The sequence below is a fragment of the Pituophis catenifer genome, unplaced genomic scaffold (assembly GCF_029215685.1).
Source record: "Pituophis catenifer annectens isolate HBS135680 unplaced genomic scaffold, rPitCat1.0.hap2 SCAF_15, whole genome shotgun sequence".
In the NCBI taxonomy this organism is placed as follows: Eukaryota; Metazoa; Chordata; class Lepidosauria; order Squamata; family Colubridae; genus Pituophis; species Pituophis catenifer.
In genome coordinates, this window is record NW_027256895.1 from 8,325,190 (window position 1) to 8,397,278 (window position 72,089).

Consider the following 72,089-nt stretch of genomic DNA (forward strand, 5'->3'; position numbering starts at 1 on the left):
ACAAGAACACTTTTGAAGATTTTTAGTGAGCTTAAGGTATTTTTTTTTTTAAAAAAAATTCTGCCTTTTTACTCCATGGGAAAAAATACATACAATAAGTGACTGATACCTACTGGATTTGTTCATATTTTATTTTGTGAAAAATTGGTAGAAAATAAATGTGGTACCTTGAAAAACAGCATTATTTTGACTGGATGGAGTCCCTGCAGAGGTGTATAAACATCTACAGGACATATTAAGCTCATCAATGTTAGAGTTTTACAATGAAGTACTCTTAGAAGCTAAGATGCCAAATACTTGGATAGAAGCAAATATTACATTAGTTCTAAAAGAAGACTCAGATTTAACACAGATAAAGAATTACAGGCATATATCATTATTAAATGCAGACTACAAAATTTTCACATCAATAATAGCAGAAAGATTGGACTTCCAGTGGCTCCGCGATCCCCGATGGACGCTTCTTTAGGAGCTCCAGCCCCGCGATTCCATTTGCCGCTAGAACAGCGAAAATCAGCTGTCTAGCGTCTCGAAACTCTCCCCCAGGGAAAAAGGGGGAGAGAAGAGCAGAAGGGTCTGGGTAGAGCTCCCCTAGACCCCTAGGATTTTTTTTAAGCCTGGGGTTTGCAGGGTGAGAGCTCCCTGAAAGCCCTGCAGTGCTCCGGATCCGGGACAAGTCTGCTTTATGCAGAACAAGGGGTCACGACCACACCAACAATGCAATTTTAAGGATTATAAGAAACTTCAACTCTGGATGCTGGCAGAGCAAACCAGGAGAACAAAAAATGCAAGTGCTGAACTTTAACTCCGTTTAAAAGGAAAAAAAGATGGCGCCTGAGGGTGTGGAAATGAAACTTATTAGTGAAAGTGATTGTTAATGCTAGCAACATTGTTAAAGTTACTGGGTTACACATCAAGAAAAAGATTTAAAGTGGTAGTGGAATGGAAAAAACTATGGTATTGACCTCAACTAATTTATACTTCTAAATTGTGTGGAAAATAATTGGACTTATTGACCTGATAGCTGAATAAATTTAAAGTGAAAATTGAAATATGGCTGACATTAAGGATGGAGGATCATTATCATCATCATTATATGAGCCAGCAAACTCACAAGTGGTGACTGTAAAGGTCTTACAAGAACTCTTAAATTTTCATGCTTCTGTTATATTAGAATCAATTAAAAGGACTGTTCAAAATCAAAATTTGGAGAATAACAATGATCTACTGGCTGGAAAAGAGGAAGAAATTAACCAGGCTAATGTGACTTTGGAGGAGGAAAAAGAGGCTGTCAGTATTAAGATGGAAGTTAGCATACAGGAAACAGAGGTTTTGGTAGAGGCTTCTATGCAATTAACTGAAAAGCAGCAAATAGACTCTTTCCTGCAGACTGACAAATTTTACCGTGACAATCCTTGGCTTTACAGACAGAATCAATTTTTAAGGAATGAAGTGACTGATTATACAAGCAGGAAGAGTCGAAATGGAGGTTCCAAATTAAAGGAAATAATTTTAAGAAGAGATCGAATTCCAAAGATACATCAGCCTCAAATCCAAATTCAAAAATTTTTGAAAATAAAAGCAGGGGGAGGAGCAATGCTGAAGAAGAAAGTATTATTGAAGAAGAAGGACTGGAAAAATATAGAAAGAAAGGAAGAATGGAAGATTAATTTTTTTTGGGAAGGATCTTAGTAATAAATCTGAAAAGCTTACTGAAATTAGTATTTTTTAAGTTTAAGTAAAAATGTTTAACTAAAAATGGATAGCTTTTTAAAAGTTATCGAGGTATTAAAATGGTTAACTTTAAAGTTAATGGATAGCTTCCTGAAAGTTCTGAAATTTATATTTTGAAGGATGAACTCAAGAATTAGAAATACTTTAACCCAATGGATTAACAGTATCTTTAAGGTTATATTCTGACGAATGTTTTATTTGAAGTAAAAAGGTTTAATTAAAATTGGATAGCTTTTTAAAACTTACTGAAGTATTAAAATGGTTAATTTAAAATTGAATGGATAGCCTTTTTAAAAAGTTTTGAAACTTATATTTTGAAGATGTCTTATTGAGGTATTAAGAGATTTTAAAATGTTTAATTTAGAATTGCTGAAAAAGAAGGTATGGAAAGGATTTTACTAACAAATGTGAAATGTGATCAGAGAATTTATAAAGGGGAGGTTGATGAAATTTTTTTAAAAGAGGAGTTAAAGAGTGTGAGGGAACCTTGTAGTAAGTTAGCATATTTTAGCTTATGCTTGTTTAACGTTATACCCTGTTTTTGCTCTGGGAAGTCGCGGGGGGGGGGGCTGGGGAGGGGGGGGTTGAAAGTTGTGTGGGGATAAAATTGTTGTCTAATTTTTGATAAAATTAAAAGATAGATAAATGTATTAATAGAGAAGTAAGAAATGTGGGGAAATGTCATAATAAAGGAAATGATAATATTAAGATATAAATACTGGAGGAGTAAAAAGAAGACACAAAAGATGTATTTAGAAGATACACTGAATGATTGATTATGTATTGTTTGTTTGTTTGTTTATAAAATAAAAAAACTTTTTAAAATAAAAAAAAATAGCAGAAAGATTAAAAAGATTCTTGAATGAATTTATACATCCAGACCAAAATCGATTCTTGCCTGAAAGACCAATAAAAATAATGTAAAATTTATTTTAGATATGTTGGAGTATTATGAAATGCACTCCGAAAAACAAATGGCATTGATCTTTTTAGGTGCAGAGAAAGCACTTGACAATGTAAACTGGCAATTTATGTTTCAACATTTAGAATGTATGGATTTTGGCGAGAAGTTTATAAATATGATTAAAACAATTTATTCCAAACAAACAGCAAAAGTGATTGTGCATGGGGACTCAATGGAGAAGTTCAATATAAAAAAAGACCCAAGATAAGGATGTCTGCCATCCCTATTATTGTTTATATTAACATTGGAAGTGCTGAAGTATTAGACAAGATCCGGAAATAAAAGGTTTAAGTTTAGGTTTATTTGGATTTATATACCGCCCTTCTCCCGAAGGACTCAGGGCAGTGAACAGCCAAAGATAAAACACATACAATATAAAATTTAAAAACATTTTAAAAACATATTAAACAAATTTGGCCCATAATTAAAACACCCCCTTTTTAAAAGCAAATTAAAATTAAGCAATTAAAAAGAGTTAGTCCAGCCCAGCTTGTTGGAATAAAAAAGTCTTGAGGGTACGGCGGAAAGTGCGTAAATCTGGGATCCTCCGTATCTCCCGGGGGAGCTTGTTCCAAAGGTGCCCCCACAGAGAAGGCTCTCCCCCTGAGGGCCGCCAGTCGACACTGTTTGACTGATGGCACGCTGAGGAGCCCCTCTCTGTGGGAGTGTACTGGCCAATGAGAGGCTACCGGTGGCAGAAGGTGGTCTCGTAGGTACCCAGGTCTTAAGCCATGGAGTGCTCTAAAGGTGGTAACCAATACCTTGAAGCGCGCCCAGAAGACCACCTGGAGCCAGTGCAGCTTGTGCAGGAGAGGTGTTACATGGGAGCGCCATGTTGCTCCCATAACCACCCTCGTGGCCACATTCTGGACCAGTTGGACCCTCTGGGTGCTCCTCAAGGGGAGCTCCATGTAGAGAGCATTACAATAGTCCAGGCGGGAAGTGACGAGGGCATAAGTGACCATGCATAAGGAGTCCCGATCCAGAAAGGGACGCAACTGATGAATAGGCAAACCTGATGGAAAGTCCTCCTGGCCACAGCTGTCAGATGTTCTTCTAAAGACAGCCGTGTACCCAGGAGGACAGGGTTGAGCCTGAGTCTGTTTCCCCCCCCCTTCCAGATCAGCATGGCCTCCAGGCATCGGGACATCACTTCAAGGGCATCATTGGGGTGGCCCAGGGTGGAGATGTACAGCTGAGTGTCATCAGCGTACTGGTGGTACTTCACCCCGAAACCACGGATGATCTCACCCAGCAGCTTCACATAAATGTTGAACAGAGGTATGGAAATAAAAGAGAAAAAATACAAACTACAAACATGTGCAGATGAACTGGTGTTTATTTTGGAAGAGCCATTGGAAACTAGACCCAAGCTAAAAGGAAAAATAGAAGAATACGGAGAAGTTGCAGAATTGAAAATAAATAAAGAAAAAACCAAATTATTAGTTAAGAACTTTACAGATAAACAGAAAAAATGAATTGACAAAGAAAGTACTACAAGAACAAGGTGTAGACCTAGCATGGTGGCCACATCTGCAAATACAATCAAGAACAATAGAACAACAGAATAACAGAATTGGAAGGGACCTTGGAGGTCTTCTAATCCAACCCCCTGTTTAGGCAGGAAACCATACACCACTTCAGACAAATAGTTATCCAACCTCTTCTTCAAAACTTCCAGTATTGGAGCATTTAAAACTTCTGGAAGCAAGTTGTTCCACTGATTAATTATTCTCACTCTCAGGAAAATTCTATTCTATTCTATTCTATTCTATTCTATTCTATTCTATTCTATTCTATTCTATTCTATTCTATTCTATTCTATTTATTCTAACTCTCGCCTGGACTACTGCAACGCTCTCCACATGGGGCTCCCCTTGAAGGGCACCCGGAGGTTCCAACTGGTCCAGAATGCAGCCGCGCAGGTAGTTACGGGAGCTGCATGGCACTCCCATACAACACCTCTCCTGCGTGAGCTGCACTGGCTCCCAGTGTTCTTCTGGGTGCGCTTCAAGGTGTTGGTTATTACCTTTAAAGCACTCCATGGCATAGGACCTAGATATCTTTGAGTCCGCCTGCTGCTACCGACGGCCTCCCATCGACCTGTGCGCTCCCACAGAGAGGACCTCCTCGGGGTGCCATCAGCCAAACAATGTGACCCCCAGGGGGAGGGGCTGGTGAGCCCCAGGAGGAGGGCCTTCTTTGTGGGAGCGCACAGGTCGATGGGAGGCCAAACAATGTGACCCCCAGGGGGAGGGGCTGGTGAGCCCCAGGAGGAGGGCCTTCTTTGTGGGAGCGCACAGGTCGATGGGAGGCCGTCGGAACCAGCTGCCCCCAGAGATAAGGAGAATCCAAGACCTCGGTGCCTTCCGCCGTGTTCTTAAAACTTTCTTTTTTCAGGAAGCCGGGCTGGCCTAACACTTTTTAAAAATGTTTTTAATTGTTTTGTCATTGCTTTTAATTATGGGGCCATATATATATATATATATATATATATATATATATATATATATATATATATATATATATATATATATATATCTTTTTAATTGTATTTTAATGTTTGTAGTTTATGTTTTTACTTTGGCTGTACACTAGGGAGAAGGGCGGTATATAAATTTGATATAAAATAAAATAAATAAAATAAAATAAAATAAAATAAAAAACTCTCAGGAAATTTCTCCTCAGTTCTAAGTTGCTTCTCTCCTTGATTAGTTTCCACCCATTGCTTCTTGTCCTGCCCTCAAGTGCTTTGGAGAATAGCTTGACTCACTCTTCAAGATATGAGAAAGCTGCAAAGACATGGCTTCTATAAAAAGTCAACAGTATTGGACCAGATATTATTAGGGATGGATGAAAAATTAATAAAGAAAATACATAACTGTTTATTAAGCTTCAAAATGGATGGTGAACAAGTGAAAGAGACAATGATAGTATGGGTGAAAAACTTTGGATAAACTATAGAACTGGATAAAAGGCAAAAACTCTGGTATAGAAATTATCAACTGACAATGGTGACCACATACAAGAAAAATCTATATAAAATGTTTTATAGGTGGCATTTGCCACTGGCAAGGTTAGCAAGGATGTTTAAAAACATGTCCGCTACAAGCTGGAAATGCAACCAGATACCAGGTACTTATTATCATATGTGGAGGACATGCCCAAAGGCAAAAAAAACTTTGGACAAAGTTACAAACATGGTTGGAGAAAATGTTAAAGCAACATATAGATATAAAGCCAGAAATATTTCTGTTAGATATATTACCAGAAACATATGGCAAAGGGAATGTATGTTTATTATTGTATGTTTTGACACCAGTGAGAATTGTATTTGCACAGCACTGGAAAACTGATGAAATTCCTACAGGGGAAAATATAATTTAAAAAATACTAGAATGTGCAGAAATGGATAGGTTAACACTAAAGATGAAGAACAAGGAAGATACAGAATATGTTTAATACGGGATTATTTTATCAATGGTTAGATAATACAGGCGGAGGTTGGAAGTTGAAAAATAATTAATATGTACAAAAATTATTATTATTATTATTATTATTATTATTATTAATAATAATAATAATAATAATAATAATAATAATAATAATAATAATAATAATAATATAAATTGACCCAGACAATGCACTGTTTACTAAGCACTAATGTATGCTGCAGAAAAATATATAAATTAAAAAAAATTAAAAAGAAAAAAGGATTATTTTTAACAATTAAATATATATTCTATTGCAAATTTTCCATTGGTTACTTTCATTGGCATTGCTCATTTTTTAAAAAAATAGCTGAACCATCAGTTACATATTATCTCATCAAAACAAAATAATTATATCCCAGAGGAATTACTATAGGCCAAAACATGAAAGGCTACACAGAAGACTTTGAAATTCAACAACAAACCACAGGAAGTTTGGTACAAGAAGTAATAACATCTCTGCCAGATTTGTTCCTTCAAGTATCCGCTCTCTGTTCTTTTCTGCCAGAATATATCTGTTCAAATCCTGGTGGCATTCAAGATACAAATTTGTGTTCACATGGATCTTCAAATAGAAAACAATAGATTTTCTCCTTAGGTGCATTCTCAGATATAGAGTAACCCTGGATCAATCTTAAAATGAAGTATTGGATTGTATATACTTTGTGATTGGTAGGCTGGAAGGCAAACCGTTTTCACAATAACAAAAGCATGAAGATGTTTTTGGTAATGTTTTTGGTGCATAAAGTAGTTACTCTGAAATGCCCTGCAAGTGATGCTTTCTTTATTCCACATGAGTGGTACCAGCCTGGAGACTTCATCATTGGAGGCATGGCGTCTCACTTCACCTACCACCTTTATGAAATTAAATTTAGTGAAAATCCTTCTAAGAAACCTTATGAAATACCAAGGTAAGAATTATTTCCTCTCTCTTAACTTACTCAGATTTTCAAAAATCCTTTATATGATTAAAAGAGATTTGCGCAGAATCATATGATTTTTAACATCATCTAGGCTGTCTCTTTCTTTCAGTTGTATCTGGTTATGAGGGAAGAAATAACCTTTATATTATTTTAAAGTCTTTGACATGAAATATACCAAACTTCAGACCAAGAAACCTCTATTTGAAGATTTACTGAGATACAGATAATTTTTAGAAAGATTTGGCATTATCTCTCCTCACAAAACATACATATGGTAAATAAGTGATACCACCTGAAGCTGTTCATAAACCATTTTTTGAAAACATCATAGAAAATATAGTACTTTGAAAAAATTGACCACTTGTATTTGTTGCAGTACATATGTCTTGGAAGTCAGGAAAATGCTTTGTAAAAGAAATTTGAGCTCTGTAGAAATTACCAGTATAAGAGAATATTTTAGTTCAGGATTGAAATGAGGGGTCCCTGACATTGAGTGTTTTCTTGCAGATAAGGTCATTGGTGTTGGGTTGTGATGATGTTACCTACTTTGGGTAATGAAATGTCTGCAAGAAAGCAACCAAGATCAGAGATCACCAAAAAACCCTCTATAGAAATTATTGATAATTTTATAAGAGCTATTTTCTTTCTATTGCCATCACTGAAAGAAAACTTTGTTATTTATACAAAAATGATGCTACCTTATGAGAATTGTCAATTTACACTTTCAACTATTGAAATTATTTGCAGTATAATGACCAAATTTCATCAACACATCCTTGCCTTGGCTTTTGCTGTGAAGGAGATCAATGAGGACTCCCAGATTTTACCTAACATCACTCTTGGGTTCCACATCTATGACAGTTACCTCAAGGGAAGGATGACCTATCGCACCACCCTGGATCTGCTTTTCAAATCCCAGAAATTTGTCCCTAACTACAAATGTGATAGACAGAAGAATCTCAGGGCTATCGTTGGGGGACTGGATTCTGTCACATCATCTCATATTGCTGAAATTACAGGATCTTTCAAAATTCCACAAGTAAGTTGTGAAAGGGCTAAAGAGAACAATTCATTATTCTGTTCTTGATGTTGTTATGGATTAACCAAGGAGCAATAAGCATTAGCATTAACTTTGTATCAAGATGTTGTGCCCAGTTTAAGGACTGTTAGCATAATTTTGAAACTACAAGAAGTGAGTATCTAGAGAGATTCCATACTTGAGGAAAGGTTTGAACATAGTGTCCTTTGCTTCTATCAAAATAATTGATCAATCATATGTGTTTGAAATAATTCCAATAAATTCATTTCCATATTAATACCTAGAAGAATTTCAGGAATACATTTCCTTCCTTGCATATATTTTGTATGAAAACTAGATCTGGACAATTGCATTTGATCTTACAACTCAAGAGAATACTACTTCACTTTCTTGCAGCTGACATATGGCTCATTACCCCAAGAGGAATTTGAGGCCAGTAAAGTCTCTTCACTTTATTTCATGGTCCCCAAAGAAAACCATCAATACATTGGGATTATCCAACTGCTTCATCATTTCAAGTGGACATGGATTGGGATATTTGCTGTTGATAACAACGATGGAGAAAATTTCTTACAGAAAATGCAGCCCTTACTTTCAGAGAATGGAATCTGCTCATCGTTCATACAAAGGCTTTCACAACTAGTCCACTTGGAAAATTTTCAAGAAGTAATTCAAAAAATCTATAGTATTTCCATGAGTTGGGTAAATAGCCGAGCCAATGCATTTCTTGTCTATGGAGAATCATTGACAATTACATGGCTAAGATATGTCACACTTATAACAGATCCTGAAAGCAAGGAAATTGCATTATTTAGAAGGGTATGGATCATGACTGCACAGATTGATTTCATATTATCAGGATTTCAAATCAAATGGGATCTTCATATGTTCCATGGGGCTCTTTCCTTCACTGTTCATTCAAGAGCAGTTGCAGGTTTCAAGGAGTTTCTCCAGACCATAAATCCTCTTTCAGACTCCAGAGATGGGTTTCTACAGGAAGTTTGGGAACAAGCATTTGATTGTTCATTTCCAAAATCAAAGTTACAAGAAATGCAGAGTAGAAACTGCACTGGGGAGATGAAGCTAGAGGATCTTCCTGGACCTGCCTTTGAAATGGAGATGACCGGCCAAAGCTACAGCATTTACAATGCTGTTTATACTGTGGCTCATGCTTTGCAAGCTCTATACACATTGCATTTCAATAGAAAAAAACCTATGATCTGTAAAAATCTTGACCTTCCACATCTCCAGGCTTGGCAGGTATTCCCTTTGCCTTGGACACTTCTTTTATTTCAATACACAGTTTGATGTAAAATTATGTTTTGATCCCATTGTGGAAAGTCTTAATATTTTCTGCATGTGGAATCAAGCATGAGAAAGCAACCTAGAAATAAGGAGGAATTTCCCGATGACGAGAACAATGAACAATTAATTAGTGGAACAGCTTGCCTTCAGAAGTTTTGGATGCTCCAAAATTGGAGATTTTTCTGAAGAGAAGGACAGCCACTTCTCTTAAATATCATAGGGTCTCCTCCTTGAGTAGGGTGTTGGATTAGAAGGCCTCCAAGTCCCTTCTGACTCTAATTTCTTAAATAGATAGAGAAAAAATGGTTTCTGTTGTTATTCTGATCATTGAGAAGCTACTTTATGAATTTTGGTTTATATGTCACTGGCAGTTATTTAGTAAATCACCAGGCATTATACAATAAGAGATCATTGAAATGATAATTTAAATTACTTTTCATGGCCTCTTCCAAACATAATCAATTCTCCAAGAATTTTTAATGTAGCTCATGGACCTTTCATGGGTAACAAGCTGAGTTTTCTATCTCTATCAGTGTTTTAGAGTAATGAAGTAAAAGTGGCCCTTCTTACATGTGGAATCCATAGTATGGACAATGAAACATGTTTGCAATAATCTTGCAATAACTTAATAATAGTTATAGGAAGAATGAGTGAATGAGTGAAACTTGAATATGAGTTTCTCTTCCCTATTATATTGCTTTTAATTCCCTCTCTCTTTCATTCCTTTTCAAGTAGCTCCATTCATTTCTTCAAGGCATTGCTTTTAACAATTCAGCTGGGGAGAGAGTGTTCCTGAATGAGAAAAGGGAAGCAACAGGTGGATTCGACATCACCAACTTGATCACTTTTCCAAACAGATCATTTCAGAGAGTTAGAGTTGGAAAGATGGATCTCCAGGCTCCAGAAGGGAAGGAACTGTGGATTGATGATGATGTGATTGTCTGGAGTCCAGCTTTTAACCAGGTATCGAATTAGTGAATCCACCATGCCTTAATCCATTATGATTCCATTTTCAACATAGACTCTTTAGAAATGTAATTTATATTTTTTAAAAAATAAACAATGGCATATTCTTTGAATTGTTTATAGTCAAGCATTCCTCAAATTGACAAAAACGATATTACAATAAAAGAAACATATTTATGTATTTGGTGGGCATTTAGAATGTAATTTAGAATTTAGAACCGTAGAAATGATGGTAGATTTTAAGAGAAACCATCCTATACTACTACCTGTTACAATACTAGAAAACACAGTATCAAAAGTAGAGTCCTTCTAGTTTCTAGGTTCTATCATATCTCAAAATTTAAAATGGACACCTAATATCATAAATGTCAACAAAGATGTCATAAAGCACAACAAAGAATGTTTTTTCTGCGCCAACTCAGAAAGTTCAAACTGCCCAAAGAGATGCTGATTCTGTTCCATAGAGGAATTATTGAGTTTGTTTTCTGCACCTCTATAACTGTTTGGTTTTGATCTGCAACTGAACAAGACAGATACAGACTTCAATGGATAATTAGAACTGCAGAAAAAACAATGAAGTCAATAATCATGTCACTCCATTCAGAAACTGTTTTAAAAACCCTCCTTTTCAGCACATTTTCATGTTTATCATCAGGTTCTTCCATTTTCTCGATGCAATGACCCTTGTTTCCCTGGATCCTGGAAGAAAGGGATTGAGGGAAATCAGTTCTGCTGCTATGACTGCGTTCCATGCATGGAGGGGAAGATTTCAAATCAAAATGGTAGGGTAGGAATTCTACCATTTTTCCTTAGACTTAAGCAAACTTAAATATACAACTTTAGGATGCATAAAATTAATAAAATGAATTTCAATAATTTGGAATTCCTAGATGACAAATTTCTTGACTTTCCTCCCAGATATGGAAGATTGCTTAGAATGTCCAGAAGATCATTATCCAAATAAAGAAAAGAAAGGCTGCATCCTGAAACTTGTGGTGTTTCTAACCTTTGAAGAAACCATAGGAATTGGTTTATCCTCAGCAGCTCTTTGTTTCTTCTTCTTGACATCTTGGATACTTGGTACTTTTATTAAACACAGGGATACCCCCATTGTCAAAGCCAACAACCGGTCCCTCACCTACACCCTGCTTGTCTCTCTTCTGCTATGTTTTCTCTCCTCCTTCCTCTTTCTCAGCCAACCTGGCAATGTGACCTGCCTTCTCCGACAATCAATGTTTGGCCTCACTTTTTCTGTGGCCATTTCTAGTGTACTGGCAAAAACCATTACTGTGGTTGTGGCTTTCATGGCGACTAAACCAGGATCTCAGATGAGGAAATGGGTGGGGAAAAGATTGGCTCTTTCTATTGTTCTTTCCTGCTCTGTCTTACAAGTATGTATTTGTATTCTTTGGTTGTCAACATCACCTCCATTCCCTGAGTTGGACATGCACTCAGTGCTCCAAGAAATGATTTTACAGTGCAATGAGGGGTCAACTTCATTCTTCTACTGTGTCTTAGGCTACATGGGTATCTTGGCCATCGCCAGCTTTATTGTGGCTTTCCTTGCCCGTAAATTACCCGACAGCTTTAATGAAGCCAAGTTCATCACCTTCAGCATGTTGGCCTTTTGCAGTGTGTGGATCTCCTTCTTTCCAGCCTATCTGAGCACAAAAGGCAAAGCCATGGTAGCTGTGGAGGTCTTCTCCATCGTGTCCTCTAGCGCTGCATTGTTGGGATGCATATTCCTGCCCAAATGCTACATCATTGTTTTCCGACCTGACCTCAACCACAGAGAACAACTCACAAAGAGAAATTAGTATATAATGTCATATTTCTGGCTCAGAGAAATTGCTGAAAAAAGAAATAGAAAGAATGCAGTCTGTAAGAAACATATAAAATTGTAGGAATAATTTTTTTTTTAATTTTTGTCAAAGAAAGATTTGTGTAAAAGAATGCTGAAAAAAGGAATAGAAAAACTGCTTGCTCTCGAAGGAAGTATTTATTAAAAATATACAACATAGGGGTTTTTTTTTCTGTCAAGGAAGGTTTTATGTAGGGTATTTAAGATCCAGTCATATTGGACAACCATTTGTTTGAAATGGTATAGGACAGTGATGACTAATCTTTTTGCTGTCGCGTGCCAAAATCGGGAGGTTGTGCCCACACTCATAATTCAATGCCCCCCCACTCACGCATGCACACACAACCCCCATGCTCCCCAACTTTTGGCACATGATGGTGAGAAGGTTACAGGTTGGCCCAGTAGGCCTGTTTTTCACTCTCTCCAGGTTCCAGAGGCTTTCCTGTAGCCTGGGGAGGGCAAAAAAGCCTTCCCCTCCCAGGAGGCCCACCAAAAGCTGGAAACATCTGTTTCCTGACTTCCAATGGGCCCCGAAGGCCTAAAAATCAGCTGGCTGGTGCGCTCATGTGCACTGGAGCTGAGCTGGGCAATGCTCGCGTGCCCACAGATATGGCTCCGTGTGGCTCTGTATGCCACCTATTATTTCATGGTCTTTGTATTCTTCCTTCTGTCTCATTCTTTATTCAAAATGTATACTGACTAATGGCCATAATAAAGAATCTGGCATTTTTCATGGTTTCTGGCATGGCCAGGGGGTTGGGGACCTCTGCTTTAAGTTATGTTAAAGTGTTTGCAATAGAATGTATGAAACTTTGGTACAACAACAACAACAACAACAACAACAACAACAAACAATAATAACAATAATAACAATAATAACAATAATAACAATAACAATAATAATAATAATAATAATAATAATAATAATAATAATAATAATAATAATAATAATTTTATTTCTATACCCCCCTTCTCCCGAAGGACTCAGGGTGGTGTACAGCCAATTTAAAAACACAAGACACAACAATGATTAAAAATTAAAATAATTAAATAGATTTGGACGATTTAAAACCCCAAAAATTTAAAATACCCCAATTTAAAATTATTATGTTGATAGCCCGGCCTGGCAGAACAACAGGGTCTTCAATGCGCAGCGAAACACCCGGAGGTCGGAGATCTTACGAATTTCCGGGGGCAATTCATTCCACAGGGCTGGGGCTCCCACAGAGAAGGCCCTCCCCCTGGGTGTCGCCAGCCGACATAACTTGGCTGATGGCACCCTGAGGAGACTCTCTCTGTGGGAGCGGACTGGTCGGTGGGAGGCTATTGGTGGCAGAAGATGGTCTCGAAGGTACCCGGGTCCAAGAAATCTTTTGAAGATTTTTAGTGAGCTTAAGGTATTTTTTAAAAAAGTTCTGCATTGTTTCTCCTTGAAAAAAAATGCATACAATAAATGACTGATACCTACTGGATCTGTTCATATTTTATTTTGTGAAAAATTGGTAGAAAATAAATGTGGTACCTTGAAAAAAAGCATTATTTTGGCCAGATGGATTCCCTGCAGAGGTGTATAAACATCTACAGGACATATTAAGCTCATCAATGTTAGAGCTTTACAATGAAGTACTCTTAGAAGCTAAGATGCCAAATACTTGGATAGAAGCAAATATTACATTAGTTTTAAACGAACTCTCAGATTTAACACAGATAAAGAATTACAGGCATATATCATTATTAAATGCAGACTACAAAATTTTCACATCAATAATAGCAGAAATATTAAAAAGATTCTTGAATGAATTTATACATCCAGACCAAAATCGATTCTTGCCTGAAAGACCAATAAAAAATAATGTAAAATTTATTTTAGATATGTTGGAGTATTATGAAGTGCACTCTGAAAAACAAATGGCATTGATCTTTTTAGGTGCAGAGAAAGCACTTGACAATGTAAACTGGCCATTTATGTTTCAACATTTAGAATGTATGGATTTTGGCGAGGAGTTTATAAATATGATTAAGACAATTTATTCTAAACATACAGCAAAGGTGATTGTGCATGGGGACTCAATGGAGAAGTTCAATATAAAAAAAGGCCCAAGACAAGGATGTCCACTATCCCTATTTCTATTTATATTAACATTGGAAGTGCTGAAGTATTAGACAAGATCAGGAAATAAAAGGCATGGAAATAAAAGAGAAAAATACAAACTACAAGCATGTGCAGATGAACTGGTGTTTATTTTGGAAGAGCCATTGGAAACTAGACCCAAGCTAATAGGAAAAATAGAAGAATACGGAGAAGTTGCAGGATTGAAAATAAATAAAGAAAAAACCAAATTACTACTTAAGAACTTTACAGATAAACAGACGAAATGAATTGACAAAGAATATCTGCCTTTTTTCAGGCAGTGAAAAAAGTAAAATACTTAGGAGTTTACTTAACAATAAGTTGTGAAACAATTAAAGAAGATAATTATACAAGGTTAATGCAACAAATTAAATCAGACTTGGAGAAATGGAAAAAATTTGGCAATTCTCAATGGTAGGAAGAATAGCAACTATAAAAATGAATATCTTGCTGAAGTTACTATTTCTATTTCAAACTATTCCTATAAAACTAGAGAAAAAATATTTTGATGAATTAAAGAAAATTTTTAGCAAGGGAAAAGAGCAAGAAAAAGACTGAAAATGCTGCAAGATTCTAAAAACAATGGAGGTTTTGGGATGCCAGATTGTGAACTTTCTTACCAAACTTCTACATTTGGGTGAAAGAATAGGGATAAACCTTAGACATAGAAGATTATTATTGTTGGAGGGACATGACCTTCAGTTGGGATGGCATGCCTTTCTATGGTATGAAAAGAATAAAATACCGTATTTTCCGGCGTATAAGACAACTGAGCATATAAGACGACCCCCGAATTTTCCTGTTAAAATGTAGGGTTTGGGCTATACTCGCCATATAAGACTACCCCTCTTCCAATGCACACCAAATAAAAATTAAAAAACATCAACTGGCTCACCCACAATGTAAAAGCAGCTGTGCTAGACCCAAAATGGCCCCTGCAACAAGCAGGAACCTCACACAGCCACAAAAAGCCCAAAAACCCAACTTTCACACTTTACACACACAAAATTCCACATACAGCTTTGTGAGATTTTGTGTGTTTGTGTAGTTAGAGTGAAACACTACAAAAACACACTAAATCTCAGAAAGCTGCACAAATATTATTTTATTTTATTTTTATTTTTATATGAAAGCTAAATTTAAAACTTCCTAAACTTTAAATGGCTAGGTCTAAAAAAGAACAACTAAAAAAAACCCCAATTAACTATTTTTTTTAAAGATCCCAAAGGGGGAAAAAACTTATCCAATAGAACAGGGGTCTCCAACCTTGGCAACTTTAAGACTTGTAGACTTCAACTCCCAGAATTCCTCAGCCAGCTTTGTTTTGCTGGCTGAGGAATTCTGGGAGTTGAAGTCCACAACTCCCTGCCTGCTTGATTGCAGGCAGGGAGTTGCTTGCTGATGGAATGGATTCAGGCAAGCGAAGCAAGGCAAAGTGAAGCAAGGCAAGCGCTAAGGTAAGCAAGCTGGAGGGGGAAAACTTTTTTCCTTCTCCATGGCTCTGGCGATCCCAGCGGAGTTGCCTGATTAGCAGATCGTCAGAGCTTGGATTGTCAGAGCCATGTGAAAGGAGAAAAGTTTTTTTCCTTCTCCATGGCTCTGGAGATCCCAGCAGAGTTGCCTGATTAGCAGATCGTCAGAGCTTGGATCGCCAGAGCCATTTAAGGCTCATCAGAGCCTTTCGGGCTGGTCTGCCTGGTTACAGGAGAATGACACCCGGCATATAAGACGACCCCCAACTTTTGAGAAGATTTTCATGTGCTAAAAATACGCCGGAAAATACGGTACATAGATATTTTCAAAGACATTATGTACGGAATGCTCTACTTTTAGTTTGGAAAAAGTTAAAGCAAAATTGTCAGGTGTGCCTCCGTTCAAAACCCAAGAAAGAAAAACCCGAACTCCATGTTTGTAGAGAAAGTTACTTTTACTGAGCATGAACTGAATGCAGTGCAAGAAAAGCAAAGTCTGAGGCAATAGGTGCGAAAATTACATATTGAAAGCATCCCCAAATCCCTCCCCCCAAGGACCCAGGTTGAGTGTCCAATCCACATCTCCCCAAGGTGTCATGTGGGGTACTTCTTCAGATGGCCCCGTCTATCTGGTATGCCAGAACAGTTGACCTTGATGGCTATCAGCTCTCTCTGCAGCTGCTAAGAAGACAGTGAGAATTTCCCTCCCTTTTCCAAGACATCTCCACCAGCTCACTTCCCCACCCCTCCCAAATACCAGCAATGCTTCCCTCCACGAATTACAATGGCAGCTGAAAGCAAGGAAGCAAGCATCATGAGGCTGACAAAAACACCAATTTGGCTTTCAGCAATGGAAGCATGGATACATCCAAAGGTTGTAAACTTGGAAAAAAAATATAACATACAAAGACATTTTGAATGAGGAAGGGGGACTTAAAACTAAACAAGAACTACAAGAACAAGGTAGGCACGGTGGCCACACCTGCAAATACAATCAAGAACAATAGAACAATAGAATAACAGAGTTGGAAGGGACCTTGGAGGTCTTCTAGTCCAACCCCCTGCCTAGGCAGGAAACCCTACACCACTTCAGACAAATGGTTATCCAACCTCTTCTTCAAAACTTCCACTGTTGGAGCATTTACAACTTCTGGAGGCAAGTTGTTACACTGATTAATTGTTCTCACTCTCAGGAAATTTCTATTCTATTCTATTCTATTCTATTCTATTCTATTCTATTCTATTCTATTCTATTCTATTCTATTCTATTCTATTCTATTATTTGCTCTAACTCTCAGAAAATTTATCCTTACTTCTAAGTTGCTTCTCTCCTTGATTAGTTTCCGCCCATTGCTTCTTGTCCTGCCTCAGGTGCTTTGGAGAATAGCTTGACTCACTCTTCAAGATATGAGAAAGCTGCAAAGACATGGTTTCTATAAAAAGTCAACAGTATTGGACCAGATATTATTAGGGATGGATGAAAAATTAATAAAGAAAATACATAACTGTTTATTAAGCTTCAAAATGGATGGTGAACAAGTGAAAGAGACAATGATAGTATGGGTGAAAAACTTTGGATAAACTATAGAACTGGATAAAAGGCAAAAACTCTGGTATAGAAATTATCAACTGACAATGGTGACCACATACAAGAAAAATCTATATAAAATGTTTTATAGGTGGCATTTGCCACCGGCAAGGTTAGCAAGGATGTTTAAAAAATGTCCGCTACAAGCTGGAAATGCAACCAGATACCAGGTACTTATTATCATATGTGGTGGACATGCCCAAAGGCAAAAAATAACTTTGGATAAAGATACAAATGTGGTTAGAGAAAATGTTAAAGCAACATATAAATATAAAGCCAGAAATATTTCTGTTAGGTATATTACCAGAAACATATGGCAAAGGGAATGTATATTTAATATTATATGTTTTGACACCAGTGAGAATTGTATTTGCACAGCACTGGAAAACTGAAGAAATTCTTACAGAGGAAAATATAATTTAAAAAATACTAGAATGTGCAGAAATGGATAGGTTAACACTAAAGATGAAGAACAAGGAAAATATAGAATATTTTTTAATATGGGATCTATTTTATCAATGGTTCGATAATACAGGTGGAAATTGGAAGTTGAAAAATGATTAATATGTACAAACAAATAATATTACCATTATTATTATTATTATTATTATTATTATTATTATTATTATTATTATTATTATTTATAATATGAATTGACCCAGACAATGCATTGTTTACTAAGCACTAATGTATGCTGCAGAAAAATGTATAAATTAAAAAAAATTAAAAAGAAAAAAGTATTATTTTTAACAATTAAATATATATTCTATTGCAAATCTTCCATTGGTTACTTTCATTGGCATTGCTCATTTAAAAAAAAAATAGCTGTACCATCAGTTACATATTATCTCATCAAAACAAAATAATTATATCCCAGAGGAATTACTATAGGCCAAAACATTAAAGGCTACACAGAAGGCTTTGAAATTCAACAACAAACCACAGGAAGTTTGGTATAAGAAGTAATAACATCTCTGCCAGATTTGTTCCTTCAATTATCCGCTCTCTGTTCTTTTCTGCCAGAATATATCTGTTCAAATCCTGGTGGCATTCAAGATACAAATTTGTGTTCACATGGATCTTCAAATAGAAAACAATAGATTTTCTCCTTAGGTGCATTCTCAGATATAAACCCTGGATCAATCTTAAGATGAAGTATTGGATTGTATATACTTTGTGATTGGTAGGCTGGAAGGCAAACCGTTTTCACAATAACAAAAGCATGAAGATGTTTTTGGTAATGTTTTTGGTGCATAAAGTAGTTACTCTGAAATGCCCTGCAAGTGATGCTTTCTTTATTCCACATGAGTGGTACCAGCCTGGAGACTTCATAATTGGTGGGATGGTGTCTCACTTCGGTTACCAACTTTATGAAATTAAATTTAGTGAAAATCCTTCGAAGAAACCTTATGAAATACCAGCGTAAGAATTTTTTTCTCTCTCTTACCTTACTCAGATTTTCAAAAATCCTTTATCTGATTAAAAGATAGTTGTGCATAAACATATGATTTTTAATCTCATCTATGCCTTCTCTTTCTTTCAATTGTATCTGGTTATGAGAGAAGAAATAACATTCTTTACATTATTTTAAAGTCTTTGACATGAAATATATCAAACTTCATATCAAGAAATCTCTATATGAAGATTTACTGGGATAAAGATAATTTTTAAAAAGATTTGGCATTATCTCTTCTTACAAAACATACATACAGTAAATAAGTGATTGCACCTGAATCTGTTTATAAACTATTTTCTGAAAATGTCATAGAAAATATATGAAAAAATTTTCATATATTTTTTACCTTGAAAAAATTGACCACTTGTATTTGTTGCAGTACATATGTCTTGGAAGTCAGGAAAATGCTTTGTAAAAGAAATTTGAGCTCTGTAGAAATGACCAGTATAAGAGAATATTTTAGTTCACGATGGAAATGAGGAGTCCTCTGACATTGAGTGTTTTCTTGCAGATAAGATCATCAGTGTTGGGTTTTGATGATGTTACCTACTTTGGGTAATGAAATGTCTGCAAAAAAGGAACTAAGCTCAGAGAAAAAGAAGGCCACTCTGTAGAAATTATTGATAATTTTAGAAAAGCTATTTTCTTTCTATTGCCATCACAGAAAGAAGACTTTGTTATTTATACAGAAATGATGCCACCTTATGAGAATTGTCAATTTACACTTTCAACTATTGAAATTATTTGCAGTATAATGACCAAATTTCATCAACACGTCCTTGCCTTGGCTTTTGCTGTGAAGGAGACCAATGAGGACTCCCAGATCTTGCCTAACATCACTCTTGGGTTCCACATCTATGACAGTTACCTCCATGCAAGCATGACCTATCGCACCACCCTGGACCTGCTTTTCAAATCCCAGGAATTTCTCCCTAACTACAAATGTTATAGCCAGAAGAATCTCATAGCTATCATTGGGGGACTGGATTTTGTCACATCATCTCATATTGCTGAAATTACAGGATACTTCAAAATTCCACAAGTAAGTTGTAAAAGGGCTAAAGAGAACAATTCATTATTCTGTTCTTGATGTTGTTATGGATTAATCAAGGAGCAATAAACATTAGTGTTAGCTTTGTATTAAGATGTTAGTTAGCATAATTTTGAAACTACAAGAAGTGAATATCTATAGAGATTCCATACTTTAGGAAAGATTTGAACATAGTGTTCCTTGCTTCTATCAAAATAATTGATCAATCATATGTGTTTGAAATAATTCCAATAAATTCATTTCCATATTAATACCTAGAAGAATTTCAGGAAAACATTTACTTCCTTCCATATATTTTGTATGAAAACTAGATCTGGACAATTGCATTTGATCTTACAACTCAAGAGAATACTACTTCACTTTCTTGCAGCTGACATACGGCTCATTACCCCAAGAGGAGTTTGAGACCAGTAAAGTCTCTTCACTTTATTTCATGGTCCCCAAAGAAAACCATCAGTACATTGGGATTATCCAATTGCTTCATCATTTCAAGTGGACATGGATTGGGATATTTGCCATTGATAACAACGATGGAGAAAATTTCTTACAGAAAATGCAGCCCTTACTTTCAGAGAATGGAATCTGCTCAGCGTTCATAGAAAGGCTTTCACAACTAGTCCACTTGGAAAACTACCCAGAAGTAATTCAAAGAATCTTAATTATTTCCATGAATTGGATAAATAGCGAAGCCAATGCATTTCTTGTCTATGGAGAATCATTGACAATTATGTGGCTAAGATTTGTCACACTTATAATAGATCCTGAAAGCAAGGAAATTGCATTATTTAGAAGGGTGTGGATCATGACTGCACAGATTGATTTCATATTATCAGGATTTCAAATCAAATTGGATCTTCATATGTTCCATGGGGCTCTTTCCTTCACTGTTCATTCAAGAGCAGTTGCAGGTTTCAAGGAGTTTCTCCAGACTGTAAATCCTCTTTCAAACTACAGAGATGGGTTTCTGCAGGAAGTTTGGGAACAAGCATTTGATTGTTCATTTCCAAAACCAGAGTTACAAGAAATGCAGAATAGAAAATGCACTGGGGAGATGAAGCTAGAGGATCTTCCTGGACCTGCCTTTGAAATGGAGATGACTGGCCAAAGCTACAGTATCTACAATGCTGTTTTTGCTGTGGCTCATGCTTTGCAGGCTCTATACACATTGCATTTCAATAGAAAAAAACCTATGATCTGTAAAAATCTTGACCTTCCACATCTCCAGGCTTGGCAGGTATTCCCTTTGCCTTGGACACTTCTTTTATTTCAATACGCAGTTTGATGTAAAATTATATTTTGATCCCATTGTGGAAAGTCTTAATCTTTTCTGCATGTGGAATCAAGCATGAGAAAGCAACCTAGAAATAAGGAGGAATTTCCTGATGACGAGAACAATGAACAATTAATTAGTGGAACAGTTTGCCTTCAGAAGTTTTGGATGCTCCAAAATTGGAGATTTTTCTGAAGAGAAGGACAGCCACTTCTCTTAAATATCATAGGGTCTCCTCCTTGAGTAGGGTGTTGGATTAGAAGGCCTCCAAGTCTCTTCTGACTCTAATATCTTAAATAGATAGAGAAAAAATGGTTTCTGTTGTTATTCTGATCATTGAGAAGCTACTGTATGCATTCTGGTTTATATGTCACTGGCAGTTATTTAGTAAATCACCAGGCATTATACAATAAGAGATAATTGAAATGATGATTTAAATTACTTTTCATGGCCTCTTCCGAAAATAAGCAATTCTCCAAATATTTTCCATGTGGCTCATGAACCTTTCATGGGTAACAAGCTGAGCTTTCTGTGTCTATCAGAATCTTAGAGTAATGAAATAAAAGTGGCCCTTCTTAGATGTGGCATCCATAATATGAAACATGAAACATGTTTGCAATAATCTCTATCTTGCATCTCTCTATGGAAGAATGCTTGAATCTCAGATTCTAAAATTTGAGTAAAGGACAATGAGGAAAGATCAGGTATGATCTAGGTTGAATTAGTTCTTTATGTAGTGAATCTAAATCAGGAGTGTCAAACTTGAGGCCCTAAATTTTCATACTTAATAATAGTTATAGGAAGAATGAGTGAATGAGTGAAACTTGAATATGAGTTTCTCTTCCCTATTATATTGCTTTTAATTCCCTCTCTCTTTCATTCCTTTTCAAGTAGCTCCATTCATTTCTTCAAGGCATTTCTTTCAACAATTCAGCTGGGGAGAGAGTGTTCCTGAATGAGAAAGGGGAAGCAACAGGTGGATTTGACATCACCAACTTGATCACTTTTCCAAACAGATCCTTTCAGAGAGTTAGAATTGGAAAAATGGATCTACAGGCTCCAAAGGGGAAGGAACTATGGATTGTTGATGATGTGATTGTCTGGAGTCCAGCTTTTAACCAGGTATCGAATTAGTGAATCCACCATGCCTTAATCCATTATGATCCCATTTTCAACATAGACTCTTTAGAAATCTAATTTCTGTTTTTTAAAAAATAAACAATGGCATATTCTTTGAAATGTTTATAGTCAAGCATTCCTCAAATTGACAAAAATGATATTACAATAGAAAAACATGTTTATGTATTTGGTGGGCATTTAGAATGTAATTTAGAATTTAGAACCGTAGAAATGATGGTAGATTTTAGGAGATCCCTCCTATACTACCACCTGTTACAATACTAGAAAACACAGTATCAAAAGTAGAGTCCTTCTAGTTTCTAGGTTCTATCATATCTCAAGATTTAAAATGGACACCTAATATCAAAAATGTCATCAAAAAAGCACAACAAAGAATGTTCTTTCTGCGCCAACTCAGAAAGTTCCAACTGCCCAAAGAGATGCTGATTCTGTTCCATAGAGGAATTATTTAGTTTGTTTTCTGCACCTGTATAACTGTTTGGTTTGATCTGCAACTGAACAAGACAGATACAGACTTCAATGGATAATGAGAACTGCAGAAAAAACAATGAAGTCAATAATCATGTCACTCCATTCAGAAACTGTTGTAAAAACCCTCCTTTTCAGCACATTTTCATGTTTTTCATCAGGTTCTTCCATTTTCTCGATGCAATGACCCTTGTTTTCCTGGATCCTGGAAGAAAGGGATTGAGGGAAATCAATTCTGCTGCTTTGACTGCGTTCCATGCATGGAGAGGAAGATTTCAAATCAAAATGGTAGGGTAGGAATTCTACCATTTTTCCTTAGACTTAAGCAAATTTAAATCTAAGCATATTTAAGCATATTTTATGCAACTTTAGGATGCATAAAATTAATAAAATGAATTTCAATAATTTGGAATTCCTAGATGACAAATTTCTTGACTTTCCTCCCAGATATGGAAGATTGCTTAGAATGTCCAGAAGATCATTATCCAAATAAAGGAAAGAAAAGCTGCATCATGAAACTGGTGGTGTTTCTAACCTTTGAAGAAACCATAGGAATTGGTTTATCCTCAGCAGCTCTTTGTTTCTTCTTCTTGACATCTTGGATACTTGGTACATTTATTAAATACAGGGATACCCCGATTGTCAAAGCTAACAACCGGTCCCTCACCTACACCCTGCTTGTCTCTCTTCTGCTATGTTTTCTCTCCTCCTTCTTCTTTCTCAGCCAACCTGGCAAAGTGACCTGCCTTCTCAGACAATCAATGTTTGGCCTCACTTTCTCTGTGGCCATTTCTAGTGTACTGGCAAAAACCATCACTGTGGTTGTGGCTTTCATGGCGACTAAACCAGGATCTCAGATGAGGAGATGGGTGGGGAAAAGATTGGCTCTTTCTATTGTTCTTTCCTGCTCTGTCTTCCAAGTATGTATTTGTATTCTTTGGTTGTCAACATCACCTCCATTCCCTGAGTTGGACATGCACTCAGCGCTCCAAGAAATGATTTTACAGTGCAATGAGGGGTCAGCTTCATTCTTCTATTGTGTCTTAGGCTACATGGGTATCTTGGCTATCGCCAGCTTTATTGTGGCTTTCTTTGCCCGTAAATTACCTGACAGCTTTAATGAAGCCAAGTTCATCACCTTCAGCATGTTGGCCTTTTGCAGTGTGTGGATCTCCTTCTTTCCAGCCTATCTGAGCACAAAAGGCAAAGCCATGGTAGCTGTGGAGGTCTTCTCCACCTTGTCCTCCAGCGCTGCATTGCTGGGATGCATATTCCTGCCCAAATGCTACATCATTGTTTTCCGACCTGACCTCAACCACAGAGAACAACTCACAAAGAGAAATTATGTATAATGTCATATTTCTGGCTCAGAGAAATTGCTGAAAAAAGAAATAGAAAGAATGCAGTCTGTAAGAAACATATAAAATTGTAGGAATAATTTTTTTTTTATTTTTGTCAAAGAAAGATTTGTGTAAAAGAATGCTGAAAAAAGGAATAGAAAAACTGCTTGCTCTCGAAGGAAGTATTTATAAAAAATATATGACTAATCTTTTTGCTGTCGCATGCCAAAAGCGGGGAGGTTGCGGGGGGTCACATGCACATGTGCCCACAACCATAATTCAATGCCCCCCCACCCACGCATGCACACACAACCCCCATGCTCCCCAACTTTTGGCACATGATGGTGAAAAGGTTACAGGTTGGCCCAATAGGCCTGTTTTTCACTCTCCCCAGGTTCCAGAGGCTTTCCTGTAGCCTGGGGAGAGGAAAAAAGCCTTCCACTCCCAGGAGGCCCACCAGAAACTGGAAACATCTGTTTCCTGGGCCCTAAAGGCCTAAAAACCAGCTGGCTGGTGCGCTCATGGGCACTGGAGCTGAGCTGGGCAATGCTCGCGTGCTCACAGATATGGCTCCGTGTGGCTCCGTGTGCCACCTATTGTTTCATGGTCTTTGTATTCTTCCTTCTGTCTCATTCTTTATTCAAAATGAATGCTGACTAATGACCATAATAAAGAGTGACTTGCTTTGGCTTGCAATTAGAAGTCTGGCATTTTTCAAGAAAATCAAATCTGATAGAACAGTGGTGTCAAAGTCGATTTCATTGACGGCCACATCAGGGTTGTGTTTGACCTTGGGGGGCTGGGGTTGATGTGGCCAGTGTGGGTGTGGCCAGATCAATGTTGACATATGTCAGGGTGCCTGTGGTGGCCCAAGTGCTTTGCCAGTGAAAATGGGCTCCCGAGCTATGTTTCCGGCTGTGACGGCCTCCTGCAACCCTCTGCCAATGAAAATGGAGCTTGGGAGGGCCACATGCAGCTGTTTTTGCTAGGAAAGGTACCGCGGGCTGGTCCTTCACTGTTTCCAGGCCAGCATTGTGGGCCAGATTTAAGATATTTTTTTAAGTTCTACATTTTTACTTCTTGAAAAAAATACATACAATAAATGACTGATACCTACTGGGTCTTGTGATGACCCGGGGCTCAGCCAGAGGTAACACAGGCAGCTGGCAGTTCAAACCACCCCTTTATTGGTCCAAATCTCCCCAAACACTCCCTTGTTTCTGGCAAGTCCCAGAGCAAAGTGACCACACACAAACACACACACACACACACACACACACACACACACAGAGAGAGAGAGAGAGAGAGAGAGAGAGAGAGAGAGAGAGAGAGAGAGAGAGAAACACACACTCCTCCAGCAACCTCTGGCTGCAAGTAGTCCAACTCAAAGCTGTGAGCACAATGGCTGCAAAGCAAGAAATCCAGCAGGGCAAGTCAATGAGTCCAGGAAGCAAAGGAGCAAGGGTAATTAATTCAGGAAGCCAGCAAGAAAGCAGGAAATCCAGGAAACTTCAAACTTTGGCAACAGCCCTCAACATATCAGGAATTCAGCATTTGTTCACGACAAATACCCCTCCCCACAGCAACTTCTTATGTCCAAATCCCCAGCAGTGCCTTGTGAAGAGGGGTGGGGCGCTATCCTCCTAAGTAGTCGGGTCAGTCTGTGCTGTTCTTGCCTTCTCTCTACTCTCCGTGCTTGAGGATCAGGAGGGGGTGGTCCTAGCTCATCTCCTGAGCTCTGTCTCTCATGTTCACTGCTTAGCCTCTCTTTGTCATCCTGCCCCTTTTCATCCCTGCCTACAAGCCATCCCAATCCTGAAAGGCCCTGGCCTGACTTGGCCTGACTTTGGCTGCCGCTCCCCATTTACCTCTGAAGCCAACAAAGGTGCCCCCTTGATCTCGGTTGGCTTCAGTTCTGGCCATCTTCCTCTGCAGATTCAGGCTCTGATGGGAGCATGACAGTTCTGTTCATATTTTATTTCATGAAAAATTGCTAGAAAATAAACATGGTACCTTGAAAAAAGCATTATTTTTATTTTTACATTTTCAACAATTAAATATATAAATATATTTAAAAATAAATATAATAATATAATATAATATAATATAATAATATAATATAATAATATAATATAATATAATATAATATAATATAATATAATATAATATAATATAATATAATATAATATAATATAATATAATATAATATAATATAATATAATATAATATAATATAATATTTATAAATAAATATATATTCTATTGCAAGTGTTCCATAGGCTTTCATTGGCCTTTGCTCAAAATGCTGATCGATCAGCCACTTATTGTCTGATCAAAACAAAACAAAAATCTCCTAGAGGAATCACCATATTTTCTCAGCTAAATATAAATAGAAGTCTGCACAGAAGGGTATTTAAATTCAACAACCATCTAGGTATTTGTCTGACTATAAAGCAAGTCTTGAACCACTGGGAGTTTGGCACAAGGGGGAATAAGAGCTTTGTCACATTAATTGCTTCAAGATTCTATGCTCCCTTCCCTTCTGCCAGAATATCTGTTCAAATCCTGGCAATATACGAGATACAAATTTGCGCTCAGGTGGATCTTCAAATAGAACATGATAGATTTTTCTCATTAATTGCATTCTCAAATATAATCCTTAGATGAAGTATTGGATTATCTATACTTTCCAATGGGTAGGATGGAAGACAAAACATTTGCACAATAACAAAAGCATCAAGATGTTTCTTCTGATGTTTTTGGTACAGAAAGTAGGTACTTTGAGCTGCCCTGAAAGTGATGCTTTCCTTGTTCCACACGAGTGGTACCAGCCTGGAGACCTCATCATTGGTGGGATGGCATCTCATTTCCTTTATCACTCTATTGAAAGTAAATTTAAAGAAAACCCTGCCATAACACCTTATGGCATACCAATGTAAGGATTTTTTTTGCTATCTAATCTTAGCCAGAAACCCCTTATATAAGTAAAAGCAGTTTGTGCATAAATACTGTATATAATTCTTTTAATGTAATCTATGCTTTCTGTGTCTTTCAAATGCATCTGGTTCTGGCAGATGAAATAATCTTCTTTACATTATTTTAAAGATTTTCACGTGAAACATACAAAATTTCAAATCAAGAAGTCTCTTATTGAACATATACTGAGGTTAAGGTAATTTTTAAAAAGGTTTGGCATTATCTGTCTTCACAAAACATACATAGAGTAACTGAGTAGTACACATGCTGAAAGTATTCATACAAAATTTTGTGAAAATCTCATAGAAAATAAATGTAGTACTACTTGTATTTGTTGCACATCATGAAAATAGTGTGTTAAAAGTAAATTTGAACTGTATACAAATTACCAATAAAGGATAATATTTTAGTTCAGGGTTGAAATGAGGGGTCTTTGGTGAGATTGGTTATTTTCTTGCAGACATTTCAGTATCCAACATAGATCCCAATGCTAAGTTGTGATGATGTTACCTACTTTGGGTAATGAAATATATGCAAGAAACAAACCAAGCTCAGAGAACATCAAGGACACCTCTATAGAAATTATTAAGAATTTTAGAAAGGCTGTTACCTTTCTATTACCATTAGAGAAAGAAATGTTTGTTATTTATACAGAAAAGATGCCTCCTTGTAAGAATTGTCAATTTATATTTTTAAGTAGAATAATTAAATTATTTGCAGTGTAACCACCAAATTTCATCAACACATCCTTGCCTTGGCCTTTGCTGTGAAGGAGATCAATGAGGACTCCCAGATCTTACCTAACGTCACTCTTGGGTTCCACATCTATGACAGTTACCTCAATGCAAGGATGACCTATCGCACCACTCTGGACCTACTTTTCAAATCCCAGGAATTTCTCCCTAACTACAAATGTGAAAGCCAGAAGACTCTCATGGCTATCATTGGAGGATTGGATTTTGACACATCATCTTTCATTGCTGAAATTATAGGATTCTTCAAGATTCCGCAAGTAAGCTGTGATGGGGTTGTGGAAAATATATAAATATATTAAGAAATATTTAATGAGCATCAAAGATTAGGCTTGGGTTTGTGTTAAATTGTTATCGGATCTATTACTTAGCATTTTTTTTTCTGAAACTACATTGCCAAATATAGGGAGTAAGTATCCAGAGTCATTGAGTGAATATTTGCATGTAGTATACTCTTTCAATGTATTGATCTCTTATATGTCTTTGAAGTAATTCCTTTTTATATTAATATTTAGAAGAATTCTAGGGGAAAATGTTCCTTGAATGTATTTCATAAGAAATCTAGATAAGAAGCAATAGTTTTGACTTAATATTTCAACAGAATCCTATTCCACTTTCTTATAGCTGACATACGGCTCATTAGGCCAAAAGGAATTTCAGACCAGTAAGCTCTCTTCACTTTATTCCATGGTCCCAAAAGAGGACCATCAGTATATTGGGATTATCCAACTGCTTCATCATTTCAGCTGGACATGGATTGGGATTTTTTCTGTTGATAACTACAATGGAGAAAAATTCTTACAGAAAATGCAGCCCTTACTTTCAGAGAACGGAATCTGCTCAGAGTTCATAGAAAGGCTATCACAACAAACCCGGGTGGAAGACTTGCCAGAAGTTTATCAAACAATCTCGGTGCTTTCCATTAATATGATGAATAGCAAAGCCAATGTATTTCTTGTCTATGGAGAATCCTGGGCAATTACGTGGCTAAGATTTATTCCATTTATGGTAGATCCTGAAAGCAAGGAAATTGCATTGTTTAGAAAGGTGTGGATCATGACTGCACAGATTGAGTTCATATTATCAGGATTTCAAATCATGTGGGATCTCCAGATGTTCCATGGGGCTCTTTCCTTCTCCATTCATTCAACAGCAGTTGAAGGTTTCAAGGAATTTCTTCAGACTGTAAATCCTCTTTCAGTCTCCAGAGATGGGCTTCTGCAGGAAGTTTGGGAACAAGCGTTCAATTGTGCACTTCCAGAATTACAAGAAATGCCTAGTAATCCGTGCACTGGGCAGAAGAAATTAGAAGATCTTCCTTCACCTTTGTTTGAAATAGAAATGACTGGCCACAGCTACAGTGTCTACAATGCTGTTTATTCTGTGGCTTATGCTTTGCAAGCTCTCTACACATTATATTTCAATAGAAAAAAAACTATGATTGGTAAAAAAACTGACTATCCATCTCTGCAGGCTTGGCAGGTATTCTCTTTGCATTGGATACTACATTTTAGTGAGCAGTTTGGTGTAGAATTCTCTTTTGAACCCACTGTAGAAAGTCTTAATATTTTCTAAGTGTGGAATGAAATATGAGAAAACAACGTAGGAATAAGGAGGAATTTCCTGATAGGGAGAATAATTAATTAGTGGAAAAGCTTGTGTTCAGAAGTTATGGATGCTCCAATGCTGGAGATTTTTACAAAATGATTGGATAGTGATTTGTTTAGAATGGTATAAGGTCTCCTCCTTGAGCAGTTGTATTGGACTAGAAGACCTCCAAGGTCCCTTTCATCTCTGTTATTCTGTTCTGTATGAAATAGACAAAGAAAAAGTAGCTTTCTTGCTTCATTTTTGCAAGTTTGAACTATCTGCTGATGTTCTTCCTGATGTTTTTCCCCCTTCCACTTTTTATACTTGTTCTTTTTTTCATTCAGTTTTTCAGAGAGTATTTTATGCGGACATACTGATTTCTTTTGAGATTTCTTATTTTTCTTGTTCGTTGGAATTGTGCTAGACTGGGCTTTTATAATGTCACTTCTCAAAGTTTCCCAAGCTTCGTGGGTTGTTTTCACCTTGAGAATTCTAATTGATGGAATCTCTTACAAGCTCTCTCTAAGTTTGTTGAATCAGCTGTCATGAAGTCCAAGCCTCTAGGTTGACTGTGTTCTATTGCTTCTGCTTGCAGAACATTAAATTCTAGTATTGCATGATCACTCCCACATAACATTCCTGTAACTTCAACACCTTCTTTCATTTCATCTTTCTTAATGAGAATTAAGTCCAGTGTGGCTGACCCTCTAGTTCCCTTCACTACCTTTTATCATGTTTAGGTATCAGTAAGAGCTATCTAACTCAAATACCTTGGCCACCTAATGAGAAGGAAGGACTCACTGGAGAAGAGCCTAATGCTGGGAAAGATTGAGGGGAAAAGAACAAGGGGATGACAGAAAACAAGGTGGCTGGATGGAGTCACTGAAGCAATAGATGTGGGCTTAAATGGACTCCAGATGATGGTAGAGGACAGGAAGGCCTGGAGGAACGTTGTCCATTGGGTTGCAATGGGTCAGACATGACTTCGCAACTAACAATATACAGCTATCTAGGAAATCATCATAACTTGTACAATAAAAGATTTTTAAAACAATAATTTAGGTTACTTTTCATTGTCTTCTCCAAAAATAATCAGTTCTTCAAATACTTCTTTCAGGCTCATGAATTTGTCAGGATTGAGAAGCTGAGCTTTCTGTCTTTATCAGAATTCAAGGGGAATGAATTAGAAGATGTTTCTTTTCAGAAGTGGCATCTGTGCTTTGGAACAATATCTATCATCTATCTATCTATCTATCTATCTATCTATCTATCTATCTATCTATCTATCTATCTATCATCCATTCTTTGCAATAATATCCATCTCACATCTACCTATTGAATAATGAGTCTCAAATTTTCAAATCTGGCTAAAGGAAATTTGTCATATTTCAGATTAAATATATCTATACGACTGAGAGAAGATAAACTATGTTCTAGTTTCATTATTGTTTAAATAATTGAAGGAATTTGATTAATCCCAATAACCTACTTTCATTCTGCTTTGGTTCATTCTTATCGTTCCTTAAAATAATATCAATTTAATGATAGAGTAGCCATGTATATTTCTATGAAATATCAATTATCAAATTTCTAAATGTACATGTTTAATAATTGTTATAGGAATGGGAAGAATGCATCAATGATACAGTGTCCTCCTCTCTACTACATTGTATTCAACTCCCTTTCTCTTTCATTCTCTTTCAAGTAGCTCCATCCATTTTTGAAAGGCATTTCCTTTAACAATTCAGCTGGGGAGAGAGTGTTCCTGAATGAGAAAGGGGAAGCAACAGGTGGATTCGATATCACCAATTTGATCACTTTTCCAAACAGATCCTTTCAGAGAGTTAGAGTTGGAAAGATGGATCTCCAGGCTCCAAATGGGAAAGAATTATTCATGGATGAAGATTTGATTGTATGGCACCCAGCTTTTAACCAGGTATTGAATTACTGAATTGGCTATGATTAATCCATTATGATCCCATATTGAATGCAATCTGTTTACAAATCTGATTTCTGTTTTGTTTTAAATAGAGGACATATTATTTTCTTTTTTTTTCTTTTTAAAAAAGTTTTTTATTTTTTATTTTTTTACAAACATATCAAAGCAATGCATGAACATTGTGGCACCTGAGTGTCATTTAATTAATTTAATTTAATTAATTTAATTTAATTTAATTAATTTAATTTAATTAATTTAATTTATATTCCCCCCCTCTCCGAAGACTCAGGGCGGCTCACAATACATTTTAAAAAACAATTATAAAAAAAACATTGAAAAATTAAAAACATTAAAAACTCATTCACGCCATTCATGGCCGGATCTCGCCAGATCACAAGAGTGAGATCAACGGCCCCAGGCCTGCCGGAAAAGCCAGGTCTTCACCGCTTTTCAGAAGGCCAATAGGGTGGGGATGGTCTGGACCTCAGGAGGTAACTGGTTCCAGAGAGCTGGGGCTGCCACAGAGAAGGCCCTCCCCCCCGCCAGCCGGCATTGTTTAGCTGACAGGACCCGGAGGAGACCACCTCTGTGGGATATTACCGGTCATTGGGAGCTATGCGGCAGAAGGCAGTCTCGAAGATAACCTGGTACTGAGCCATGTAGGGCTTTAAAGGTAATAACCAACACCTTGAATTGTGACCGGAGACCAATAGGGAGCCAGTCCAATTCTTCGCTCCAGCACCAATCTTAGATGTTCATCGGTTGTCCCAGCTTTGTGACAGCCATCTTTAGCCTGCCTCTTCTTCTTGCTGTGGCTGAGAGGGAAAAAAGAACCCTGGGTCAGATTGGAGAGCTGTGACTCTCCTCGACCTCTCAGAATGCCCCTCTTTGCTTCACCATCCCACAGGGCAGCTTCGGCTCCTCTCGGAGCCCACGAACATGGAGAAGTCAGCACAGGGAATGGAGAGACCCGTTACCTGTGTCTGTATTGCTGTGACATCAACCGGAAGCCTAAATATCATATTATTTTCAAATGTAATTGATGATCAAACATTTGTCAAATTGACAACATGACATTATAATACAAAAGCATGCTTGCATATTTCATTTGCATTTCCATTTATAGATTACAAGAGTGGCCATGTTTCCATGACATTATTACCCTGTTAAATTATTTAAATACTTGCCCTTCGAACAGGACTTTTTCTACATCACTGTAATTTCTACATCTTTTTAAATTGTTGATGAAGTTGATGAATTCAGTATTTTGAGGTGAAGTCAAAAATATTTTCCCTCTATAAAGGACAAAAATTACATACTGTTTTAAGTATCTTCAATTTCAAAACCTTTCATGACAATCACCAGGTTCATCCACTTTCTAGATGTAATGACCCTTGTTTCTCTGGATCCTGGAAGAAGGGGATTGAGGGAGAACAGTTCTGCTGCTATAACTGTGTTCGATGCCCAGAAGGGAAGATTTCAGATCAAAACGGTAGGGTAGAAATTCTACTAATTTTCATTAGACTTAAGCAAACTTTAATAAACTACTTTGATGAATACAAATAATAAGGTGCTTTTCAATAATTCGGGATGTCTACGTAACATATTCCTTGATTTCCCTTACAGATATGGATGACTGCTTTGAATGTTCAGAAGATCATTATCCAAATAAAGAAAATATAGGCTGTATCCTGAAACTGGTGGTGTTTCTAACCTTTGAAGAAACCATAGGAATTGGTTTGGCCTCAGTAGCTCTTGGTTTCTTCTTCTTGACATCTTGGATACTTGGTACATTTATTAAGTATCGGGATACTCCTATTGTCAAAGCCAACAACCGGTCCCTCACCTACACCTTGCTTGTCTCTCTTCAACTCTGTTTTCTCTCCTCTTTACTCTTCCTCAGCCAACCTGGCAAAGTAACCTGCCTTCTCCGACAATCAATGTTTGGCGTCACTTTCTCCGTGGCCATTTCTAGTGTTCTGGCCAAAACTATCACTGTGGTTGTGGCATTCATGGCCACAAAACCAGGATCTCAGATGAGGAAATGGGTGGGGAAAAGATTGGCTCTTTCTACTGTCCTTTCCTGCTCTCTCTTCCAGGTAGGTATTTGTATCCTTTGGTTGTCAATATATCCCCCATTCCCTGAGTTGGACATGCACTCAGCACTCCAAGAAATGATTTTACAGTGCAATGAGGGATCAGCTTCATTCTTCTACTGTGTCTTGGGCTACATGGGTATCTTGGCCATTGCCAGCTTTATTGTGGCTTTCCTTGCCCGGAAATTACCTGACACCTTTAATGAAGCCAAGTTCATCACATTCAGCATGTTGGCCTTTTGCAGTGTTTGGATCTCCTTCTTTCCAGCCTATCTGAGCACAAAAGGAAAAGCCATGGTAGCTGTGGAGGTCTTCTCCATCTTGTCCTCCAGCGCTGCATTGTTGGGATGCATATTCCTGCCCAAATGCTACATCATTGTTTTCAGACCTGAACTAAATCACAGAGAGCAACTCACAAAGAGGAATTAGATCCTGTATATATATATATACATCCCAATTAGACTGTGTTGTTTCTCTGTGTCATATAATGTATGTGGTTATGAGGGTATATGCATAATTTTGTATTTATTTATTTTGTCATGTTTATGTAGTGTATATTGGAGGTGGTTGCCCTATGAGAGTTGTATGCAATGAAATTTTCTTTTAATGTATGCTAATTAGTTTACATTTCAATTGACAATAAAGTTATTCTAAGTCTAAGTTGCCATATTTTTAACATTTTCAAAGATTCTTTTATAAAGCACAACTTAAATATAGTAAAAGGCTAATTACCATTTTATGAATATATATTTAACACAGTATTATAGGATATCAGTTTCGGATTTGTTAGGCTTCTTCAAAATGAAAACCTATTGAGCTTGTGAATCCCATAACTGCATTTTACAAAACACTTTCATACTGGGTCATAACCATTTGCTCTCTGTCCATAAATCTATCTTCATTGCAACCTGTTTTCAGATTTCAGTAATATGGAATATTTGATGAAATGAAATTAAATATATCCTTCCTTCTGCTTCATCTTTTAGTCAAAGTTGTGGTGACCAAAGACCATAATAAAGAGTGATTTGAATTGGTTTGGAATTAGAAGTCTAGCATTTTTTTTCAATAAAAGCAAAGGTGAATTCCAGTGTAGACCAATGTACACCAGGCTGAAGCCACACTGGCCCCTATGTTTCCTCTTCACATTGGGTAGACCAGGTCGAAGCCACACTGGCCCCAATGTTTCCTCTTTGCATTGGGTAGACCAGGTCGAAGCCACACTGGCCTGATCTTTCCTCTTTGCATTGGGTAGATTGGGCCAAAGCCACGCTGGCCCAAATGTTTCCTCTTTGCATTGGGTAGACCAGGTCGAAGCCACACTGGCCTAATCTTTCCTCTTTGCATTGGGTAGATTGGGCCAAAGCCACGCTGGCCCCAATGTTTCCTCTTTGCATTGGGTAGACCAGGTCGAAGCCACACTGGCCTGATCTTTCCTCTTTGCATTGGGTAGATTGGGCCAAAGCCACGCTGGCCCAAATGTTTCCTCTTTGCATTGGGTAGACCAGGTCGAAGCCACACTGGCCTGATCTTTCCTCTTTGCATTGGGTAGATTGGGCCAAAGCCACGCTGGCCCAAATGTTTCCTCTTTGCATTGGGTAGACCAGGTCGAAGCCACACTGGCCTGATCTTTCCTCTTTGCATTGGGTAGATTGGGCCAAAGCCACGCTGGCCCAAATGTTTCCTCTTTGCATTGGGTAGACCAGGTCGAAGCCACACTGGCCTGATCTTTCCTCTTTGCATTGGGTAGATTGGGCCAAAGCCACGCTGGCCCCAATGTTTCCTCTTTGCATTGGGTAGACCAGGTCGAAGCCACACTGGCCTGATCTTTCCTCTTTGCATTGGGTAGATTGGGCCAAAGCCACGCTGGCCCAAATGTTTCCTCTTTGCATTGGGTAGACCAGGTCGAAGCCACACTGGCCTAATCTTTCCTCTTTGCATTGGGTAGATTGGGCCAAAGCCACGCTGGCCCTAATGTTTCCTCTTTGCATTGGGTAGACCAGGTCGAAGCCACACTGGCCTGATCTTTCCTCTTTGCATTGGGTAGATTGGGCCAAAGCCACGCTGGCCCAAATGTTTCCTCTTTGCATTGGGTAGACCAGGTCGAAGCCACACTGGCCTAATCTTTCCTCTTTGCATTGGGTAGATTGGGCCAAAGCCACGCTGGCCCCAATGTTTCCTCTTTGCATTGGGTAGACCAGGTCGAAGCCACACTGGCCTGATCTTTCCTCTTTGCATTGGGTAGATTGGGCCAAAGCCACGCTGGCCCAAATGTTTCCTCTTTGCATTGGGTAGACCAGGTCGAAGCCACACTGGCCTAATCTTTCCTCTTTGCATTGGGTAGACCAGGTCGAAGCCACACTGGCCCCAATGTTTCCTCTTTGCATTGGGTAGACCAGGTCGAAGCCACACTGGCCTGATCTTTTCTCTTTGCACTGGGTAGACTGGGCCGAAGCCACACTGGCCTGATCTTTCCTCTTCACATTGGGTAGACCGGACCAAAGCCACACTGGCCTGATTTTTCCTCTTCACATTGGGTAGATTGGGCCAAAGCCACGCTGGCCCAAATGTTTCCTCTTTGCATTGGGTAGACCAGGTCGAAGCCTCACTGGCCTAATCTTTCCTCTTTGTATTGGGTAGACTGGGTCAAAGGCAAGCTGGCCCAAATGTTTCCTCTTTGCACTGGGTAGACCAGCCCAAAGCCACATTGGCCCCAATGTTTCCTCTTCACATTGGGTAGACTGAGCTGAAGCCACATTGGCCTGATCTTTCCTTTTCACACCAGGTAGACCAGGACAGCCCCATGGGCCAGATACAAGCTGCAGGCCTTGTGTTTGACACCCTGCCCTATATGGACATGATTGATATAGATATGTAGGTAGGAATGGAGAGATAAAGAGAAAGAGATGGAGAGGCGGAGAGGCAGAGTATCTATGGACAGGACAAATGGACTAAATTAATATGAAAATGCAATCCTCATTGCAGTTATGGTTAACATTAGAAATATGAACTCAAAGTACATCAAACAATAGTCTAGATCTCAATATTTAACAGAATAACAGAGTTGGAAAGGATCGTGGAGTCTCCTAGTCCTAACCCTTGCCATTGCAGGAGAGCCTATGCCATTCCAGACAATTGCCTGTCCAATCTCTCCTTATAAGCCACCAATGATAAAGCTCAAAACTTCTTAAGGCAAGCATTTCCAATGTTTACTTATTCTCACTGTCAGAAAATTTCTCCTTAGTTCTAAGTTGGGTCTCTTGTTGATAAGTTTCCATCCATTACTTCTTGCAAATATTGGAACACTGCTACCATGTCACCCCTAGTCTTTCTCTTCTTTAGACTTTACAGTGTGACAAATGGTCATAAATTACCTTTTTCAGTGTCATTGTAGCTCTTTGCTCTCCATTAGAAGTTCAGACTCCTTACTGCATTTCTAATACAGTAAAACAGATCTCTGGCTTCTACTATTGAGCTGATGATCTGAAGAGAGACATTACAAATAAATGTTAGGCTACAATGCCTCTTTTCCCCTTTATATGCTCTATCACATACTGTAGATATCTACTGTGAATTCACACTTGGTGCATTTTAGTTTGTGAGATTTTCCGTACTCTTCTGTTCAGCAATGAAAGTAAAATGAAATGAGAAAGGGATGGGAGAGGAAGGAGGAGGAGGAGAGGAAGAAGAGGAAGAGGAGGAGGAGGGAGAAGAAGGAGGAGAAGGAGAAGAGGAAGAAGAAGAAGAGGAGGAGGAGGGGGAGGAGGAGGAGGAGGAGGAGGAGGAGGAGGAGGAGGAGGAGGAGGAGGAGACCATAGTTAGACCTAAAGCTACAGTTTACTGTCCATTTCCAAATAGAATAAAACAACTTACTGCCTTCTCATAGCTAATATAAGCAGAAGGGTCACCCAACTGATACACAAAGGAGGAAAAAATTATCAAATTTTATTTGTTTATTTATTAATTTGTTTATCAAATTTATTTGCTACCCATGGTTCAGGTGACTCTGAGGGTTTACATCATCAACAAGAGATATCCCCTCCCTTCTAAGGGGATCCAAAAGGAAGAGGGGGCCAACTAATTTACCAAAGCACCTGAAGGTAAGACAATAAGCAATGGACAGAAATTAATTTAGGAGAGAAAATTCCTAACAATGAAAACAATCGATCAGTGGAACAAATTGCATTTGGAAATTGTGTGTGCCCCAACTTCCTTTTAAGGCTTTTAAGAAGAAGGAATGGACAAATGGAAGGCCATTTGTCACAAATAGTATAGGTCTCCTGCATGAGCAGGGGGTGGACTAGATGACCTCCAAGGTCCCTTCCGACACTGTTACTGTTACCTCTTAAAGTAAGTCAATGACATAATATAATGTCTATGCATCTTAATGCTATGCAAAGAACAGTGGACTACACTTATCATTCATTGTACAAAATAAAATAAGTTTCAAAAAATTTTGTATTGCAAACTCCCCTCTGTACATTTTATTAGCAGGTATGCATTAAAAAAAAAAAAACAGTTTAACCATCAGCCACTTATTCTTTAACCAAAATAATTATCTCCTATAAGATTCGCCATATTTATTAACTAGTCAAAACATCAAATTTTGCACAGAAGGCTATTTCAATTCAACAACAATCAACACACTGTGTCTCTATGGTTATATGAACCCCAGGGAGATTGGCACAAAGGTAACAATGATTGTGTCAGAGCCATTGCTACATCTATTCAAACCCTGATGATATTCAAGACACCAATTTGCATGCTCATGGATCTTCAAATAGACAATGGTGGGTTTTTTGATTAAGTGCACTCTCAGATTAAAAACTTTCCATTAATCTCAGGATTTACCATTGTAATAATTCAAACTTCCCTCTGATGTAGGACAGGAGAAGATGGAAGAGATACATTTTTAAGACAACAATCAAGATGTTGCTCCTCTTGATGTTACTGATGAAGAAAATAGTGACTCTGAGCTGCCCTGCAAGTGATGCTTTCCTTATTCCTCATGAGTGGTACCAGCCTGGTGACCTCATTATTGGTGGGATGGTGTCTCACATCGTTTACCACTTTTATGAAATAAATTTTAAGGAAAATCCTTGTATAAGACCTTATGACTTACCAAAGTAAGGATATTTTTTTTTTGTAATCTTAATAAGTTGCTCCAAAATTGTTTATATGAGTAAACAGTTTTCAGCATAAATGTATTTTTTTATATGTAATCGATGTAAGGAGTTGTGGTGGGGCAGCAGTTAGAATGAAGACTATGAGTGAATGCTTTCTCCAGGAGTTCGATCCTGAAGGGCTCACAGTTGACTCAGCCTTTGATCCTTCCAAGATTGGTAAAATGAGGACCCAGATTGTGTTTCCTTATTTTACCTAAGTGGACTCTGTACCTAAGTAGTCTAAGTGGACTCTTAGAGAGGGCACTGTGAAACAGTATACAGTAGTGGCCAAAATTGCGGAAACCTTTTGGAAAAAGTGTATTTTTGAGGTTTGATGGCTAATAATACCACTTTTTTGGGGGGGAGTTTCAAGACAATCATATTCCACTGCTGGAATGGCCAGGGAATAGTCCAGACCTTAACCCAATTGAAAATCCATGGAGCCGACTAAAGAAACTTGTTAGTCAGAAGTGACCCAGCAATAAAACCCAGTTAATAGAAGCAATCATTCAATCTTGGTTTCACATGATAACAGCTGCAGAACTAAAAGACTTGGCTCACTCAATGAGAAGACATTGTAAGGCCGTAATTCATGTTAAAGGTTACCCAACTAAGTATTAACTGACATAGTGATAATTTTTGTATATCTTGTTTTTTCTATGGTGATAATTTTTGTACATCTCATTTTTTTCTATGTGTTTCAGTTTTCTTCTTTATACTGTAACCCCTATTCTAATAACAAATCGTCCATAAAAGTTATTGCATTACATTCTTGATTAAATGATCTTTCCATTGATATATAATATTATGGTACTACTCCAAAACAAAGTGGTGTTATTAGCTAGTTTTAGAAAATACACTTTTCCCAAAAGGTTTCAACAATTTTGGCCACTACTGTACATGCTATTGCTATTGGTAATCCAATTATCTCTGTCTAGTTCTAGTTAGGGATGAAAATCTGTGTTTTCCCTTGTAACCAAACATGCATATAATAAACAACTGATCCTGCTGAATTCTATTTTGTGAAAAAGTTAGAAATAAATGTACACCATGAAAAAAAGCACTATTTTTGTTTCTAGTGGTAGGTATTTGTGGCAAAGCATGGAAATAATGTATAATTCATCTTTGCACAAATTATTGAGCATTTTAGAAAGCCTATTATCTTCCTACTTCCATCAGAGAAAAAAAATATATTCTCATAGATAGAATGCCACTTTATGAGAACTCTCAATTTCCTTTCTTAACTTGTATATTTAAAACATTTGCAGTATAATCACCAAATTTCATCAACACGTCCTTGCCTTGGCCTTTGCTGTGAAGGAGATCAATGAGGACTCCCAGATTTTATCTAACATCACTCTAGGGTTCCACATCTATGACAGTTACTACAATTCAAGGATGACCTATCGCACCACTCTGGACCTGCTTTTCAAATCCCAGGAATTTGTCCCTAACTACAAATGTGATAGCCAGAAGAATCTCATGGCTATCATTGGAGGATTGGGTTTCGATACATCATTTTATGTAGCTGAAATTGCAGGTTTCTTCAAGATTCTACAAGTAAGTTCTGAAGGGGTTGAAAAGACAATTCTTAATCTTATTGTTGCTATGGAATAATTAATATGCATCAAAAATTATGTTTAGGTTTGTGTTGATATGTTCAGCATGGCTTCAGGTCTAATACATAGCTGTCTTTTCTGAAACTACAATGCCAATTACATGAAGTGAGTGTCAAAGGACATTCCATAGCTGAGGGAAGATTTGAATGGGTACTCCATATTTCTTGGAATTACTTCAGATACATATAATTGTTTATTGAAACAATCGATCTATAATATGTATTTGAAGTAATTCCAAGAAATTCTTTCCTATATTAATAATTTGAATAATAATAATAATAACTTTATTGTCATTGTACGTATATACACAGTATACCCATACAATAAAATTCACTTAACACCCAAAGACCAGGTGCAACACACATAAGAAATCCAGGAAAAAAAACATTCCTTGGATATATTCTTCGTGGTGTGTATATATACCACATTCCTTGTGATGTGATTGGAACAACCTAGAACTGAACACACTCAAAACCATAGAAATGATGGTAGACTTTAGGAGAAACCGTTCCATACTTCCACCTCTCACAATACTAGACAACACAGTATCAACAGTAGAAACCTTCAAATTTCTAGGTTCTACCATATTGCAAGATCTAAAATGGACAGCTAACATTAAAAAGTCATCAAAAAAGCACAACAAAGAATGTTCTTTCTGCACCAACTCAGAAAGCTCAAACTGCCCAAGGAACTGCTGATCCAGTTCTACAGAGGAATTATTGAGTCTGTTATCTGCACCTCTATAGCTGTCTGGATTGGCTCTGCAACCCAACAAGAAAGACACAGACTTCAGAGGATAATTAGAACTGCAGAAAAAAAAATTGCTACCAATCTGCCTTCCATTGAGGACCTGTATAGTGCACGAGTCAAAAAGAGGGCTGTGAAAATATTTACAGACCCCATCGCGTCCTGGACAAAAATTGTTTCAATGTCTACCCACTATAAAGCACTGCACAACAGAACAACTAGACACAAGAACAGTTTTTTTTTCGGAATGCCATTACTCTGTTAAACAAATAATTCCATCAACCCTGTCAAACTATTTACTAAGTCTGCACTACTATTAATCTTCTCATCATTCCCACCACCCATCTCCTTCCACTTATGACTGTATGACTGTAATTTTGTTGCTTGTATCCTTACGATTTATATTGATATTGTTTCCTGATTGCTTATTTGTACCCTATGACTGTCATTAAGTGTTGTACCTTATGATTCTTGACAAATGCATATGCACCAAGAAAAATTCCTTGTGTGTCCAATCACACTTGGCCAACAAACTATTCTATTCTATTCTATTCTATTCTATTCTATTCTATTCTATTCTATTCTATTCTATTCTATTCTATTCTATTCTATTCTATTCTATTCTATTCTATTCTATATGAAAACTAGACAGGCCAATCAGATTTGACCTAACAACTCAAGAGAATCCTATTCCACTTTTTTGCAGCTGACATATGGCTCAAACTTTTCAAAACATTATTTTTATGCTCATCACCAGAACCTTCCATTTTCTCAGTGCAATGATCCTTGTTTCCCTGGATATTGGAAGAAAGGAATTGAGGGAAATCAGTTCTGCTGCTATGACTGTGTTTCATGCCCAGAAGGGAAGATTTCAAACCAAAATGGTAGGATAGAAATTCTACCAAAATTCATTAGAATTAAGGGAACTTTAATATGCTACTTTAAGATGTCTAAAATCAGTAGTGATTTTTCAATAATTTGGAAATTCTAGATGATAAATTCCTTGATTTTTCTTTCAGATATGGATGACTGTTTTGAATGCTTAGAAGATCATTATCCAAATAAAGAAAAGAATGGATGTATTCTGAAACCAGTGGTGTTTCTAACTTTGGAAGAAACTCTAGGAATTGGTTTAGCAGCTCTTTGTTTCTTCTTCTTGACATCTTGGGTACTTGGAACTTTTATTAAGCACAGAGATACTCCCATTGTCAAAGCCAACAACCGGTCCCTCACCTACACCCTGCTTGTCTCTCTTCTGCTCTGTTTTCTCTCCTCTTTCTTCTTTCTCAGCCAACCTGGCAAAGTGACCTGCCTTCTCCGACAATCAATGTTTGGCATCACTTTCTCAGTGGCCATTTCTAGTGTACTGGCCAAAACCATCACTGTGGTTGTGGCTTTCATGGCCACTAAACCAGGATCTCAGATGAGGAGATGGGTGGGGAAAAGATTGGCCTTTTTTATTGTCCTCTCATGCTCTCTCTTACAAGTATGTATTTGTATTCTTTGGGTGTCAACCTATCCCCCTTTCCCTGAGTTGGACATGCACTCAGAATGCCAAGAAATGATTTTACAGTGCAATGAGGGGTCAGCTTTCTTCTTCTACTGTGTCTTGGGCTACATGGGAATGTTGGCCATCGCCAGCTTTATTGTGGCTTTTTTTGCCCGTAAATTACCTGACAGCTTTAATGAAGCCCAATTCATCACCTTCAGCATGTTAGCCTTTTGCAGTGTTTGGATCTCCTTCTTTCCAGCCTATCTGAGCACAAAAGGCAAAGCCATGGTAGCTGTGGAGGTCTTCTCCATCTTGGCCTCTAATGCTGCATTACTGGGATGCATATTTTTGCCAAAATGCTACATCATTGTTTTCAGACCGGACCTCAACCAGAGGGAGAAACTCATAAAGAAGAATTAGTCCTTCTATAACTCCTTATGGAATACCAGGCCAAGAATTGTTTTCTCTATCTAATCTTACCCAGATTTTCAAAAAATCCTTTATATGACTACAAGTTATTTGTGCATAAATGTAATATTTTTAATATCATCTATGCCTTCTCTTTCTTTCAATTGTATCTGGTTATGAAAGAAGGAATTACCCTCTTTACATTATTTTAAAATGTTTCACATGAAATGTACACAATTTAAAATCAAGAAGTTCTATTTGAACATTTTCTGAGGGAAAGATAATTTTTAGAAAGGTTTGGCATTATCTCTCCTCACAAAACATACATACAGTAAATAAGTAATACCTGCGGAATCATTTTTGGAAAATCTCAGAATAAATATAACACTTTGAAAAAAGTCAGTATTTATATTTACTGCAGTATATATTGGTTGTACATCATGGAATACTGTATAAAAAGTAAAGTGGGACTCTGTAGTAATTATCAATAAAGCAGAATATTTTAGTTCAGGGTGCCCATAAATTGCCTGACAGCTTTAATGAAGCCAAGTTCATCACCTTCAGCATGTTGGCCTTCTGCAGTGTGTGGATTTCCTTCTTTCCAGCCTATCTGAGCACAAAAGGAAAAGCCATGGTAGCTGTGGAGGTCTTCTCCATCTTTGTCTTCCAGTGATTCATATGTTTTGAGGTTTGACCTCAACCACAGGGAACGTCTCACAAAAAGAAATGAGTAAATCATGTGATGTTTCTTTCTAGGTAAAATTGCTGAAAAGAAGAATAGAAAAACTGTCTACAGGAAGTATATATAAAACCTATAGGAAAATACAAGCTTTTATTTCTGTCAAGGAAGGATTTATGTATGGTATTTAAGATTCATTCATATTTAAGCCCATTCCAAAGTAATTGTTCATGTGGCTGCGTTTCCATCATTTTCCAAGACTCTTTAACCTAATCCATTCTTCTTTTCAACACTCTTGTTGAACTTGACTTTGATCTAGTTTTCTTAGTCACTATTAGTTATTGACTCAAATGATGTCTGGTGTTTGCAGAGACAGTTTCATGGTTTTCATACTTTTAGTTCCTAAATCACTATACAAACATAGTAAAAAGCTGATTACCATTTTATGAATATATCTTTAATACAGTGTTATAGGATATTAGTTTGGATTTGTTAGGGTGCTTTGCAATGTAATATACACTGAGTTTGTGAACCCTGTATATTTAACTGTATTTTTAAAAAATGCTTTCATACTGGCTCCCAAACGTTCACTTCCTACCCAATAAATCCATTTCCATTGTAAACTGTTATTAGATAATAATATGGTAAATTTATTGAAATGAAATGAAAGAAACAAAAAAGAACAATATAATCCTTGGCTGCATTAATGGAGGGATAGAATCAAGATCACATGAAGTTCTAGTATCACTTTACAAAGCCTTAGTAAAACCACACTCGGAAAATGATATCCAGTTCTGGTCACCACATTATAAAAAAGATGTTGAGACTCTAGAAAGAGTGCAGAGAAAAACAAGAAAGATGATTGGGGCCTGGAGGCTAACCCATATAAAGAACAGTTGCAGGAATTAGGTATGCCTAGTCTAGTAAAAAGAAGGACTGGGGTGACATGTCAACAATGTTCCAATATTTGAGGGCTGCCACAAAGAATAGGGATCCAATCTATTCTCAAAAGCGCCAGAAGGCAACACAAGACTAAAAACAATGGATGAAAACTAATCAAGTGGAGAGACAACCTAGAACTAAGGAGAAATTTCCTAACGGTGAGAGCAATCAACTAATGAAATAGCTGGCCTTCAGAAGTTGGGGGTGCTTCATCACTGGAAGCTTTAAAAAGGAGCCAGGACAACTACCGGTATTTATTATTATTATTATTATTTTTCATATTTGTATACCGCCCTACTCCCAAAGGACTCAGGGTGGTGAACAGCCATAATAAATACAAATACATATAGAAGTTAAAAACTATTAAGAAACAGATTAAGTAATTTAGGCTCAAAGATTAAAAACATCCAAATTTATCTAAAGAGGTTTAAAACCCAATTTAAAACCCAATTTAAAAGCCAATTAAAAAGGGAGAGTTAGGCCAGACCAGCTTGTTGGAATAGAAATGTTTTCAGGGTACGGCGGAATATGCGTAAGTCTTGGATGTTTCGTAACTCCGGGGGAAGCCCGTTCCAGATGGTAGGTGCCCCCACAGAAAAGGCTCTCCCCCTGGGGGCCGTCAGTCGACATTGTTTGGCCGACGGCACCCTGAGGAGTCCCTCTCTATGGGAGCGAACTGGTCGGTGAGAGGCTATTGGTGGCAGGAGGCGGTCTCGTAAGTACCCTGGTCCTGAGCCATGGAGCGCTCTAAGGATAGTAACCAAAACCTTGAAGCGCACCCGGAAGACCACTGGGAGCCAGTGCAGCTCGCGCAAGAGGGGGGTTACATGAGAGTGCCACATTGCTCCCATTACCACCCGCGCGGCCGCATTCTGGACCAGTTGGAGCCTTCGGGTGCTTCTCAAGGGGAGCCCCATGTAGAGAGCATTACAATAATCCAGGCGTGAGGTGACAGGGGCGTGAGTGACCATGCATAAAGAGTCCCGATCCAGAAAGGGATGCAACTGGCGAATCAGGCGAACCTAATAAAAAGTCCTCCTGGCTACGGCCGTCATATGCTCTTCAAAAGACAGCCGTGAGTCCAGGAGGATGCCCAAGTTGCGAACCCCATCTGTGGGGGCCAACGACTCGCCCCCAATAGTCAGAGATGGCGCCAACTGACTATATCGGGACGACGGAAACCACAGCCACTCGGTCTTGGATGGGTTGAGTCTGAGTTTGTTCCTCCCCATCCAGATCCGTACGGCCTCCAGGCACCGGGATATCACCTCGAGGGCATCATTGGGGTGGTCTGGGGTGGAGATGTACAGCTGGGTGTCATCAGCGTACTGATGGTACTTCACCCCAAAACCATGGATGATCTCACCCAGCGGCTTCACATAAATGTTGAATAGAAGGGGCGAGAGGACCGATCCTTGTGGCACCCCACATATAAGGGGCCTTGGGGTCGACCTCCGCCCCCCTGTCAACACAGACTGCAACCGGTCAGAGAGAAAGGAGGAGAACCACTGTAGAACAGTGCCCCCCACCCCCAACCCTTCCAACCGGTGCAGCATGATATCATGATCGATGGTATCAAAAGCCGCTGAGAGGTCTAGTAGGACCAGGACAGAGGAGCAACCCCTGTCCCGAGCCCTCCAGAGATCATCAACCAATGCGACCAATGCTGTCTCTGTCCTGTACCCGGGCCTGAATCCCGACTGGAATGGATCTAGATAATTCGATTCATCCAGGTACTGAGGCAGTTGTCGTGCAACCACACTCTCAACAACCTTTGCAACAAAGCGAAAGTTGGAGACAGGATGATAATTTGCTAATACAGCTGGATCCAGGGAGGGCTTCTTGAGGAGGGGCCTCACCACCGCCTCTTTCAAGACAGTGGGAAAGACACCCTCACTCAAAGAAGCATTTATAATCTCCTGGAGCCAGCCTCGTGTCACCTCCCGGGAGGCCAGTACCAACCAGGATGGACACGGGTCCAATAAACATGTTGTCGCATTTAGTCTGTTCAGTATCCTGTCCACGCTTTTGGGAGTCACAGGATCAAACTCTTCCCAAATAATATTCTCAGGACCTGCCCCTGTCATTTCCTCTGGATCAATCCAGTCAGAGTCTAGCTGTTCACGAATCTGAGCAATTTTGTCATACAGATATTGTACAAAATCCTCAGCTCTACCCTCCAAGGGGTCTTCCCATGTCTCTTGATGGAGCAGAGAGTGGGTCACCCTAAACAGGGCGGCTGGGCGATTATCTGATGACGCAATAAGAGTAGAAAAGTAGTTACTCTTCTCTACTCTTATCGCCACTAGGTAATTCTTAATATGAGATCTTACCAGTGTTCGGTCGGATTCAGAACGACTAGCCCTCCAACTGCTCTCTAGGCGTCTTTTCCGGCACTTCATCTCCCTCAGCTCCTCAGTATACCAAGGAGCCAGGTGAGACCGGAGCCGGGTCAGAGGCCGCAAAGGCACGACTCTGTCTAAAGCATCAGCCGCCGCCCTATCCCAGGCAGCCACTAAGTCCTCAGCCGAGTCGTGTGCTAGAACCTCAGGAAATGGCCCAAGCTCCATCTGGAATCTCTCAGGATCCATCAGGCGCCTGGGGCGGAACCACCTGGTCGGTTCCGCCTCCCTGCGGCGGGGTGTGGCGGTTCGAAGGTCCAGGCGAAGGAGGGAGTGATCTGACCATGACAAGGGTTCAATCACTATATCCCCTATCTCGAGATCACTCAACCACTGTCCAGAGACAAAAACAAGGTCCAGTGTGTGTCCCCCCATGTGAGTAGAGCCATAAATTAACTGGGTCAGGTCCATAGCCGTCATGGAAGCCATGAACTCCCGAGCTACCTCAGATATCTCGCCAACTGATGACAGGTTAAAATCCCCCATGACCATAAGCCTGGGGGTGTCAACAGCCACCGTGGCTATAACATCAAGCAGCTCAGGCAGGGCTGCTGCCACATGGCAGGGAGCCAGGTATGTGACTAGCAAGCCCAACTGCACCCTATGACCCCACTTCACAAGAAGGGACTCACATCCAGCCGTCTGAGGAACAGTGGCCTCCCACTGTTTGAAATGGTATAGGATCTCCTGCTGTGTAAAACCGCACTCGGAAAATTGTATCCAGAACGATTAGGAGCTGGAGGCTAAAACATATGAACAACACTTAGAGGAACTGGGTATGGCTAGTCTAGAGAAAAGAAGTGGGATGGCATGATAGCACTTTTCCAACATTTGAGGTACTCCTACAAAAACAAGGGGGTCAAACTATTTTTAAGAACACCAAAAGACAAGACAAGAAACAATGAATGGAAATTAGCAAGGAGGGAAGCAACCTAGAACTAAGGAGAAATTTCCTAATGGTGAGTGCAATCAACTAATGGAATAGCTTGCCTTCAGAAGTTGGGGGGTGCTTCATCACTGGAAGCTTTGAAAAAGAGACTGGACAACCAATTGTTTGAAATGGTATAGTATCTCCTGCTCAGTGGGGAGGGGTGTGTGGACCAGAAGACCTCCAAGTTATTTTATGTTCTTTTTATTCTCCCTTCTGTCTCATCCTTTCTTCAAAATGTATGCTGACTAATCAACATAATAAAGAGTAACTTGATTTGGCTTGCAATTGCAAGTCCGGCATTTTTCAAGAAAATCAAATCTGATAGAGGGAGAGATCACAAACATGAAAATACCTGGTTGGGAGGGGGAGGGAAGGTTTTGTCTGCAGACCAGAGGAGCATGGTCTCACATGCTGCCTGCATCCTACGGATGGGGCTTGGCTTCTTTGTGCAGCCCGATTGGGGACCCCTGCTTTCGCTTATGTTAAAGTGTTTGCAATAGAAGACAAGTTTTTGTATATACTGTACCATACAAAAACTTCAGTACAAGGAATCCTTTGAAGATTTTTAGTGAGTTTAAGTTTTTTTTTTTAAGTTCTGCATTTTTACTTCTTGAAAAAAATACCTACAATAAATGACCGATAACTGCTGGATCTATTCATATTTTACTTTGTAAAAAAAAATTGGTAGGAAATAAATGTGGTACCTTGAAAAAAGCATTATTTTTTTTATTTCTACAATTTGAACAATTAAATGAATGTTCTATTGCAAGTGTTCCCTTGGCTACTTTCATTGGCATTGCTCATTTTAAAAAAAAAATAGCTGAACCATCCATCACTTATTGTCTGATCAAAACAACCACACACACAAAAATTAACTCCTAGAGGAATCACCATATTTTCTTAGCTAGGCTTAAATATAAATAGAAGGCTGCACAGAAGGGTATTTAAATTCAACAACTATCTAGGTATATGTTTGATGATAACGTTAGTCTTGAACCACTGCGAGATTGGCACAAGGGGTAATTAGAGCTTTGTCAGACTCATTGCTTCAAGTTTCTACCTTCTGTTCTCTTCTGCCAGAACATCTGTTCAAATCCTGGCAGTATACAAGATACAAATTTGTGCTCAGGTGGATTTTCAAATAGAACATGATAGATTTTGTAATTAACTGCATTGTCAAATATAATCCTTAGATAAAGTATTGGATTATCTATACTTTCCAATGGGCAGGATGGAAGACAACAAACATCTGCACAATAACAAAAGCATCAAGATGTTTCTTCTGATGTTTTTGGTGCACAAAGTAGTTACTCTGAGCTGCCCTGCAAGTGATGCTTTCCTTGTTCCACATGAGTGGTACCAGCCTGGAGACTTCATCATTGGTGGGATGGCAACTCAAATCGTTTATCACTTTTATGAAATAAAATTTAGTGAACATCCTGCTAGAACACCTTATGAAGTACCAATGTAAGAATTTTTCTTTGCTGTCTAAAGCTAACCAGATTTCCAAAAAAAAAAAAAAAAAAGCCTTATAGGGATAAAAGCTACAGTATTTGTGCATCAATATAATGTTAATGTAATCTGTGATTTCTGTGTCTTTCAAATGCATCTGGTTCTGGCAGAAGAAATAATCTTCTTTACGTTATTTTAAAGGCTTTCGCATGAAATGTACAAAATTTCAGAACAAGAAGTCTCTTTTTGAACATATACCAAGGATAAAGTAATTTTTAAAAAGGTTTGGCATTATCTGTCTTCACAAAACATACATATAGTCAATATACATTCTGAAAGTATTTATATAAAATTTTGTGAAAAATCACATACAAAATAAAGATAGCATTTTGAAAAAAGTCACTACTTGCAGTATATCTTTGTTTACACAAATATTGGGTAAAAAGTAGATTTGAACTCTATACCAATTACCAATAAAGAACAATATTTTAGTTCAGAGTTGAAATGAGGGGTCTTTGGTGACATTGATTGTTTTCTTGCCAACATTTCATTATCCAAACTAGATACCATCCTCAGTGCTAAGTTGTGATGATGTTATCCACTTTGGGTAATGAAATGTCTGCAAGAAAGAAACCAAGCTCAGAGAATATCAAGGACACCTCTATAGAAATTATTAAGAATTTTAGAAAGATTGTTACCTTTCTATTACCATCAGAGAAAGAAAGAATAGAATAGAATAGAATAGAATAGAATAGAATAGAATAGAATAGAATAGAATAGAATAGAATAGAATAGAATAGAATAGAATAGAATAACAGAGTTGGAATGGAGGTCTTCTAGTCCAATCCCCTGCCCAGGCAGGAAACCCTCCACCACTTCAGACAAATGGTTATCCAACATCTTCTTAAAAATTTCCAGTGTTGGGGCATTCACAACTTCTGCAAGCAAGTTGTTCCACTTATTAATTGTTCTAACTGTCAGGAAATTTCTCCTTAGTTCTAAATTGCTTCTTTCCTTGATTAGTTTCCACCCATTGCTTCTTGTCCTACCCTCAGGTGCTTTGAAGAATAGTTTGATTCCCTCTTCTTTGTGGCAACCCCTGAAATATTGGAACACTGCTATCATGTCTCCCCTAGTCCTTTTCATTAAACTAGACATACCCAGTTCCTGCAACCGTTCTTCATATGTTTTAGCCTCCAGTCCCCTAATCATCTTTGTTGCTCTTCTCTGCACTCTTTCTAGAGTCTCCACATCTTTTTTACATCATGGCGACCAAAACTGAATGCAGTATTCCAAGTGTGGCATTACCAAGGCATTATAAAGTGGTATTAACACTTCACATGATCTTGATTCTCTCTCTCTGTTTATGCAGCCCAGAATTGTGTTGGCTTTTTAACAGCTGCTGCACACTGCTGGCTCATATCTAAATGGTTGTCCACTAGGACTCCAAGATCCCACTCATAGTTACTACTATTGAGTAAGGTACCACATATATGGTACCTGTGCATTTTGTTTTTCTTCCCTAAATATAGAACTTTGCTTTTTTCACTGTTGAATTTCATTTTGTTAGCTAGTGCCCAATGTTCAAGTCTGTCAAGATCCTTCTGTATCTTGAGCCTATCTTCTGGAGTGTTGGCTATTCCTGCCAGCTTGGTGTCATCTGCACATTTGATGAGTTCCCTATCTATCCCCTCGTCCAAGTCATTGATGAAGATGTTGAAGAGCACTGGAGCTAAAACAGAGCCCTGGGGTACTCCACTGCATACTTCCATCCATGTAGATGCAGTTCCATTGAGGACTACACGTTGAGTCCAGTTGGTCAGCCAGTTATGAATCCATCTGGTAGTGATGCTGTCTAACCCACATTTTTCTACTTTATCTAGTAGTAGGTTATGGTCTACTTTATCAAATGCTTTACTGAAGTCCAAGTAAATTATATCAACAGCATTCCTCTGGTCCACTAATTTTGTCACTTTGTCAAAGAATGCAATAAGATTAGTCTGGCATGATCTGTTTTTGACAAACCCATGTTGGCTTTTGGTTATTACTTGGTTTGCTTCTAGGTGTTTGGTGATTCGTTGTTTGATTATATTTTCCAGAATCTTCCCTGGTATTGAGGCCAGGCTGACAGGTCTGTAGTTTCCTGGATCTATTTTTTTTCTTTCCTTTTTTGAAGATGGGAACTACATCAGCTCTTTTCCAGTCCTCTGGCAGTTCCCCTGTGCTCCAGGATCTCTGAAAGATATAGTTCAGTGGTTCTGAGATTTCGTCTGCCAGTTCCTTCAGAACCTTGGGGTGTAATCCATCTGGTCCTGGTGATTTGAACTCGTCTAGGGTAGACAGGTGTTCACTTACCATTTTCTTTCCTATTTTAACTTGTGTTTCTAATCTGTTTTTTGTGGTGCTGTTTTTGAGAGGTTGGACTGTTTTTTCCTTTTGTGTAAAGACAGATGCAAAAAATGAGTTAAGTAGTTCTGCTTTCTCCCTGTTGCTTGTCACCTTCTTGCCACTTTCTCCCAGCAATGGGCCAATTGTTTCCTTGACTTTTTTCTTGTTTTTAATATGTTGGAAGAAACTTTTTTGGTATTTTTTACTTTAGCCGCAAGCCTTTGTTCATTGTGAGCCTTAGCTTTCCTCACTACATCTTTACAGGCTCGGGCTATTTGCCGATATTCTGCTTTAGTTATGTGCCCCTCTTTCCACTTTTTATACTTGTTCTTCCTGTCATTCAACTTGTCAGAGTTCTTTATGCAGCCATGCTGGGTTTTTTTTTAGTTTGTTATTTATACAGAAAAGATCCCTCCTTATAAGAATTGTCAACTTATATTTTCAATCAGAATAATTAAATTATTTGCAGTGTATTCACCAAATTTCATCAACATGTCCTTGCCTTGGCCTTTGCTGTGAGGGAGATCAATGAGGACTCCCAGATCTTACCTAACATCACTCTTGGGTTCCACATCTACGACAGTTACCTCAATCCAAGGATGACCTATCGCACCACTCTGGACCTGCTTTTCAAATCCCAGGAATTTGTCCCTAACTACAAATGTGACACCCAGAAGAATCTCATGGCTATCATTGGAGGATTGGATTTTGACACATCATCTTATGTAGCTGAAATTACAGGATTCTTCAAGATTCCACAAGTAAGCTTTGATGGGGTTGTGGAAAAAATACTGTATATATATATATATATATATATATATATATATATATATATATATATATATATATATATATATATGTTTTCTCAGGTTTTCGTGGGTGTTTGTATGTAGGTCTTTGGTTATTCGGGTCTTCTCCCACGTAAAATTGAAGGTTTCTTGGCGATGTTTCGACGAAGTCTCATTCGTCATCTTCAGGCTGGTGTTCTCGGCTTCGTGCTTCCAGGAGCAATGGAAGTACAAAGCTGAGAACACCAGCCTGAAGATGACGAATGAGACTTCGTCGAAACGTCGCCAAGAAACCTTCAATTTTACGTGGGAGAAGACCCGAATAACCAAAGACATATATATATATATATATATATATTGTTATTGTGAAATATTTAATGAGCATCCAAGATTAGGGTTAGGTTTGTGTTAGGGTGCTGTGTATGGCTTCAGCTCTATTACTTATTATTCTTTTCTGAAACTAAAATGCGAAATACAGGAAATAAGTATCCAGAATCATTCCATACTTGAGTGAAGATTTGAATGTAGTATACTCTTTGGATGTATTAAAACAATGGATCTATTATCTGTCTTTGAAGTAATTCCATATAATTCCTTTCTCTATTAATATTTAGAAGAATTCTAAGAAAAATGTTCCTTGATTGTATTTTATAAGAAATCTAGATAAGAAAAAAATAGTTTTGATTTAACATTTGAACAGAATGCTACTCCACTTTCTTATAGCTGACATACGGCTCATTAACCCAAAAGGAATTTCAGACCAATAAATTCTCTTCACTTTATTTCATGGTCCCCAAAGAGGACCATCAGTATATTGGGATTATCCAGCTGCTTCATCATTTCAGCTGGACATGGATTGGGATTTTTTCTGTTGATAACCACAATGGAGAAAATTTCTTACAGAAAATGCAACCCTTACTTTCACAGAACGGAATCTGCTCAGCGTTCATAGACAGGCTTCCACAACTAGTCCACTTGGAAGGATTCCCAAAAGTTTATCAAATAATTTCGATGATTTCCATTAATATGATGAATAGCAAAGCCAATGCATTTCTTGTCTATGGAGAATCCTGGGCAATTATATGGCTAAGATTGGTTCCATTTCTAGTAGATCCTGAAAGCAAGGAAATTGCATTATTTAGAAGGGTGTGGATCATGACTGCACAGATTGATTTCATATTATCAGGATTTCAAGTCAGTTGGGATCTCCAGATGTTCCATGGGACTCTTTCCTTCACCATTTACTCAACAGCAGTTGAAGGTTTCAAGGAATTTCTTCAGACTGTCAATCCTCTTTCAGACTACAGAGATGGATTTCTGCAGGATCTTTGGGAACAATTGTTTGATTGTTCATTTCCAAAACCAGAATTAGAAGAAATGCCTAGTAAGCCATGCACTGGACAGGAGAAGCGAGAAGATCTTCCTGCACCTTTGTTTGAAATAGAAATGACTGGCCACAGTTACAGTGTCTACAATGCTGCTTATTCTGTGGCCTATGCTTTGCAAGCTCTCTACGCATTATATTTCAATAGAAAAAAAACTATGATTGGTAAAAAAACTGACTATCCATCTCTGCAGGCTTGGCAGGTATTCCCTTTGCATTAGATACTTCTTTTATTTCAATGAGCAGTTTATGTAGAATTTTCTTTTGAACCCACTGTGGAAAGTCTTAATATTTTCTAAGTGTGGAATCAAGTTAAGCATAAGAAATGAGGAGAAATTTCCTGACAGTGAGAAGAATCAATCAGTGGAAAAGCTTGCCTTCAGAAGTCATGGATGCTCCAATGCTGGAGATTTTTACAAAGTGATTGGATAGTGATTTGTTTAGAATGGTATAAGGTCTCCTCCGGAGCAGCATATTGGACTAGAAAACCTCCAAGATCCTTTTCATCTCTGTTATTCTGTTCTGTATGAAATAGAGGCAGAAAAAGCAGTTTATTTTGAGCCTTAGCTTTCCTGGAGGGAAACAAAAAAAGAGAATCAGGATTCACATACATCAGAAAAAAATGTCTCATAATCATATGTCTAAAATTGTGTACTCGCACCTTGGTATGGCTATCAGAGAAAAGAAAAAAACACCAAGAAATTCACATTGTTTTGTTGAAGAAATTTGAAGAAAATGTAAAGATCCAAAATTAGGAGCCTGTTTTTAAAGGGGAAATTTTCATGATGTGATTTGCATGAGGCCAGTGAGATATAAACTAACTCTTACAAAGCAAGATTTTTCTTTTTGAATTTTTTTTTATTTAAAACAAAAACAAAACATAAAACCACCATCATTCAAATACAATCACAGACAGTGTGTCGATCGGTTAAAATTCTTTTGTGCACGATCCCATATCCAAAATTGCCAATTATTTAATTTCTCTTATTTAACAGTTTTATATATCCCTTTATATTGTTATACTCATTTAACCCTTATTTAACATAAGAAAACACTTCATATATTTTATCATTACATTAATTTCATATTTCATATTTCATATTTCATCTCCATGCTTTATTGTCTAGCCATTGGTAAAACAAATCCCAAATCAAATAATATTGTTTATCTTCCTGTTCTCTAATTTCAAATGTCAGTTTACTCATTTCAGCACAATCCATAATTTTCTTGATAACTTCATCATCAGTAGGTATATTCTCGCCTTTCCAATTTTTAGCAAAAACAATTCTAGCCACTGTTAAAACATTCACAATTAAATATCTCAGTTCTTTGTTATACATTTCTGGTAAAATCCCTAGTAAAAATATCTCTGGTTTAAAGTCTATGTGTTTCTTTGTCATTTTTTCCAACCATGTGTGGATTTTAGTCCAATATCTTTTAGCTTCTGCACATGTCCACCACATATGGTAATATGATCCTGGAGTCTGATGACATTTCCAACATTTCTCCAATTTGCTCTTGAACATTCTGGCTATTCTCGTCAGGGGTAAATGCCACCTGTAAAACATCTTATACAAATTCTCCTTATATGCTGTAGACATTGTCATTTTATAATTTTGCAACCACAATTTTTGCCATTTCTCTAGATCAATCCCATGACCAAAAAATTTTCCCCCATGCTATCATTGTGTCTTTATCTTGTTCCTCTTCCAATTTTACCTCTAATAAATAACCATACAATTTTTTAATTATATAATCATCAGACCCCATTAAAATCTTATCTAAATTAGTCAAAACATTGTAAAAACCTTCTTGTTTAGAATCTTCTTCATTTCTAGAACGTATTTGCAAATAAGAAAACCAATCCATCTTAAAACCTTGTTCTTCCAGTTCTTGCTTCGATTTAATTTCACCATTTCCATCCATTAATTCACTATATCTAACAGTTTGTTCTCTTCTAAATATTATTGAATAGGAAAATGCTTCAATTGTTGATACCCAGACTGGGGTTTTCAAATAGTGTTGTTTTTTAATCTTCTCCCAACTTAATAACAAAGCCTCACATATATGGTGTCTTCTAAAATACCCCTGTATTTTTGTTCCCTTATACCATAAAAAAGCATGCCACCCCATCAGCAAATCATGACCTTCTAAATTCAATATTCTAGTATTTCTTAATGTTATCCATTCTTTAATCCACATCAAACTTGTCACTTGATAATTAAGTAGGCCAAAAACCCCTCTCATTCTAGCATGGCCCGTTTTGGATGCAGTAAGTGCAGAGCTTGTGCGGAGGCTTGGGGAAGATAAAAAATGAGCCTACTGGGAGGGCCTCCTGAGCCTGTGGAGGCTGTTTTCGCCCTCCCAGAAGCTCGAGGAAAGCCTCCAGAGCCCAGGGAGGGCAAAAACACCTCCCATACCATGGTGCAGGAGGCTGCCTAGGCCACACCCACCATGGCCACGCCCACCTGGCAGAGAACCCCTTGCTCAAATTTTTGAAGCCCACCCCTGAGTATAACCCACATATTTCTACTTTATCGAATAGTAGGTTATGGTCTACTTTATTAAATGCCTTACTGAAGTTCAAGTAAATTATATCTACAGCAGGGGTGTCAGACTCATGGCATCATGTTCTCATCACATGAATTAGAAGATGTTTCCTTTCAGAAGTGGCATCTGTGCTTTGGAACAATAATATCATCTATCTATCTATCTATCTATCTATCTATCTATCTATCTATCTATCATCATTTAACTAGCTAGCTAGCTAACTAACAATAATCCATAATCCTTTGCAATAATCTCCATCTCATATCTATCTAGTGAAGAATTAGTCTCAAATTTTCAAATCTGGCTAAAGGAGATTCACCATATATAGAAATATATTTCTAATATATTTATACCACTGAGGAAAGATTAACTATGTTCTAGGTTTCATAGTTGTTTAAATAATTGAAGGAATTTGATTAATCCCAATTATTTACCTATTTTCATTTCGCTTTGGTTCATTCTTATTGTTCCTTCAAATAATATCAATTTAATGATAGAGTAGCCATGTACATTTCTATGAAATATCAATTATCAAATTTCTAAGTGTACATATTCAATAATTGTTATAGGAATGGAAGGAATGCATCAATGAAACTTGAATACCATGTTCTCCTTTCTATTACATTGAATTCAACTCCCTTTCTCTTTCATTCTGTTTTGAGTAGCTCCATTTATTTCTTCAAGGCATTTCTTTCAACAATTCAGCTGGGGAGAGAGTGTTCCTGAATGAGAAAGGGGAAGCAACAGGTGGATTCGACATCACCAACTTGATCACTTTTCCTAATAGATCCTTTCAGAGAGTTAGAGTTGGAAAGATGGATCTCCAGGCTCCAAAGGGGAAAGAATTATACATTGATGAAGATGTAATTGCTTGGAACCAAGTTTTTAACCAGGTATCAAATTACTGAATTGACTATGATTAATCCATTATGATACCATATTGAATGCAGTCTGTTTACAAATCTGATTTCTGGTTTGTTTGTTTTTAAACAAACAATGGAATATTCTTTTCAAATGTTGATGATCAAACATTGGTCAAAAATTACAAACTGTTTTTTTTTAATTAAATTTTATTAACATAAGCAAACGTAAAACACAAATACATGTAAACACTTATACATTAACAAAGAGTCAATCGACTAACTTCTAGAAAACCTTTGCATCGGTGATTAATGTCCATTTAACCAATTTTCCTTAATCATACTATGTACAAATTTACTTGCTTATACCTTAATACATTCATTGAAGTTCAGCAGTATCTTTCTACAATCATATTAACCATTTATTTATACAATCCTACGGCTCATCTCATGTATCTATTTCTGCAATTCTTGAGTTATGTTCTCCTAATGTCCTATGTTGTTGGTAAAAAAAAAATTACAAACTGTTTTAAGTATCTCCAATTTAAAATCCTTTTATGCTTCTCATCAGGTTCCTCCACTTTCTCGATGTAATGACCCTTGTTTCCCTGGATCCTGGAAGAAAGGGATTGAGGGGGAACAGTTTTGCTGCTATGACTGTGTTCCATGCCCAGAAGGGAAGATTTCAAATCAAAATGGTAGGCTAGGCATTCTACCTCACCTACCAATTTTCATTAGACTTAAGCGAACTTTAATAAACTACTTTGATGCATACAAATAGTAAGGTGATTTTCAATAATTTGGAATGTCTAGGTGACAAATTCCTTGATTTTCCTTCCAGATATGGATGACTGTTTTGAATGTTCAGAAGATCGTTATCCAAATAAAGAAAAGAGAGGCTGTATCCTGAAACTGCTGGTCTTTCCAACCTTTGAAGAAACTTTAGGTACTGGTTTATCCTCAGCAGCTCTTTGTTTCTTTTTCTTGACATCTTGGGTACTTGGAACTTTTATTAAGCACAGGGATACTCCCATTGTCAAAGCCAACAACCGGTCCCTCACCTATATCCTGCTTGTCTCTCTTCTGCTCTGTTTTCTCTCCTCTTTGTTCTTCCTCAGCCAACCTGGCAAAATAACCTGCCTTCTCCGACAATCAATGTTTGGCATCACCTTCTCAGTGGCCATTTCTAGTGTACTGGCCAAGACCATCACAGTGGTTTTGGCTTTCATGGCCACAAAACCCAGATCTCAGATGAGAAAATGGGTGGGGAAAAGATTGGCTTTTTGGACTATTCTTTCCTGTTGTCTATTCCAAGTATGGATTTGTATTGTTTGGTTGTCAACCTCTCCCCCATTCCCTGAGTTGGACATGCATTCAGAGCTCCAAGAAATGATTTTACAATGCAATGAGGGCTCAACTCTCTTCTTCTATTGTCTCTTGGGCTACATGGGAATCTTGGCCATTGCCAGCTTTATTGTGGCTTTTCTTGCCCGTAAATTGCCTGACAGCTTTAATGAAGCCAAGTTCATCACCTTCAGCATGTTGGCCTTTTGCAGTGTGTGGATCTCCTTCTTTCCAGCCTATCTGAGCACAAAAGGAAAGGCCATGGTAGCCGTGGAGGTCTTCTCCATCCTGTCCTCCAGTGCTGCATTACTGGGATGCATATTTCTGCCAAAATGCTACATCATTGTTTTCAGACCTGACCTAAATCACAGAGAGCAACTCATAAAGAGGAATTAGTACCCCAAGTGTATATGTATACATCCAAATTGCACTGTGTTGCTTCTCTGTTTCCTTTAATATATATGTGATTATGGGAGTATCTGCATAATTTTGTATTTATTTATTTATTTATTTATTTATTTATTTATTTATTTATTTATTTATTTTATTCATTCATTCATTCATTCATTCATTTATTCATTTATTTATTTATTCATTCGTTTGTTCATTCGTTCATTCATTTATTTTTGTCATGTTTATGTAGTGTATATTGGAGGTGGTGGCCCTTTGAGAGCTGTATGCAGCAAAATTTCATGTTAATGTAGCAATAGCAATAGCACTTAGACTAATATACTGCTTTACAGTGCTTTACAGCCCACTCTAAGCAGTTTACAGTGTCCGCCTATCGCCCCCAACAATTTTTGTCCTCATTTTACCCACCTCAGAAGGATGGAAGGCTGAGTCAACCTTGAGCCTGGTGAGATTTGAACTGCCGAATTGCAGAAAGCTGGCTGTCAGCAGAAGTAGCCTGCAGGACTGCACTCTAACCACTGTGTCACCGCAGCTCCTTGTATGATGTATGATGATTAGTGTACATTTAAAATGACAATAAAGGTATTCTAAGTCTAAGTTGCTACATTTTTACATCTTTCATAAAGCACTACTTAAACATAGTATTATAGGATATCAGTTTTGGATTTGTTAGGCTTCTTTAAAATGAAACCCTATTGAGTTTGTGAATCCCATACATTTAACTGCATTTTACAATAGACTTTCATGCTGGGTGATAACCATTTGCTCTCTATCCATAAATCTATCCATTGCAACCTGTTTTCAGATTTCAATAATATGAAAAACTTATGAAATGAAATGAAATGAAATGTATTTTTCCTTCTGCTTCATCCTTTCTTCAAAGTTCTGGTGACCAAAGACCATAATAAAGAATGATTTGAATTGGTTTGGAATTAGAAGTCTGGTTTTTTTCCCCCCAAGTTTTTTCTTTTTTCTTTTATTTTTTTACATACATATCAATGCATGAACAGTGTGGCACCTGAGTGTCTTACATTTTAGTTCAAATAAAATAATATTCATCAGATTTACTACGTATGACAAGCTTATATAATTCTGGTAATAGTACACATATTTTTGTTGAATTTAATCTTTCATTATTTAGTCATCCAATATTTCAATATGTTATTTTTATGCCAATCACCATATTCTTTTTACTACAAATAGAATATTAATAATCATATTTGTTACATTTCAGACTTATATGATTCTAATAATAATAATAAACATATTTAATTTAAGTTATAATCTTCCATTATTTAATTATTCAATATTTCAATATCTTATTTTTATGCCAATCACCATTTTATTCAAATATGCTTAATACTACCATCGTTCAAATTCTGATTTCCTCTCTGGTTATTACTTCATCTTATTATGTAAAAATGTGTGTTCCATTGACCCCCCTCTCTCTAGTTTCCATCCCTATTCTAACTTTTAACTGTGCCATTATTATGTTTAAAAATATTTAAATATCCATCCATTACTTACAATTAAGGAAACTTAATTTCATGGCCAGTAAGCCAGGATCTCAAATGAGGTGTGTGTGGGGGGGGATTTTTTTTTTTTTTACTTTCCTTTCCTGTCTCTCTCTTCCAGGTATTATTAGTCATATTTTATTAGTCATATTTCTATGCCGCCCACTCTCCGAGGACTCTGGGTGGCTTACACCAAAGACAGTATACTAAATAGCATATTGCCCCCAACAATCTGGGTCCTTATTTTACCCACCTCAGAAGGATGGAAAGCTGAGTCAACCTTGAGCCGGTGAGATTTGATCCGCTGATCTGCTGAACTAGCAGTCAGCTGAAGTAGCTGCAGTACTGCACTCTAACCACTGCGCCACCTCGGCTCATTGTATTTCTATTCTTTGATTGTCGACATTTTCCCCTTCTCTGAGTTGAACATGCACTCAGAGCTCCAAGAAATGATTTTACAATGCAATGAGGAGTCAGCTTTCTTTTTCTGCTGTGTCCTGGTTACATGGGTATCTTGTCCATAGCCAGTTTTATTGTGGCTTTCCTTGCCCATAAATTATTGGACAGTTTTAATAAAGCCAAGTTCATCACTTTCAGCATGTTGGCCTTCTGAAGTGTCTCCTTCTTTTCAGCCTATCTGAGCACAAAAGGAAAAGCCATGGTGGCTGTAAAGGTCTTGTCCTCCAGTGCATGCACTACTACAGTAAGTTAAAATACTCTCTATGGTGCAACGGTAGGAGGTCACCAGCAGTTTTCCATTCAGTTGTTGTTTCCTGAGAAGTGTCAGGTAGAATAATCTCTGGTGGGCCCTTTTGACCAGTGCTGCAATGTAAGTGTCCCAGGTAGGGTACTCTTTAATGATAACACCTAGAAACTTAAAACTGGCCACTTACTCCACTCAGTCTCCATTGATAACCAAGGGCTGGATGTCTGATCTCTTCCTTCTATAGTCCACTATAAGCTCCTTGGTCTTATTGGTGTTAAGTACCAAGTTATTGTCTACACACCATGAAAGCAACTGGTCCACTTCATCTCAATAGGCAGACTCATCCCCCCCTCCGGAGATGAGTCCCACCACTGTTGTATCATCTGCAAATTTAGTAATATTATTACTACCATGAGTGGGAATGCAGTCATGCACGTAAAGAATAAGGAACTCAACACATAACCCTGTGGTGTACCAGTGTTAAGAATAAGGGCTGAAGACCTACGATTACCTAATCTGACCGACTGAGAGCAGCCAGACAGGAAATCTGTATTTAGTATTTAGTAAAGTATTTAATAAAGTATTTAGAAGGTGACCTTTTGTGTCCACAAACATACCTTGTGAGAAAAGTAAGAGTCAGAGAAGAAAGTTTATTTCCCCAATTGCAAATACTCTCTAAATTATGTGGTTCCATTGGCACTTATTTGCTCAGAAAATGTAAGTAGTGTTGAAAAGCAGATAGGAAGTTGCTATTCCTGACAGGATATGTGATTACTTACATCTCACAATTCACCACATGTCTATGTAACCATAGCCCAGAGGTGGGTTTCAGCAGGTTCTGGCCAGTTCTGGAGAACCGGTAAATACCACCTCTGACTGGCCCCGCCGCCATCTATTCTCTGCCTCTCAAGTCCCAGCTGATTGGGAGGAAATGGGGATTTTGCAGTAACCTTCCCCTGCCATGCCCACCAAGCCATGCCATACCATGCCCACCAAGCCATACCCACAGAACCGTTAGTAAACAAATTTGAAATCCACCACTGTCATAGCCTGACTGTATTTCTTGACTGAACCACTGGTATCCTTGACATAATAACAGCAGCATTTTTTTTTTTTTGCTTTAATTTATATGCCACCCTTCTCCGGAGACTCAGGGCGTCTTACAATGCGTTAAGCAATAGCCTTCATACTTTTGTATATTTATATACAAAGTCAGCTTATTGCCCCCACAATCTGGGTCCTCATTTCACCTACCTTTGAAAGGATGGAAGGTTGAGTCAACCTTGAGCCTGGTGAGATTTGAACTTGCAGTAATTGCAAGCAGCAGATGTTAATCTGTTAATGACAGTGCTTTAGTCCACTGTACTACAGGCTCTTTCCTCTTTAGAATTGCCTCAGGCTACAGGCTCTTTCCTCTATAGAATTGCCTCAGTTCTAATATACAAAACTAAATCAATAGACAAAGATTTGAAGAGCCTTGGTAGTACAGTGGTCTAAGGCACCCTGTTATTAAGCTGGTTATTAAGACCAGCTGCCTGCAATTACTGAAGGTTCGAATCTCGCCAAGGCTCAAGGTTGACTCAGCCTTCCATCCTTTCTAAGGTAGGTAAATTGAGGACCCAGTTGTGGGGGCAATAAGATGACTTTGTATAAATATACAAAAGGATGAAGGCTATTGCTGAGCACATTGTAAGCCGCCCTGAGTCTCCGGAGAAGGGCGGCATATAAATCAAATTAAAAAAAGATTTAAAAAAATGATCTTTAAATCTCAGGAAGTACTACAACTTGTCTCTACCACTGTTCTTAATTTCTGCAACAATTTCATCCTCTTCACTGCTAAAGCCCATGATGATATTCCATCTACCATTGTTTCCTTTTTTTAAAAAAAAAAATCCTTTCTGTTCTTTGGTTATATAGTAGAAATGAAAAGTAATTGAAATTTTTAGTTTGGCTACAGCTGGAAAAAGAGATTTGGGGAGAAAAGAATAAGGGAGAAATAGCTGGTAAACAAAATTAAATTTCAGCCAAATTGGACCAAAAAGTATGGAATGGATGCAGCGAAGGGTGAAATTTTCCTGGAAATCTCCTGCTGTTTATGTTTACTAACACCATTCTTTGGTTTTGTGTTGTACTTGTATCTTTGCTTAGCAACACTTTGGTACTCCCTCCCTCCAGAGGAAACCTCTTCCAAATTTAAGCAGTGAGAATGTTCTCTTCCTCCGCATTTCACACACAGTAAAGCAGAGCTGTCTTCTACCATAAAGGTGATGATATGAAGAGCCAAGTTTGAAATAAATATTAGGCTCCATTGCCTCTTTTCTCCTCCATCCATCCTATCAACTAAATATTTGCAGTTAAATGTAAACCTGCATGTTGATTTCTGGAATTTTCAGTTCTGTTGGGTTCATCAATGACAATAAAATGAAATCTGATTCCCCAAGGGAGGAAAAGATGAGAAGGAGAGAGGGAGAAAAAATTTAAAAAAAAATGAGAACAACTTTCCTCTCTTTGGAAATTGTGAGGTGTAGATGACCACAGATTTTACTATGGAGTTAAATCCTCTACTGGAATTGGTCCACAAAAGGTTTGAAACCCACAGGAAGATCTAAGGCTGAAGACATTTCCAAATAGAATTAAAAATCTATTTCCAGCTCATACCTAAGTTAAGTAAAAATGTCACCCAACCTATACATTGTGGAAGCAATAGAGGTGACCCCCTCCCTTCTAGAGGGATATGGACAGAAATCATACAAAACTTCTTAAAATGACGGAATGCCAAAATATCTATGCATCTTAATGCTATGCAAATGAAAGTGAACTGCATTTATCATTCATTGTCAAACAAGTAAAACAAATTTTAAAAATCAAGTGCATTTTGTATACCAAATTCCCCTCTGTACATTTTATAATCAATTGTGCATTTCAAAAAGCATTTAAACATCAGACACTTATTCTCTCATCAAAAACAAAGTAATCATCCTCTACAGAAATCACCATATTTTCTCAACTAGGTAAAAACATCAAAACTGCACAGAAGGCTATTTCAATTCAACAACAATCAACCTATCTTGAATCCAAAGGGATTGGTACAAGGATAATAATGGCTGTGTGTCAGAGTCATTGCTACAAGTTTCCCCCCTCTATTCTTCTCTGCCAGAATATCTGTTCAAACCCTGATGATACTCAAAACATAAAGTTGCATTCTCATTGTTCTATTTGTAGAACGCGGCAGGGAGAATCTGAGCCTTGGCTATTCAATACCAACTTTATTGTAACATTAACAGAATAAGTTCGCGTAGCGAACAAGAAAGCAACAACAACCCTGGTTGCCGTCTGACAGCTCCTTAAATAGGAAGCTGTCAGATGGGGGAACCAATGCGCGAGCAGGGATCTCCCACGAATTTAGCTGCTTGCGTCTTAACCAATCCGCGTAGGTCGACAACAGCGCCGCTGGGGTGGAGTCGTAACTGTGAGGACTCAATACTCATAGATCTCCAAATACCCAATGATGGATTTTCTGATTAGGTGTACTCTCAAATATAAACCTTGAATTAATCACTGGATTAACTATTGGAATAATACAACCTTTATTATAGGATAGGATGAAAGATGGAGACATTTTCAATATTGAAGATGTTGCTCCTTCTAGTGTTCCTGGTGAAGAAAATAGTGATTCTAAGATGCCCAGCAAGTGATGCTTTCCTTGTTCCACATGAGTGGTACCAACATGGTGACCTCGTCATTGGTGGGATAGTGTCCCTCACCTATTACAACCTTCATGAAATTAATTTTAAGGCGCATCCTTATATAACATCTTATGACATACCAAAGTAAGATTATTTTCCCCCTCATCTTAATCAGTTTCCCCAAAATTGCTTATGAGAGTAAAAGGTTTTCAATATAAATGTAGACTTTATATCTAATCTAAGTGTCTCAGTCTTTCATTTCTTTCTCGTTGTGGCAGAATAAACAATTTTCTTTACTTTATGGTAAAGTGTTCATCATATAATGTATGAAACTTTGGGGCAAAACATCTTTTGAAGAACAATTAATAAGCTTAAAGTAACTTAAACTGGATTTTTTTAAAAAAAATTCAGTATAGTCAATCTTAACAAAACATACATACAATAAATGACTGATACATGCTGGAATTGTTCATATTCCATTTTGTGGAAAAAACGTTAGTAAATAAATGGGGTTCCATGAAAAAAGCACTATTTTTATTTCTTGTAGCAGGTATTTGTTGCAAATCATGAAAATATTGTAGAAAAAGCAAATCTGAACTTTGTTCAAATTATTCAGCATTTTAGAAAACATATTAGTACAAATTATTCAGCATTTTAGAAGACTTATTTTCTTGCTTCCTTCATTTAAAAAAGAAATGTTTGTTATTCATATAGAAAGGATGCCACCTTATGAGATTGGTCAATTTCCTTTTTTAACTGGGGTATTTAAATAATTTGCAGTGTAATAACTAAGTTCTACCAGAACATCCTTGCCTTGGCTTTTGCTGTGAAGGAGATCAATGAGGGTTCTTTGAAAATATATGCTTAGTATTAAAATTGTTGAAAGTGTTTTTTGAAGCTACCACTTTATTTTCTACCAATTTTTCACAAATAGAATATGATCGTATCCAGCAGGTGTCAATCATTTAATGTATGTACGTTTTGTGAGGAGTGACAATGCAGAACCTTTTAAAAAAATTACCTGAATCTCACTTAAAATCTTCAAAAGATTTCTTGCATCAAAGTCTCTAATCCTAACCCTGCCACCGTGCATGCGCGCCAGAGACCTGAAAACCAGCTGGCTGGTGGGAGGCACACACGCATGTGTGGTGGAGCTGAACTAGGGTGACTAGAGAGGGCGCTGTGTGCTACCTCTGGTGCCATAGGTTCACCATCACGGGCCTATACTCATGCTGAAATGTGTGTGTGTGTGTGTGTGTGTGTGTACATAGGATGTTCCTTAATTTCAATTCACAATGTAATAAACCATGCCATCAATTAAGAGATCACAGTTTACATGGGGCTCTCCATGGGGCTTCCCTTGAAAAATATCCAGAAGCTCTAATTGGTTCAAAATTCAGTCACCCATATGGGATTTTTAAAAATATTTTTTATTTAGAATACAAATAATACAAACATAATACATATAAATCTTGGTGGCACAGCAGACTAAAGTGCTGTTAACTAGCACCAACTGCGTGCAATTACTGCAAGTTCGAATCTCACCAGGCTCAAGGTTGACTCAGCTTTCCATCCTTTTGAGGTAGGTAAAATGAGGAGCCGGATTGTGGGGGCAATAAGCTGACTTTGTATAAAAAAGAACACTGCTTGAGGGGGCCCGAAAGCCCTACTAAGCATATACAAAAGTATGAAGGCTATTGGTTAACGCATTGTAAGCCGCCCTGAGTCTCCAGAGAAGGGCGGCATATAAATTGAACTAATAAATAAATAAATAAATAAATAAATAAATAAATAAATAAATAAATACCAAAAAAAATAAAAATAAAATAAAACAGGAAAAAATACAAATCTTACCGTGCACACACACCCTGGAGACCATTTTTATTACTTCTATTTCTCCTTCTGTAACAATTAAAAGATATACAATATATCCCAATTGTGCCCTTATCCCCTCCAAAACAACATATATTCTTGAGTAGATTTATTCCCTTTGCCTTCCACCAACACTGTTTTTATAAAATCCCCCATATTTCATTATAATTGTTTACTTTAATCATCTCTTTTTTTAAAAATTTAATTTCTGTTGTTAATTTATCATTTGTTGCCATACTCCAAATTTCATTATACCACTCATTTCTTTGACTATCCCAATTTCATCCCCAGTATTTAGTCATCACTAATCTAGCTGCCATTATCAAATTTACAATCAGTTCCTTTTTTTTCCATTTATATCCTGTTTTTCCAGCAGCAACAGTTATGCAATCCTTGTTGACATATCTAAATTTACATTCAAAAGTGCTCTAATTTAAATAAATAAATAAATAAATAAATAAATAAATAAATAAATAAATAAATAAATAAATAAATAAATAAATAAATTTCTATAGCGCCCTTCTCCCGAAGGACTCAGGGCGGTGTACAGCCTATTAAAAGCACAAAGACAGACATCAGTTAAAAATAATTAAAATTATTAAATAATTTCGGCTCAAATTTAAAACCCCCAAAATTTAAAACACCCAATTTAAAAATCATTACATTGATAGCCCGGCCTGGCGGAACAACAGGGTCTAAACACCATGTCCCATATTTTTTGTGCATTATCACAATCCCACCACATATGTTGATATATTCCAACCTCTTTGTCACGCCTCCAATAAATATTTGTAGATTTAACATCTATTGGATTTAATTTACGTAGTGTTAGGTACCACCTCCATATTACTTTATATCCATTTTCCTTAACTCTAACTGACATATTCTTATATACTCTTCTATTCCAAATATTTTTCCTATCATTATCATTTATTTCTCCTAAATCTGATTCCCAAATTAATTTTAAACCTTATGCCTGGTCTTCTAATTCATATAGATTAATACATATTAATATTAATATTAATTCAGATTAATATTCTATATATTTTCCCAATTCTTCCTTTATCTATATATTCTTCATTCACCTCACATTCTTTTATAATCATTTCAAATTTTGTTAACTATCTTTCTCCTCAAATCTTTCTTCCATTTTTATCCATTTCTCTAATTGTATTAAATTCATCCAATTTAATTTAATATCTGATAAAACATTCTTTGTCTTGTTCTTCCCGTCTTCCCATTTACATATCTGATTTTCTTTTAGTTTACTAATCCATTCTTTCAATTTCAATCTTAGGGAATTTCTCCATTTCCACCACCAGAGTTAAAGGAGAAAATCCTGGCATTAGCCAGTATTTCCATTTATTCCATAATTTTATCAAATCCTTCCAAATCCTTGGTTTCAGTGCTGGGATTCAACTAATTTAACAACCGGTTCTTCCTAATGACTTGGTGGGCATGGCTGGGCAGGCGTTATGTGACTGAGTGGGCATGGCCATCTCGATGTCAAACATGGCATACTACTTCTGGCCTTTCTTGGAGCACTACTCCACCCTGAGACATTGGCCTGCCACCGCCGCTACCTCTTTACTGGCGTGAATGGCCTGCAGCCTCTGCCGCCTTGGTTCGTGGGAGGCGGGGATGAAGGCAGGAAGTGGGCTGGGCCGCGGGGGCCATGTGGTTGAGGCAAGTGAGACAGAGAGCAGTAGCTTCTATGGCGCAGCCAAGGTGGGCAAGGTGTGATAAGAAGTTACTGGGAGGGGCGGGGCTTGTAGGGTGGGTAGGGCCAGCTAGTGGTGTAATTAGCCAGTTCTCCAAATTCCGCAAAAAATTAACAACCGGTTTGCCCGACCTGGTCCGAACTGGCAGAATCCCATTTCTGACTGTTAGATTCCACTAACTTCACACATGAGGCGAGAGAAGTAAGCAAGAGAACTGTTTATTATTAACAACTTGAACCAACCAAACAGAGAACACTTTGTCAGGGGCTGACAGCTCTTTTATACCCGAGCCGTCGGTCCTATAACCAATCAGATAACTCTAAACTCCCGCGTTATTGTCAGCCCCGCCCCTTAACCAATCACCAGGCAGCGTTCCCGTTGCCGGGACGCCACCGAGACACAGCACTGACTGGTTTTGTTACATCATTCTTGTATTGCTGAAATTGTAGGTTTCTTCAAGATTCCATAAATAATGTGTTAAAGGGTTAAAGAGGGAAAAAAATGATATTCTGATGTTGTTGTTATGGAATATGTTCATATTCTACTTTGTGAAAAATTGGTAGAAATTGAAGTATGGTACCTTGAAAAAAAGCACTATTTTTATTTCTCCAATTGAAATTAAATAGACATTATATTGCAAATCTGCCTTATGCAATTTTTGTGGGCATTTGTTCATTTTAACAAATAGTTGAACCATTAGTCAATTATCATCTCATCAAAACAAAATAATTATCTCCGAGAGGAATCATTGTGTTTTCTCAGCTAGACCAAAACATCAAAGGCTGCACAAAAGGACATTTAAATTCAACAATAATGTAAGGTATCTGTTTGGCTGTAAAGTAACTCTTGAATCACAAGGAGTTTGGTACAAGGAGTAATAATCTCTCTGTCATATTTATTGCTTCTGTTCTCTTCTGCCAGACTATTCAAATCCTTGTGATATTCAAGATAAAAATGTGTACTCTCATGGACCTTTAAAAAGAAAATGATTGATCTTCTCGTTAGAAGCATCCTCAAATATAATCCTTAGATCAATCTTTAGATGAAGTCTTGGATTATATATGCTTCCCTATGGGTAGGATGAAAGACAAAACATTTTCAGAATAACAAAAGCATCAAGATGTTCCTTCTGATGCTTTTGATGCACAGAGTAGTTACTCTGAGCTGCCCTGCAAGTAATGCTTTCCTTGTTCCACATGAGTGGTACCAGCCTGGAGACTTCATCATTGGTGGGATGATGTCTCACCTCGTTTACCACTTTCTTGAAAGTAAATTTTATGAAAACTCTGCTATAATACCTTATGACATGCCAATGTAAGAATTTTCTTTGCTATCTAATTTTAGCCATAACTCCAAAAACCCCTTATATGAGTAAAAGCTGTTTGTGCATAAATGTAGCATGCTTTTAATGTAATCTTTTAATGCTTTCTGTGTCTTTCAATGGCATCTGGTTCTAGCAGAAAAAAATAATCTTCTTTACACAATTTTAAACGTTTTCTGAAAATCTCATAGACAATAAATATAGTACTTTGAAAAAGTCACTGCTTATATTGGCTGCAATATATATTAGTTGAAGGTCATGGAAATACTGTGTAAAAAGTAAATTTGAACTCTGTAGAAATTACCAATAAAGGAGAATATTTGTAGCTCAGGGTTGAAATGAGGAGTCTTTCGTGCTCTCTGAGATTGGTTCTTTTCCTGCAGACCTTTCATTATCCAAACTATATAACATAATCAGTGCTACCCATTGATGATGTTACCTACTTTGGATAATGAAACATCTGCAAAAAAACAGCCAAGTTCAGAGACCACCAAGGACGCCCCTGTAGAAATTATTAAGAATTGTAGAAAGACAATTATCTTTTTATTACTATCAGAGAAAGAAATGTTGGTTATTCGTACAGAAACGATGCCACCTTATGAGAATGGTCAATTTCCTTTTTCAAGTGGAGTAATTAAATCATTTGCAGTGTAATAATGAAGTTCTACCAGCACATCCTTGCCTTGGCCTTTGCTGTGGAGGAGATCAATGAGGACTCCCATATCTTACCTAATGTCACTCTTGGGTTCCACATCTATGACAGTTACTACAATCCAAGGATGACCTATCGCACCACTCTGGACCTGCTTTTCAAATCCCAGGAATTTGTCCCTAACTACAGATGTGATAGCCAGAAGAATCTCATGGCCATCATTGGGGGACTGGATTTTGACACATCATTTTACGTAGCTGAAATTACAGGATTCTTCAAGATTCCACAAGTAAGCTGTGATGGGGTTGTGGAAAAAATACTGTATATATATATATATATATATATATATATATATATATATATATATATATATATATATATATTGTTATTGTGAAATATTTAATGAGCATCCAAGATTAGGGTTAGGTTTGTGTTAGGGTGCTGTGTATGGCTTCAGCTCTATTACTTGTTATTCTTTTCTGAAACTAAAATGTGAAATACAGGAAATAAGCATCCAGAATCATTCCATTCTTAAGTGAAGATTTGAATGTAGTATACTCTTTGGACCTGCTTTTCAAATCCCAGGAATTTGTCCCTAACTACAAATGCGATCGCCAGAAGAATCTCCTGGCTATCATTGGAGGACTGGATTTTGATACGTCATTTTATGTAGCTGAACTTATAGAATTCTTCAAGATTCCACAAGTAAGCTGTGATGGGGTTAAGAAGAAAAATTCTATATATTGTTGTGGTTGTGATGGAATAATTAATGAGTTTAGAGATTAGGCCTAGGTTTGTGTGAATATGTTTTGCATGGCTTAAAATCTACTACTTAGCACTCTTCCTTGAAACTACAGTACAAATTACTGGAAGTGAGTATTCAGAGACATTCCATACCTGAGGGAAGATTTGAATGTAGTACTCTTTGCCATTATTAAAAAAATCTATGTGTTTGGAGGGAATGCCAAAAATTCCTTTCTATATTTATAAGATTCCTAGGGGGAAAAAGTTCCTTGGATATATTTCATTAAAAAAAAACTACACTAAAAATTATATTTGATTTAATAATTGAACAGAATCCTACTGCATTTTCTTTCAGCTGACATATGGCTCATTGGCTCAAGAGGAATTCCAGACCAGTAGACTCTCTTCACTTTATTTCATGGTCCCCAAAGAGGACCATCAGTACATTGGTATTATCCAACTGCTTCATCATTTCAAGTGGACATGGATTGGGATTTTTGCTGTTGATAACAACAGTGGAGAAAATTTCTTACAGAAAATTCAGCCTTTGTTTTCAGAGAACGGAATATGTTCATCATTCGTACAAAGGCTTTCCCAACTAGTCCACTTGGAATATTGTCAAGAAGCTTTTCAAACAATTCAAATTATTGCCGTCAATATGATGAACAGCAAAGCAAATGTATTTCTTGTCTATGGAGAATCATTGACAATAATGTGGCTAAGGATTGCCATTTTTATAGTAGATCCTGAAAGCAAGGAAACT

At 37.6% G+C, this 72,089-nt stretch overlaps 4 protein-coding genes across 4 annotated transcripts in view; all 4 read left to right on the forward strand.

Annotated features, from left to right (window-relative positions):
- The first annotated feature begins 1,053 nt into the window (after nucleotides 1-1,053).
- LOC139324289 (vomeronasal type-2 receptor 26-like) lies at nucleotides 1,054-12,239 on the forward strand. The gene is made up of 7 exons (XM_070954009.1): nucleotides 1,054-1,489; nucleotides 6,941-7,100; nucleotides 7,860-8,151; nucleotides 8,548-9,411; nucleotides 10,192-10,419; nucleotides 11,078-11,204; nucleotides 11,341-12,239. Exons 1-7 carry the CDS (start codon nucleotides 1,054-1,056, stop codon nucleotides 12,237-12,239), a joined length of 3,006 nt encoding a protein of 1,001 aa, XP_070810110.1.
- Nucleotides 12,240-18,696: 6,457 nt separating this feature from the next.
- On the forward strand, nucleotides 18,697-24,211 carry LOC139324290 (vomeronasal type-2 receptor 26-like). Its single transcript, XM_070954010.1, has 6 exons — nucleotides 18,697-18,896; nucleotides 19,681-19,972; nucleotides 20,352-21,215; nucleotides 22,146-22,373; nucleotides 23,021-23,147; nucleotides 23,307-24,211. The coding sequence occupies exons 1-6, from the start codon at nucleotides 18,697-18,699 to the stop codon at nucleotides 24,209-24,211; spliced, it is 2,616 nt and encodes an 871-aa protein (XP_070810111.1).
- A 1,389-nt stretch (nucleotides 24,212-25,600) lies between these two features.
- LOC139324291 (vomeronasal type-2 receptor 26-like) lies at nucleotides 25,601-33,980 on the forward strand. The gene is made up of 7 exons (XM_070954011.1): nucleotides 25,601-25,663; nucleotides 26,967-27,133; nucleotides 27,895-28,186; nucleotides 28,551-29,408; nucleotides 31,225-31,452; nucleotides 32,821-32,947; nucleotides 33,082-33,980. The coding sequence occupies exons 1-7, from the start codon at nucleotides 25,601-25,603 to the stop codon at nucleotides 33,978-33,980; spliced, it is 2,634 nt and encodes an 877-aa protein (XP_070810112.1).
- Nucleotides 33,981-70,586: 36,606 nt separating this feature from the next.
- LOC139324292 (vomeronasal type-2 receptor 26-like) overlaps nucleotides 70,587-72,089 on the forward strand; it is a 9,668-nt gene continuing 8,165 nt past the window's right edge. The window contains exons 1-3 of the mRNA XM_070954013.1: nucleotides 70,587-70,871; nucleotides 71,168-71,287; nucleotides 71,682-72,089. The exon at nucleotides 71,682-72,089 is cut by the window's right edge and continues 397 nt beyond it. Coding sequence (XP_070810114.1) covers nucleotides 70,587-70,871; nucleotides 71,168-71,287; nucleotides 71,682-72,089 — 813 coding nt within the window. The remainder of the gene's footprint in view (nucleotides 70,872-71,167; nucleotides 71,288-71,681) is intronic.

Bases quoted from the DNA above. Each gene is read 5' to 3' on its own strand.
- LOC139324289 (XM_070954009.1), top strand. From the start codon at position 1,054: ATGGCTGACATTAAGGATGGAGGATCATTATCATCATCATTATATGAG. The intron at 1,490-6,940 runs GTTCCAAATTAA...TGCATAAAGTAG, and splicing joins CAGGAAGAGTCGAAATGGAG to TTACTCTGAAATGCCCTGCA. The intron at 9,412-10,191 runs GTATTCCCTTTG...CTTTTCAAGTAG, and splicing joins CACATCTCCAGGCTTGGCAG to CTCCATTCATTTCTTCAAGG.
- LOC139324290 (XM_070954010.1), top strand. From the start codon at position 18,697: ATGAAGATGTTTTTGGTAATGTTTTTGGTGCATAAAGTAGTTACTCTG. The intron at 19,973-20,351 runs GTAAGTTGTAAA...ACTTTCTTGCAG, and splicing joins GATACTTCAAAATTCCACAA to CTGACATACGGCTCATTACC. The intron at 23,148-23,306 runs GTAGGGTAGGAA...CTTTCCTCCCAG, and splicing joins GAAGATTTCAAATCAAAATG to ATATGGAAGATTGCTTAGAA.
- LOC139324291 (XM_070954011.1), top strand. From the start codon at position 25,601: ATGGCTGCAAAGCAAGAAATCCAGCAGGGCAAGTCAATGAGTCCAGGA. The intron at 28,187-28,550 runs GTAAGCTGTGAT...ACTTTCTTATAG, and splicing joins GATTCTTCAAGATTCCGCAA to CTGACATACGGCTCATTAGG. The intron at 31,453-32,820 runs GTATTGAATTAC...GACAATCACCAG, and splicing joins GGCACCCAGCTTTTAACCAG to GTTCATCCACTTTCTAGATG.